Genomic DNA, 61,060 nt, shown 5'->3' with positions numbered 1-61,060 from the left:
AGATGGAAATAGATGGGGATGGGGATGGGGATGGGGATGGGGATGGGGATGGGGATGGGGATGGGGATGGGGATGGGGATGGGGATGAGGATGGAATGGGGATGGGGATGGGGATGGGGATGGAATGGGGATGGGGATGGGGATGGGGATGGGGATGGGGATGGGGATGGGGATGGAATGGGGATGGGGATGGGGATGGGGATGGGGATGGGGATGGGGATGGGGACGGGATGGGGATGGGGATGGGGATGGGGATGGAATGGAGATGGGGATGGGAAGAGATGGGGTTCCCCTCCTGCTCCAGCCCAGCAGCCTAGCTTCAGGCTGCTCTGTTCCATGCCCATGTTCACATGGCTTAAAACCTTCCTGAAAACCTTTGGCTTTTTTTATTTGTTTGCATTAAGTATTGTAAAAGTCTTGCATGATTTATCTGTAGCACAGAGGCACTAAAGAGATAAAAAAATCTATAAATATCTTCCGGATGTAATACATTAAAAAAAAAAAAAAAAAGGATCCCCTTCTTGCTTCTTTTCCTGTGAGCTCATTGCAGTGCTGCCCAGCCTCATGCCTGCTCCCACTGTCTTGCCCTTCCTTTGGAGCTGCCCATGCCCAGCCAGCTGTTGGGCAGACTGCAGGCCCAGCCTGCTCCCAGGAGCTGCATCTTGCCCCCCACGATCCCCATCTGGTTCCCATAGGGGCCCCATGCAAACCAATGGCTTTTCCCAGAGCGTCAGTGAGGCGGTGGTGTGAAACCCTGAACTCACAGTGCTGATGGATGAGCACAGGCTGGGGGTGGGAAAGGTAGGTTTGAAAAGGATCCCAAAACATGCCCAATTCCCCCAAGCAACTTTTATCCACACACCAGTTGGATCAGCATTTTATCAGATCTGAGCATTTGGACTTTGGGGTTTCTTTTTTTATCTGGACACAGGAGCATCAAAATATTGTCCCAGAATCCAACAGACATGGAAAGGCTGGTGTTTGTCTTCTTGAAGCGACTCAGATATACAGCAACCTGTCAGACACCGGGACCATCCGGAAACCTTTGGACTCCAGGTAAAGGAAAAGCTTTGAATCACAGCCAGCAGAACCTTCCCATCTGCCAGGGGGGATTTGAAACCCCATGGCCCCATAGCTCTAAAACACCCCACTCCCTTAGAACACCAGCAGTAGCACATCCCTCCCTCTCATAGACCAGCAAGCACTCCCCCAAATCAATGCCCTGCACTCAGCCTGATGCTTGCAGCTCCTGATGCAGCACTGGGGTGGCTGCTGGGAATCCCCCATCTGCAGGGCTCCCATTGCCCCCCCCAAGCTGAGAAAGCAGCAGCTTCAGCAAATAATTTGCTCTGGGTGTGTTTTTTTTTTTTCTTTCACTCCTTTGGCTTTCAATCAGCAGATGGTCAGACCTAATGAGTGAGCTGCGGTTTGATTTCCTGCCTGGGAAAGGGGGTGTAAAATAAATGAGTATCTGGGTCAGAAATGTGACTCACAGCAGCGTCCAGGCTGGGAACTGCTCCTTTGTCCCTTGCCCGAGGACAGACAGAGGGGACCCCGGGGAATTCCTTGCTCTGAACAGATTTACACCAGAGCACAACCACAGAGCTGTTGTTTGCTCTCAGTCGGCATGGGGAAGGAGGCAGTAGCACCAGGTCTGGGGATGCGTTTGCTCTGAGATGAACACGACCCATGCAGGAGATGGTGGCCTTTGCTCATGTTCTGGCTGCAGAGGGTCCCACGTACAGCCTCAATCCATGGAGATCACATCTCGGGTGCTTTCCAGCCTCTGGCCTCCAATGGCAAACAGCCATTGCAGGCTGTGCCTGCTTTATCTCCTGAATGTTTTCCCCTTCCTATAAACAGGAGGAGCAGATGGGAACAAGCCTGAAACCAAAGGGAAGCGACACTGGGAGGGAGAGTGGGGAATAACCTTCAAAAGCATCCGAGCGCTGGATCCCGGGAGAGAATGTGGGAGAAGGGGCAAGGCGAGAGCTCCGGGCATCCACCCCCAAGGCAAGCTTCTCCTGCCCACAGCAGCTGGAGGATCCTGTTGTGATTTTCATGTTGGTTTTATGCAGTTACAAAATGCTGCAGCATTCCCTGTCCTCCCCTCCCAGCCTGGCCCCGCTGTTCTCTCCCAAACCCAGAGCAACCCACGATATCCCCTGCACGTCTGCAACCCGTGAACTCACTGCAGCCAGGCCAATCCCAGCCCCTTAATGGCTCCACTAATTAATCCCAAGCTCAAAAATAGCCCTGCAGGATTTCCTGCCTCCCCTCCCGACAAAGCACAAGGTAGGAGGAAGGGGAGAAGCTCGTAAAGCAGGAATAAGGACAGATGCTTGGCGCAGTCCAATGCTCGGCCCCACGGTGTTGCTGCCATTTCATTTTGAGCAATATCTGTCCTGCATTATGTCATGAGCAATCCCCATCCTTCCTGTCTCATGCTCAGGACAAGCTGGGTTTCATTAAGTTCATTACATTCCTGGGAAAACTGGCACTGAGTGACATGGTTCAGTGGGCTTAGTGGGTGATGGGTTGATGGCTGGACTAGATAACCTTAGTGGTCATTTCTAAGATTCTGTGACAAGCCCACCTGGGAGCATTGCAGGATTTTCATGCCTCTTTTTGCTCCAAAGGCAGATCCATCTGCAGTTCTATCAGAGACAGCAAGAGCTGGAAATAACCTTCAGGTTTTGCACCTTGCGCAGAGCCAGTAAAGACCCCACTGGAGCCAGGGTTGGTATGGAGGCAGGTAACATCCCTGCTCCATGTAATGGGTAAAAGAGTCCTCCAGGGGAAAATTTGAGAAATTCCTGCTAAAGAATGTGAATACACATAGGTATGGATGGATGAGTGGGTAGAAGGATGGAGGGATGGAGGGATGGAGGGATGGAGGGAGGGAGGGAGGGAGGGAGGGAGGGATGGTGGATGGATAAGATATGCAACTACCATGAGCTCTGATACACTTCCTCAGCCCTCACTGTTTGCATCTATTGGTGTCTGGTCAGCACAGAGACACAGCAAACGATGGGGAGAACTTTGTTCCATGCTGAGGACACGGGAGCATCATGAAGGAGACGACATCAGATTGCATGAGCTCAACCCACAAGAGGGCACGTGGCTGGGGGGTTCTTTGGCTGCCATTCCTCCCAATAAACCCTGAAATCAGGCAAATGGGTGGAAATCAGCAAGCAGCAAAAATAAAAATAAAATAAAAAGTAAGAATAAAAATGAAAAAAATGGGTACAGTGAACCTCCCCAAGCCCTGTGCCCAGGACTAATCCTCACAGTGCAGCTGATCTTCCCACTGCAGGCTTGCTGCATGCAGTTGGGAGAAACCAAAGGTGTTTTCTCCTCCCGACCTTCCCAGGTGCTCATATCTGCCTGCCAGCCTCCTCCTGGCCCTGCTTTCCCAGTGCAGTCCTGGTGCCCTGACCCAATCCATGCGGCCAGCTCTGGGCACAGACTTCAGCCACCATTTGTTTTCTTTCTATAACCTTGAAAATCAGAGACCGGAGGAACACTGGTTTCTGTTTAACAACCAGCTCTTATCATTGTTCGCACAGTGCAACCCAGGTGGAAGATAAAGCATTTCCACTGTGACTGACAAACAGAGGTGGAGCTTAACAAATGGCAGCGCTGTCCCTGGACCACGAGGGGTGTAGAGGGGCAGAGCAATGGGGGGAAAGTGAGGGGGAAACGTTGATCCTCGAGTTTGATCAAGGTCATACAGACAGGACCGCCAGGAAACAGGGCAGTCCTTCACTCATCCACTGATGTGATCACGGGTGAGACAGCACAGGCACTAGGCAATGCTGTCGTGGCTCCAAAACATCGCACTGGGGGAAAGGTAGAAGGGAAAAGCTCTTATTTACTCCCTAATCCATCCAGAGAAATTGGCTTATCGAACCCACACCGGCTCAGGGCTCCTTTAGGAACAGCAGTACGGCTGAGGCTGCATTCCCCATTCCTCAGCATGAGCTCAAACCCACGCTTGACCCCACGTGTCTGACCCAGAAGCCGTCCCCATCTTTGGGGCACTTTGAGTGGAAGCTGGGACACTTGAGAACTGATGAATGGTGATGCTGTCAGGTGGAGAAAAGCCATCTTCCTGGGCCACGGTCAGAAAGAGCAGAAAACCTGAAGGAAGCAGAGACATGCTTCTATCAGCGACATCCTCTGAAAGCAATGCCTGGGGCAGGGGGTGCTGCACACCTGTGCTCCCTGACACTTCCCTTTCCCCTGCTGTTAAATGAGACTTGGCTTCTTGGCTAAAAATCAAATCATTATTTCCAGCGAGGTAGACAAGTTCCAGATGCACTTCTCCTTCCATAACTGCACTAATGTTATCATAAGCCCTGAAGAAATACCATTTCCCAAGTTCCAGGCAGCCATCTGGATCGCAGCAGAGCCTCGCAGAAGACTGCCAGCTTTCCCCTCCAACTTCATAAAGTTCTAGCAGGTATTCAGTTTATGGCCATCCACCCACAGGCAACATTTGGGAGATGGAGCAGCATCTCCTTCTCCTCTGGCAGATGGATCAAACTGAAGGCTCCTGGCCCTCTGTGAGACGCAGAGCCTGCAGTGTTTTAAGGAGCAGGCGTTATATGCACCGCTCAGGATGTATCTGTGGGTGGATCCAGCTTGATCTATGAGAGCAAAAAGAAGCAGAGAGGTCGGTCCCTAGGTACAGTGAGCCCTGAGCATGTTTCCAAAACAGAACATAAACAATTTGATTGTGGCGAGGATTTATTCGTTCTTACTGCGTTGTGTCATACGGCAAAATGAAAGGAGAGTGCTTTTTCTCTCCTCGTAAAGCAGGGTGTGTTCCAGACTCAGACGCTTACATCAAGCAAGTGCATGGCTCCCTTCCCATCTTTCTGACTGTCCCGTGCTCACCAATTTGCAGATTTCCCTGCCTTGGCAGATGTGGAGCAGCCAGAGGATATCACTTTGCTGTTGGTTTTTTTTTTCCTCTGAAACAAAAAGCGTTACAGTGGAAAAGGCGGAGATGAACACATCTGTGACACAAGTGGAAATGTGCTGCTTCAACTTTCCCCTCGCTTTCCAGCAATGAAATCCTGGCTGCGGCGGTTCCGTGGAGATTTATCTGCTGGCTGCTGTGAATCCTCACTGACCCAAATCACTTGACCTCTGGAAAGCCACCGGGTGGGACGTGGAGAGATGTCTCCAGGAGAAGTGAGGGCTCCTCGGTGGCCACGTGCCTTCCACCATGTATGATTTTGCCAGCATGGCTTAAGGGCCTTTCTCCAAAACACTGCTGAAATGGAGCTGGCTTCTCAAGGAGCTAAGGTTCAGTTCAAACCCCTCTGCCTCCATCGGGGCAGGTTTAATCACACACTGTTTGTAAACCCAAAGAGGGTCCGTTCCCCCCTCTATCTGCAGCCTGGCAAATTCACCTTTCTTTGCTTTTTCCAACCACGGATGGTTTTCAGCCATGGATGTTTTTCCATTCAGAACGTTTCCCTGCTCTCCTTCAGGCCCACGCTGCAATGAAATCCACATGCAGAAATGTTTCTGTCCTCGAGCCAAACTGAAGTCCATACACGTGGCTGTAAATACAACAGGACTGATCTCCGGGACTAATAAAAGCAGCCCTGCTGGAGAACAGCAGATTTCAACAAACCTAAGGATTTTTTCCCCATCCAGCAACATTACGCTGGGAGCACTGGAGGTCAGAAGCTGAGACACACATATGAAAGATAGTGCTGTACAGCTATTAAATGCCAGGGGCCGGATGAAACTCCAGGGTCAGGATGTCCCTATTCTGCTGATCGCCGGAAACTGGGAGGATGTGCCTGGATAAGGCTTGACCAAAACCTGCCCCATTCTGGTGCAAGGCTCAGCCATCTGCTCCCAGCTTTGCTGGGGAGAGCTGGGCTGACCCCACGTGGCCATTCCCACATCACCATTGTAGTGCACTTTTTATAAGCCTCGACTTTGGTTAAACACATCTACCTCATGCTTTTAAAATAGTTCCATTGCAGAAAAGGCATCATGGAGGGAGTTAAGCTAAAGCCAGCTCTGTCATTTTTTACTCAGCAGAAATACACCCAAGCTCAGAGTTGCCCTGCTTCATCAGCAGAGCAGCACTCCCCAATTTCTTTTAAGAAATTATGTTTGTTGGCTGTGAAGAAAAATGACAGTGCTGCAGTGGCACAGCTGCCCAGCAGTGGTGGGGTCACCGTCCCTGGGGGTTCTCCACAGCTGTGGGGATGTGGCACTGAGGGTCGTGGGCAGTGGGCATGGTGGGGTGGCTTAGGGCTGACCTTGGAGGTCTTGGAGAGCACCCACAGCTCTCTGGGCAGCCCCTGATTGGGCTTGGGGATCTTAAAGTGCTTTTCCAACTTTAATGACCCTACAGAGCAGGGTACGCTGTTCATGTTCTCATAGCATCCTAGAATGGCCTGGGTTGCACAGGAGCACAAAGCTCATCCAGCTCCAAGCCCTGCTGTGTGCAGGTCGCCAGCCAGCAGCCCAGGCTGCCCAGAGCCACATCCAGCCTGGCCTTGAATGCCTGCAGGGATGGGGCATCCACAGCCTCCTTGGGCAACCTGTGCCAGTGCCTCACCACCCTCTGGCTGAAAAATATTTCTTCACGGATGGACGCCCTGCAGTCCCTCAGTTCTTGGAACGCAGTGCTTCCCCCTTGCACCGAGGCTCGGCGGTCGTTGCGGTGCCTCACACGGTTTCCATGGCAGCGCAGCGATTCGCGCTGAGGGCGCAGACGGCAAATGGCGGTGACGGCCCAGGATCGCGCTGCGCGCTCATCCCGCTGCGCAGGCCGCTACGCACGCCTCGACTTCGGCTGTTTATAAAGCAGAGCCCTCAGTTATCTTTAACTTGTTTATTTTTCAACTGTAAGCAAAAAAACAATCTGTCCGTTCTCTGTGTCCCCCCCATCACAGACACTACCTCACACCTCCCACACACCAAATTCCAGTCACCCCTCCTCCCTTCTCCCCGCCCAGACCGGCCCCTTCCGGCAGGGAGCGACGAGCGGAGCGACGAGCGACCGCCTCTCTCCGCGCCCACGGCGCCGCCGCCATTTTGCGCCTCGGAGGGGCGGGACCTCAGCCAAAGGGCGGGGGGCGTGGCCTCACCGCTCTTTACTAATCCGAGAGCGTAGAGTTAGAGCGGGGCGGCCGGCGCGGCCGACGATTGGCTGAGTCGTGGCATGCGTGCGCCTTAGGCCCCGCCTCCTGCCACGTCCGTGCGGCGCCTGCGTGGGAGCCGGTGCGAGCGGCGGCGCGGCCTCGTGCGCTGTGCGGGGTGAGTGCGGCTGGGGGGCTCCGGGGAAAGCGGGCTCTGCGGGGAGCGGGAGGGGGGCTCCGCTCTCTGGCTCGGCCCGGCCCGGCCCGGCCCGGCCCGGCGAGTGCCGCCCGGGCTCCCGGTGTAGGGTTAAGGGGCCTTGAGGTGTGAGTGCGGTCTGTTGCTGCGGGAGGCCGTGCGTTGTGGCGGCGGGGTCAGGCCTCCAGCGCCGTGCCGGCCGTGTTCAGTGTTGTGTTGTGCCGTGCCGCCTGCAGGCTCGCACCGGCTCTGCTTCGTCCCCCTATGGGGTGGGGGGGTTGGTTGGTTTGCTGCTGTAACTGCGGGCAGTCTGTATTTCCTAGTGGGGCTGGGGTGAGAATGGGCGCTTCGAGGCTTCTCTTTATTCTCTCTCTTTATTTAAGAGCTTTCCTTAGTGAGTTTCCTAAAGCTGCCCTCGCTTTGAGGTCTGGGTGCTGCAGCTGTGCTGAGTTGGAGCTGTGCTCTGTCTCAGAAAGGCCTGGGTTGCAAAGGAGCACAGTGCTCACCCAGCTCCAACCCCCTGCTGTGTGAAGGGTCGCCAACCAGCAGCCCAGGCTGCCCAGAGCCACATCCAGGACTTCTCAGCAGTGACTCCTGCAGTGCTCTGTTGGTACCAGAGTACTCACCAGCAATTCCTGCCCGTGCAGTCGGAGGTGTCCCTCTCTGCTTCCTCTAGCCTTAACTTCCCGCATCTCTTTAATCATTAACAGCTGCTTCTGGCAGTTCTGTTAATGGGCGGTGAGATGCTGTGCTGGGATGGCATCTGGTTCTGTAAATACACAGAGCAAACATGACGTAAATGAACCTCTGGAAGCCTGCCTGGATGCTGCGTGTCACCTGCGTGATGGAAGCGTGTGTCTGTGTGATGAGACTGCTTGGAAAACGCACCTTCTTCCTACCACCAGTCTGAATGAATGGGGAGAATGCTTGTACACACTGCTTTCTCCATACACTTGGCTAGTTTCCTTTCCAGGGGGCTGTAGGTGCTAACTATCCAGCTCAATGTCTGTTATTTTTTTTCTCTCCAAGAGAAAACCCCTCTGGGTGAGCACAGTCTGTGCTGACTTCAGCTCACGCACGCTTTGTTTATCCCAGCATCTCATCTGGTGAAGATCAGCTCTCTGATTTCACACAAAGCCAACAGCAGCTTTGGTGTCGTTCCCTTTTCTTTACATCGCTGGGAGGAAAGACTCTTTGGGAGAGACTCTTTGGGCATTAGGGGAGCAGTGAAACGAAAGCATTGCTCACGTGTGTGCTTTGTGTTCCAGAGCACCTCTTGCTGCCATGCTGCCCGTAGCGACCGCCATGCCGGACGACACGCCGATGTTCGACCCAAGCATTCTGCACGAGCTTGACTGGAGTGAGAACACAGCCATGTTTTCTCCTTCTATTTCTCCTTCGGAGCCAGGAGATGGGCTGGTCATGAGACCGCTGTGCACAGCTGATGTAAATCGAGGTAGAATCCTGTTGTGTGATCATCACAAGCAAAAATGGGTGCTGAACTGCATCATGTGTATTCCTGCATTCTCTCTCATTAGGTTAGGATTATGTGTTTTATCTGGTTTGGGTTATCACGAAGGAATTTGAGCACTTGGCATGATGGATGAATAGCTGCTGTGTTGCTTGACCCTCAACATTGTTTCTCCTATCTTAATAACCTGAAAAATAATCTTAAAATTTAAGTATTCCAAATAATCCTCAGCACAGTTCTAAAGGCTGTGTTGTTCTAAGGCTGGATGTGGCTCTGGGCAGCCTGGTCTGCTGGTTGGCAACCCTGCACACAGCAGGGGGTTGAAACAAGATGATCATTGTGGTCCTTTTCAACCCTGGTCGTTCTATATAAGGGGGAATATGCTTGTTTGTGCTGTTCCTTATGGTACAGAAGTGGTGTAAACCAGTGTGATTATGAAGCTTTCACATCTGTAGCCTGGGGGGGGGGGGAACACAAAAAAAAGGTGCTCTGTACAAATGGCTAAACACTGCATAATGGTAAGGCTGACACTTCCCTTGCTTAAACATGTGTGTCTCCTGCATTCAAGCTAGTTCACTGATAAGCTGATGAAGTACTGAGCGTTGCTCAAGGTGTGAGTTTGATTTTAAGATTACAGTCCAGGTCTGTAATATGCAGAGCACAGGCCTTTAGATACAGCTGAACTAGGTGATGCCATGGGGAAGTGAGCTCTGCAGACAGCCATGTCAAGCTGTTCTGTGCTATTTGCATGTCTCTGCCCTGCAGTGAGTCTTTTTCCTCTTCTGTAACAGGCTTTTTCAAGGTCCTGGGTCAGCTGACTGAAACTGGAGTTGTGAGCCCGGAGCAGTTTATCAGTGAGTATATCATCGTGTCTTGGCACTTCGTAGAGGTTGCTGAGAACCAGGAGACAGTGATGCTGACAGCAATCTACCTGGCTGTGATGCAGAGGGATTTATTATCTTGTGTCCCCTGAGGCAGATTCTGGCACTCAGCTTTGTATTCAGCTGCAGTTATCCTGAGGGGCTTCTTGGCTGGGATGTGTTTAAGTTGTATACCTGCTTTTGAGGCTGAGCTTTCGATGCGTGGCAGGAGGGAGCATTGGGTGGTGGCTTCTTTTGGCTGAAGCAGAAGTTTGCCTTTGATTGCAGCTCGGTGACATTCTGAGCTTGCTTCACTGCTCTGACTGAGAGATAAGTAAGCTTACAGGAGGTGCTGCTGCCTTCATTGGCACCCATCTGCTGAGCAGGGAGGGTTCTCTTGGTGGTTAGGGAAAAGGCAGGTTCTTCATTGTGGGCAGCTTGGTCTGGTGGTTGGTGACCCTGCACATAGCAGGGTGTTGATGATCATTATGGTCCTTTTCAACCCAGGCCATTCCAGGTCATTCCTGCTTAACCCTGAGATAGAAGCCAGGAAAATCTGACTGGGGCTTTAAGGTCCTGGGTGCCTCAGGTGCACACTTTGTGATCCTGAATTCAGATCTCAGCATTCAGAATCTGATCTGCGTTCAGAATTCAGCAAATTAATCGGAGGCTAACAGTGTTCTGTCTGTCTGCTCCCACAGAAACCTTTGAGCACATGAAGAAATCTGGAGATTATTACGTTACGGTTGTAGAAGATACGAATCTTGGACAGATCGTTGCTACAGCAACGTTGGTGATAGAACACAAGTTCACTCACTCCTGTGCAAAGGTATCTCCTCTGGCTGCAGCTGTGGTGAGGAAGAAGGCAGTGTTTCCAGCAGACACGTGTTATTTTTACCTTGTTACTGTGTGATGAAATACCTTCTGCTGAGTCAGTGATGAGGGCATCAGTTTGTGGAGGAATTGTCTGACAAGACAGGAGAAAATGCAGGCGTGGAGCCTTGAGCAGGGGGGGAGACTGCACACTGCTGTTGTGCTGCACTAACACTTGTCTGTATCTTCACAGAGAGGGAGGATAGAAGACGTAGTAGTGAGCGGGGAGTGCAGAGGAAAGCAACTCGGCAAACTGTAAGTATTTGTTACCTTTGCAATTCAACACCAGGCAGAGCAGCAAGCCCTCACGGAGCTTCTGCCCCCCAGTCTGGGCGTGCTGATCAGTGCCAGCAAACACTGCAGTGGTGATGACTGATGTCAGTGCAGGAGCTCTCTGAGAAGAGGAAGGTTTGCAGCTGCCATCAGTGTGACAGGACAGAAGTCAGCTGTGAGTGGCTGATGTTTGAAGTTTAGCCCATCCCTTTTGCTGCTCTCGGGATGCCATCTGTCTGTCCTTTGCCCTCGGTAGGCACTGAAGGATCTTGGAGCGGGATTTCAGTTCTGCAGGTTAGTGGGGCAGATGTTCTGCAGCCAGACAGCTCACAGACCTTTTGCTAAAAAGTCACCACTGAAGTTTTAACATAAAATTGCCTACAAACCACTGCTGCTTTTTTTTTTTTTTTCCCCCTTGGGATAGCAGCTATTGCCTGTACTGAAGAGAAACACAGGTTGCTGTAATGTTTCAGTACTTTATGTCTAAAGGTGGGGAAGGGCTGCCCTGTGGTCAGTAGGCATCAGTGAGTAGGTGATGTAGGTGGGTCTGCCAAATGTTTCCAGTGGAAAAATCAACAGATATCTGGAGTACTGCTTTCTACAGAAGGCATAGGATCAAAGCAGGACCACTAAGTGTACTGGAATGGTTCTAAAGTGAGACAGGGGAGGTTTGGGTTGGATATGAGGAGGAAGTTTTTGAGCCAGAGGGTGGTGAGGCACTGGCACAGGTTGCCCAAGGAGGCTGTGGATGCCCCATCCCTGCAGGCATTCAAGGCCAGGCTGGATGTGGCTCTGGGCAGCCTGGGCTGCTGGTTGGCGACCTGCACACAGCAGGGGTTGGAGCTGGATGAGCGCTGTGCTCCTTTAAAAAGTGTCATTGATATCTTTTAGCTAATTAACTGTTGGGCCTTCCTGTGTTCAGGGCCATCCCACTTAACTGCTGTTCTTCTGTCTTTTTCAGATTAACGTCCACTCTTACACTGCTAAGTAAGAGACTGAACTGTTACAAAATCACACTCGAGTGTCTGCCAAAAAACGTGGCCTTCTACAAGAAGTTTGGCTATTTGGTATCTGAAGAAAACTACATGTTTCAACGGTTCTTTAATTAAGAACTTGCAGCACTGTTTTCGTACAGACTGTTGGTGGAGGAGCTCGTGGTACATTCTCTTCATGACAAATTGATATAGTTTATTGCTGCAGATATAACGATCCCTATAAATCCTGAACATCAGACGTGTAAATCCTGCAAAGAAAAGGCAGCGTACTGACATTCTAGGAGGGTTCTGTGGGTTAGCTCTTAGAACTAATTTTTACTACTGTTCAGTCTAAGTGAAGCTTTTTTTGTTCTAGCTGAGTTCAAAGGACTCTTGTTAAGGGATGGTTTTTAACCAAAGGTCTATATTTTTATCTCAAATCTTTTCTTGCATTGTATTTTTCTAAAGGTTTGCGCTTCTCTTCTTGGTAGCCAAAGTACAGCTTTGTGGGGTTGTGCTCCTGTCTGTACTTCAATGAAGGGTGGTGTAGGTGGGTAGGGATGCTTCTCGTATGCAGTCAGTACTACAGGATGGGAATTTGTTCTGTTCTTTCCATGAAACCTCACTGAAGTGCTGTTGATGTTCGTGTACCTGAAGTTTTATAGGCACTGCTTTCTGAAACTGGATTTGTTGCTGTTAGTGTCGTTGGGGGATCCTTATGGGCTCTGTTGAAGCCAATGTTTTGGAGCCTAAATGGATGCATAGTCCTCCATGCAGGGACCCTGCACTTTAGCTGATAACTTAATATGTTTTCAGGACAATTATGTTTTTATGACAAACCAACCCATGATTTGCAACAGAAATAGGAAGCTGGAATGTCTGACAGGCAGAATACACCTCATCTCCAGTGGGCTTTTACTGGTACTCAGTGGGAATGCCAATGCCTGTACCTATAAGAAGGTACCAACACATTCAGCTTCACCCAACGCATCCAACCAACTTGCTGTACTTGAACTCCTTTGGGCCAGTTCAGCTCTGGTTTTGCTGGTAACCACTTCTACCTATTGCATTTCAAACCAGCCCCGAGATCCCAGATCAGTGTCCTGAGGGATAGCTGCTGTTTGCAAGCATCCCTCTTCTGTAAGATTGGATAAATGATTTTAGCACTTTTGCCCCCAGAGGCAAGCAAATAATATACGAAGCCCTCACTTCAACAATCGTGTTTTGTGCAAGGATGACAAATCCTCCATCTGTGAATAGGGCATTATGAATAGGCAAAGGTTGGCACAGAGCAGCCAGCCTTGTTTGTGAACAGGCCTTAAGGAAAGTCCTTTCCTTGTGGTGAGGAGAGCTACTTTAAGGTGTGGGGGGGTTCTGTTTAATGTCCCTGATGGTACTCAATACAGTGTCCCCTTGGTAATGCCTGGTTTATTTATTGATTATTTTTTTAAAAAATCTTTGTTTAAGCTGAATAAATTAAGACTGCCAACTACATCTGCTCTGCTTTTGATACTGCTGTACCTTCGATCTGCTTTTCTGAACTGAACTTTGTTTTTTTTTGAGTCTTCATGTTGATTTCAAGTATGGCACCTCATGAAGCATGATGTCTGTGAAGCAAGATGCCTTTCGTGGATGCCTTTAGAGGAAGGCACGAAACCTGAGGTGTGCATCTGCACAGCTTGATTGCTTACAGATGCAGCCACAGGCTGCCAGGAGTGGTGAGAAAATGAGAGCAAGTCCAGCTCTGAGCCCTGCATGCCTCAGGAGCCAGACTGGAGCTTCTCACCCACTTTCTGCTAAGCTGCAGTTAAGCCTGGGCACCCATTTCCTAGGGCTGTGTGTACCTGAGGGGGAACTGGGGCTCTGCTGACAGCTGAAAGCAGCTAGAGAACTATAGAACTATAAAACATCTGCTGATGTGTGCTGACCCCTGTGAGCAACGTGGAGTGTTTTGCTTCTCCCTGTTTAAATCAGTTCTGCACTTCCACTACTTTGAAGTGGATGATGTGAGCTCTGTGATACTGTGCCATCTCAGTAGCTCTAGGCTCTCATTAAGAGCTAATGAAATGATTAGTGCCAGTGAGGAGCGGGTGAGATGTACTCAGCTGAGATCATTGTAAAACAAATGAATGAGGTTGAAAGCTCGGTTTTGTGGCTGCATGGCTCTGTTCTGCTGGGAGGAATCCTGCTTTAACACGGAAGGGCCCTCTGCTCTGTATTAGAGATGACATTGCCAACCTTGGCAGCCTCACCTTTTGGGGATGGCTGGAGGTACAGAAGAGCTGTGCTGTGTGAGGAAAGGTGCAGTTTAACTGCTGAACTGTCAGCAATCCCTCTGGAGGAAAAGTGTGAAAGCTGTAGGGCAGAAATGAGACTTCAACAAGTTATTCAGCACACCACCAACCCTGCATGGTAAGGAATGGCTCTGTTAAGTGCTGGCAGATGCTCTGAGGGGTGCTAACAGTCTGGCTAGTGACATACAAATGTCACTGCAGTTTCAGCCAGCTGGAAGAATACATGGCACATGCATTTTCATCTGTCAGTTCACAGGAACTGGCAATTGCCACTAAGAGCAACAGAAGCAGGAGATACTCAATTACACTGTGTCTTTTGAACGGATAGAACTACTTTATCTACAGCAGCACAGGCTCAAAAGGAGGGACAAGGCCTCCTGGGAGAACAAAGGAACCACAGATGCTGTCAGAAATCAAACAGGGAGATGCTTTCCAATAGCTTGGACTTCACCACCAGATTCTCCAAAGCTCAATGTTAGCTGCTCCTTAAGCCTCCAGTCCTTGGTTTGTAGCTCTCCACACACAGTATGCCATCTCTAGCTCCTTCCTTCACCCAGCTTCCCCTAAAATGGAAAGGGAACTCTTCTACCTTAACATACAGTTGTGGAATACAAAGACTTCAGTGCTGCAACTGTACCTCTGAATCTGAGGAGGGAAAAAAGTTCAGCCTGCAGTGATACCCAAAGACCCCAGGCAGGGATGCTTGCTGCCAAATGCCACCTCTAGTTTAACCTCAGAAAGCAAATGGTAATTGAAATACCTACTATCAAGAAGCAAGCAATGACAGCTTCAAATACAAAGCTACATAGTAGTATGTAAGAGAAAATCTCATCTCAGAATCCCTTTGGATCTGAGAGGCTGTTATCTGCAGGGCAGCAGGCACACGCCACAACGACTTCAGCAGTCAGAGGAAGGTGGTAATGGAGTGAAAAGACAACTGGTGGGAAATCCTTAGTCATGAAGCCTAACAGTTGGTGAGACAGTCTCCCCAAGGAAACTGCAGGACCCCAGTGAGGTAACAGAACCAGACTAGACATGAATAAGGCTCTCTGGCAGGGGATGGTTGGATGAATCAGCAGCGTTCTTTTGTCTGTGTTTCATCTCTACTCTTGCCCAAGGAGGCCCGTGGGAGCTGAAGGAGGAAGCAGCTTTACTCAGAAATTCTGTTTCCCAGCCCTGCTTCATGAGAAGCTTGCAGCTGGCAGCAGTTGGTGTCTGCTGCACGAGGGAGGCATCCACAAACTGCACAGCCAACTGGGAGCATTGGAGCCTAAGTGGTGAGGTGCCTGAGGATTTCATTTCCCAACAGCCTCAAAGCTGTTCTTTTAAAGCTGGAAGTTTCCTGACTCAAGCACAATACGTTTTCCAAAGACTTTTTTTTTTTCTGAAGAATTTACATAACTTCTTCACTGAAGCACACAGCACAGGACAAATGGCAATAAAGGGAAAGTGCTGCTCTCCCAGCTCCACTGAAGCTCCCTGAGTGACACAGGGCCTTCACCTTACACATGAGAGACTGTCAGGCTACAAAGCCTCAGCCCAGGTGTCCTGGCTCAACTAAAAGCCTTGACTTACTGCAGGAAGATTTCCTCAGCTGTCACCAGCATCTGTTCCAGCAGCACGCTTTAATCCAGGCAGTAGTTTTCAAGCCAGAATCTGCTATTTGTAACAGGTCTCTAAGTAGCCTTGACATAGGCTAAGAAGTTCAGGCTTGCTCTGGAGGGACTGTCCCTCAGCAAAGCTTCTGGGGAACTGCAAGAGAAGGCAGAGAATCAGTGACTAAGCAAAGCTCAACAAGTCCCAGGTGTGCTCCACTTGCCTTCAATACACCGAGGCAGAAGTCCTGCAGGGTAAACAAGCTCTCAGCCTTTCAGCAAAAGGCAGCTTCAGAAGAGATCCTCACTGCTCAGATTCATGCCCTTACAGACACCTGCCCCCACAGAGTCCCCCATCCAGCTGCCACTTCTGCCTTCAGCACAGGATGCTCATTCCAGGACCGACAGAACACAGCTCTACCAGTACAGGGAACAAAGCTGGGTGCTCAGCCTCCCAAATGTCTTCTATATTCATTCCCCTGTCTTCAGCCCAGCTGTTCACAGCCCATTTCCCAAACAGACCCATTCATTCCAACAGCTTCCCCATTTGCTCAGTCAACACCACGCTCTGACAGCATTCGTGCCTGGGAAATCAGTAACTGCCACCTGTACTCATTTAGCACAGGACTGTTTTATTAACTAATCAGGAACCAGTACTCTGGTAAAGTAAACTAGCTTGCATAATACAAGCAGAGAATTTTAGAACAATATTCTCTCTTCATATGGTCTCAGTGCCAGCTTCAAAATAATTCCATATGAGATTTTAGAACCAAATAAAGGGTTAATGCTGAATAGAGCACTGCCATTGCTCAACTGTCAACAGCAGTGCACAGTGCAGCTTGTAAAACACGTATCTGAGTGTGACCATAAGACAGTGAGAACAAAGTGAATTTTAGCAAACTTTTTCTTTACTAAAGTCTCTTGTTATAAATTACACAAATAACTTTATAAACAAACCCCCCCCAGCTTGCATTTTGTTTAAAGTAATAACTTTATATCATACAAATAAAGAAATTTCAAGTATGAAAAGTGCATTATTGCAATAATACCTCTTTGCAAGTCCAAAAATCTTGGTTTAGAATAAAACTGTAAAGTGTAAAAAAGGAGTAAAACAATCAGTGCCATCTATTCATTCAAGAAGTCCAACATCTTAAAAATGATGCTTAGTGTGTTGCAGAGGCAGATTTACATCTGAAAGCAACATGTAATTGAAAAGAAGCTCTGTGTGTTCATCGTTTTGCATTAGTTCTCTTTTTTTCCCCTAGTTTTCTTCACCTTTCTCAGCAGGAGCTCACAATGCAAACAGTGCTGTCCTCATCCATTCTGTGCTGCTGCCACTTGCATGGTTCCAAGCTCTTCGTCCTCTTCATGCATTCGCTTTAGACTTCCTACAAAGAGGCAGGAGGAGGAGAAGACAAAGGCATCAGCTGTAACAACACGTGGCTGGGAGTAGGGCTACAGGACAGTTGGAAATGTCTTCTTGGAGGATGTGTCAGGACATTCAGCTTTGAGACAGCCTGCTGCTCACTGCACTCCTCTTCCCTCACCCATCTCCACATGGAGAAGTTGTTTTTTGGAGCCCACTATTTTTTGGGCTTCCCAAATATTTTCTCTCCCCCATACTTAATTTCTCTTCTGTTTCAAGTGAGCACACACACCTCTTTCCCAAAAGTCTGAGGTTCTCAGCATGGAGAAGAGAAGGCTGTGGGGTGACCTGAGTGCAGCCTGCAGTGCCTAAAGGGAGCCTGCAGACAGGAGGGGAGTCAGCTCTTGGCAAGGGGAGATGGCAGCAGGACAAGGAGAAATGGTTTGGAGTTGAGGGAGGGCAGATGGAGGTTGGCTGTCAGGGGAAGTTGTGTGCTGTGAGAGTGGTGAGACGCTGGAACAGCTGCCCAGAGAGGCTGTGATGCCCCGTCCATCCCTGGAGGTGTTGAAGGCCAGGTTGGATGGGGCCCTGGGCAGCCTGGGCTGCTGTGAAATGTGGAGGTTGGTGGCCCTGCATGGCACAGGGGGGTTGGAGCTTCGTGATCCTTGAGGTCCCTTCCAACCCAGGCCATTCTATGACTCTCTGCTGCTGGGGGCTTGCTTTGGGTGTGAAGCATCCCCCACACACCAGCAGGGTCAGCAGGTGGCATCACACACAACAGAAGAGGCTGCTGACCTGTAGTGCCAGGCGGAACAGAGAGCGATCTCTCCAGCTGCAGCGGTGACATCATCTGGATGGTCAGTTTTGCTAGATAGATGGCTTCGTATTCCTGAAAAAGTTTAATAATACACATAGCTGTTAATTCAGTCCAATACCCTGTGAGGAGGTGGAGGGGACACGTCAGGAGGTGTCTTACAGAAATGGCAGAAGGTTTCAAAGCAGGAGAGTTTTTTGCTGCTTTGATATGAACAACAAAAAGCATCAAGCAAGCAGAGCAACAGAAAATCTAAAGGATGGCAAGAAATGAATTTAAGAAACAGAGAAAGATTTCCACGATATTGAAAAAATGTGGTTTCAGACCTTTGAACTTCATCATCTATGAATGGGAGCATCAAGAAGGAACATGGATGTGTGCCACAACACCCACTTTGCACTTTCCTTGGCCACCAACTAAGCTGTTTCAAGAGCCTTTTAACCACTGTGCACAGAGCTGTTTTCAGTTATCTTCCATTCCTGGATTTTCTTTGTCTAAAGTTTAAATCTAATGAACTAAGATACCTGCTCATTTTCCTCCCCAGGTCTGCTATCAATTCCTGACACTCACTCAAAGCATAGCTTCACAGGAAAAGTTAAGCCTAAGCAGAAGAGTTGGTTTTGTAGCAAGATGACTCAACAAATGAGTTTTGAGATGTAATTAGAAAAATAGAACCCTGGAATGGCCTGGGTTGCACAGGAGCACAGTGCTCATCCAGCTCCAAGCCCTGCTGTGTGCAGGTCGCCAACCAGCAGCCCAGGCTGCCCAGAGCCACATCCAGCCTGGCCTTGAATGCCTGCAGGGATGGGGCATCCACAGCCTCCTTGGGCAACCTGTGCCAGTGCCTCACCACCCTCTGGCTCCAAAACTTCCTCCTCATATCCAACCCAAACCTCCCCTGTCTCACATTAAAGCCATTCCCCTTGTCCCATCACCACCCACCCTCACACACAGCCGTTCCCCTCCTGTTTATCTGCTCCCTTCAAGCACTGAAGGCCACCATGAGGTCTCCCCTCAGCCTTCTCTTCTCCAGGCTGAACAAGCCCAGAAGTAAGAAATAAGAACAAAGCATCACCTGAAGTTGATGGACAAATCCAGCATTAGGATTAATACAGAACCTTCTTTCTTGAACGTAAGTAAACGCATCCCTAAACAAGAGAAGGAGACAGAAAATACTTGAGTGGAAAACAGACTGTGACAGATTTGTGGGGCTTCAGGAGTTTAGGTTACCAGTTCTGAGAAGTACACAGCCTGCTCAGAACTGCTTTGCTTAGCTGAAGGTTTCTGGGCAGAACAGAAGGCAGCAGTTGTAGCATGCTCTTTGCCCACCCCAACCTTCTACTTGCTGGCTTGTTGTCAACATGCAGCTTAAAACATGTCTTAAAACATGGGTCCCTCTTACAGAGTGTGACAGCCAGGCACCGGTCTGTGTGGGCTGCATTGAGCAGAAGGTGCCTGCTTCTTCATGGAAGGGCGAAAGCAAACCTGGAGATGGAATCATCTTCCCCATGTGAAAGATTTCACCCAGCCTCAGGGGTAACAACTGGCTCATATGGCAGTGCAGCACTGTGCATTGCCCCCAGGATTATCATCCACTGCAATTCACGTGAATTAAAACTGTTACTCCTACAGATATATCAGACTGCTTCTCTGTTCTTAAGTACCCTCTTACTTCTGCCCTATGGGACAGACCATCCTGTACAAACCCTGCTCTCACCTGTACTTCACGCCAAACGTTTCCATTATGTATGCAATAACTAAGGCAGCACTGAAACAAAAATAAAAACACATTTTTCTAAGTCACTGAAATATATTCCAATAGAGTAAAACGATAATAAGCAGGATGGATATTTTCCTACCTTCTAGAAATCCCTGCGTTTCCATGGACAAGAACTTTTCCTGAGGAAGAAAAAACCCAAAACCACACTTGTACAAATGGAAGCTCTTTGAGACACCATTTTAACTTGTTATGAGCAACTACACATCAGCAAAGTACAGCATGAGAATAGCAGGAGTGTGTTACACTTCAGTCTGCTACTAATGCACTCTGTGCATCACTACTCTGGGACACAGAAACGTGGATCCTCACTCCTCTGATGGTTTTGAGTAACAGGATCAGCATCCTGGGACCACAGTGCAGATTTAAGCTCTCCATTGGGGAACACACACGTCTCAAATGAAGGGAAGATGTATGAAGAGGTTTGTTTTGCAGTTGAAATCAAAAGAGGAAAAGAACAGCTGACTCTGAGTTTGTGTAACCAGTTCAAGTCAAACAAAATTACACCCCCCTAAATTTAAGAAAGCTTCATATTTAAGAGCATCTACCACACACATCTTCAAGGCTTTAAAGCTTTAAGAGCAATGTACTGGTCAATAAAGGGAAAATCAGTCTGATTTACCTCCACTTTGTAAACTTCCATCAATAAATTCTTTAGTCTAAAAAGAGAGGGGAAAAAAAACAACCATCAAAAGACTCAAACTTCTGGATTTCTTACAGATGTTCCTACTGCTTGCAGAATTTGTTGCCTTGCTCTTCACACACAGCAACAACCATTCGATTTATTTACGCAGGCTTAGACTTCAGTTCAGCTGAGCATTTTGATTTGAACTACAGCTTCTCATCACCCATAAAACAGTCAGTGAGATGCAGCAAGGCACGTTAGGGCACTGTGATACAAAGCACCTTCCAGACATCTTTGGTGGACATTGTGGGGCAAGGAGAAACCACAAGCATCAACACCAGCATGGCCTGGACCGCACTGCTGTTGCCTGTGTCCCCCCAAGGCTCTCCAATGACATTTTCAATTACAAAAGCAGCTCTAAGCAATCTAATAAGGCATGACGTGATCCAGTGAGGCCTGCAGAACAGTACCAGGTTGAAACAGCTCACCGAATGAACAGCAAAAGCTGCATTTTTTATTGTGGGGAAGGTTCCAAGTAGCAATAAAGCACAGAACCATGGAATGGTTTGGATTGGAAGGGACCGCAAGGATCATCTAGCTCCAACTCCCTGCTACAGGCAGAGATTGCTCCCTCTAGAACAGGTTGCTCACAGCCCCATCCAACCTGGCCCTGAACACCTCCAGGGATGGATGGGGCATCCACAGCTCCCTGTCCTTCTTATCCTGGGGGCTCCACACCTGGACACAGCACTGCAGAGGGGCCTCATGAGGGCAGAGTAGAGAGGGACAATCACCTCCCTGTCCATGCTGGCCACCCCTCTGCTGATGGAGCCCAAGATACCAGTTTCCTTTAGGACAAGGGTTTCCAAAATAACTATTATTCTCCCATGAACTGTCTTCTTTTGGGGCCATCACAAAGTACAGCTCTTGTAATTCCACCTTCACTTCCCTACCTGTAGGAACAAGCTGATCACACTTGCTAGTGGGGCAATAAGAGGTCACTTAAGAGCCCTTCACCTGCCTCAGGCTGGGTTCCCCACATCTGAAACCATGCATGTTTTGGTTCATAACGATCTCACTGGGCAGCCCTATTCCCAACCCACTCCCATTAACCAACACTTACCATAGGGAAAAATCGTATTATATTCTCAACTGGATTATCTGCAATATCCAGGACTAAATACCTGCAACGAGAACAGTCACTGAGCACACAGTGTTCCAGTGTGTGAGCACACAGTAACACTGCAACCTGCAGGACACCAGGATAACCCACATGGCTCAAACCACTGCAAAGAACACACACACACACACACACACAATCTTATCAATACAGAATAAGGTGTTTAAAATCAGACTATCAACTGCTTTCAGGTCAGCACATCACGTTTGTTTCTCACCTAAATAGCTGCTGGAAGTTTGGTTTAATAAAATTGGCTTCGATGTTTTGCCGTATGCATATTACATGGGTTATTCCATGCTTCTGAAGTATAGGTAGCTGCAAAAAAAGGAAAAGATTTTTGTTTTAGGCTGCTGAATCCATCCATTACACGGCCATTAAAAGAAAAGTCATACTTTAATACATAATGAGTGACACCAAGTCCTCAAGGGAAATCAGAGCTGCTTTTCTGACATTCAAAGCATGGTGTGAAACAAAATGGGGATACATGTGTGTTTAAAAAGAGAAAACACCACAAAGGTTAGAACTTGCAAGAAAAGCATTTCTAACAGTGATAAAGGGGCAGGCAATAAAGGTGCTCAGGGAACTTGTTTGTGCCCCCCTTTTGGTTTCCCTTGAAATTATTTCCACCTCCCCCCACCCCAAGGTAACCCATTAGCTCTCAGGATCGTTAAATAAATGCAGCTTCTGCAAGTGTCTGCATGGCTGCAGTGTTCAGACCTTCTCTGGAAAGGGGAAGGAATCGATACCAGCCCCCAGGGCTAAGAAAGCAGCCCTTAAATGCACCACGTGCTGCCTGCACCCTGCAGGGAAGGTGCCACAGGGCTGCATGAATGCTGCAACCCAACGTGTGCCTCCACAGATACACACACACTCGGACGTATCGCAAAGCTCCCTGGGGAGATACTGTTCTGAAAATCATACCTTGCTTTTCATAGCTGAAGAGTATGGGCCTAAAAATAACCCAGGTAAAATTTCCTAAGGGGGGGGCAGAAAACAGACATTTAATATCAAGGCAACAGGATTTGAAATAACACACTGCACTGCACTCAGACCACGGGCAGGGAAACAAATAACTGAGATGTTAGCGAGGGACATCACCCAGCCACACCTCCCATGGGACAAGGGGACAAAGTCAGTTTGGCAAAAATAAAAGCAACATGATCTGCATGCAGAGGATCTTCTTGTGGAACAGGAATTCAGTCCTTCATTCGGAATAAATTCCAGTTTGATTACTACCAGCCCCAGAATTCAAGTTAAAAAGCAAAGCTGCAATACGTAGCTCCAGCAACCATCTGCTACAACACTCATGGAGACAAGGCTTTGATCCTCGAGGTCCCTTCCAACCCAAGCCATTCTATGGGAGGGCTGGAGCAGCTCTCCTATGAGGAAAGGCTGAGGGAGCTGGGCTTGTTCAGCCTGGAGAAGAGAAGGCTGCAGGGAGACCTCATGGTGGCCTTCAGTGCTTGAAGGGAGCGGATAAACAGGAGAGGAACGGCTGTGTGTGAGGGTGGATGGTGATGGGACAAGGGGAATGGTTTTAAAGTGAGACAGGGGAGGTTTGGGTTGGATATGAGGAGGAAGTTTTTCAGCCAGAGGTTGGTGAGGCACTGGCACAGGTTGCCCAAGGAGGCTGTGGATGCCCCATCCCTGCAGGCATTCAAGGCCAGGCTGGATGTGGCTCTGGGCAGCCTGGGCTGCTGGTTGGCGACCTGCACACAGCAGGGCTTGGAGCTGGATGAGCACTGTGCTCCTGTGCAACCCAAGCCATCCTAGGATTCTATAACAAACTACAGTGTTTGTACTTCACCCCTGAAGATCAATCCTGACAGCAGCTTTTGTTTGTAGGGCACTTTCCTTTTCATACAGAGGGCACCGAGGGTTTTGACTTGAACAAAAAAGGAAAGTGTGCCATACCTGCATCTCTCTCCTCATGGGATAGGTCCAATCCTTCAAAGAAAGCAAAAATAGTTCTGTGAGCACAGGGAGGGAAAAACAAAGCCAAGCAGAGATCAGTTATATGAAGACAAGGCCTCCCTCTGTAGGTTGCATCCTACAGGAGAGGCACAGTGCTTATAAGCCCTGTGTGAATACGGAAACACGTGAGTGCAAAGCACAGCACCCTCACTGCACAGTGATGTGCTGCAAAAGTCGAGATCTGTTTTGTGGAGCAGCCAAAGCTAACAGGGAAAATCCTTCCTTACATTCTGTTCCTGTCCTTTCTTACAGCACCCGCTGCCCTCACCCCACAGCCATCCCAACACAGCAGATGTGGGACAGCAGGATGGAGGTTGACCTGAGGGTGTGTGAACACAACCCTGCTACTTCACTGCACGTGAGGCAGCGTAACGTGTTCATCAAGAAGCAAGGGAATCCTGGGTTTGTCCAAGTATTCAAACAGTGCAATGAGAAATCACTTCTGAAAAGCTGAAGTTACTCTGCAGGAGCACACAAGTGTGTTTACTACTCTATTTATATACCTGGAAAATTTACAGCCTTCATCTGGAGTGAAATGAAAACATGAATTCATCAGCGCTTTGGTGAAGGGGACTCACTGTGTCCACAAGTTCCTCTCCATCACGTGGAGAGCAGGGAGCTGGGGCTGTCACCACAGCTGGGGCTGTGCAAAGCCAGGAGGCGAGAGCTCAGCAGTACCAAGTCCAAAGGAACACACAACCCAAAGCATGACAGATGCCACAGATGTTCAGAACAAGAATGGGAGTCAGTATTGGCCCCAGACGTTTGGCTTGAGCACAGTCCAAAAAGGTGCAGCTTCCTGGGGATTACCCTGCAAAGCAAGCATCTAAAAGATGCTATCTCAGATTAAATGCTGTCTTTATCCAAGGGCAGAATTGCTCCTAGTTGGTGTCCATTTCCTGACAACACGGAGAGGCTTTCAAAAATTAACATGATTAACGAGATTACGGTATGCAAAATGATGCAAAATGCCCCCCAGCAGAGCTGAGCTCTCAATTCACAGCTCCTCCTACCAATCCATCACAACCACACTGCCTTTACGATGCCCTTATGTCACTACCCAGAATTTGTTACCTGAAGTGACGTGTTAAAGAGCAGAGCCCTGTCAGCCACCTCTCTGCCATGTGGGAAAGCCTGAGCTGGCAGCAGACAGGGAGCTGATAACACACCCATCCCCTCACTCTCCCTGGCTCTCCCATTCCATTTCCTTCTAAGAGTGCTCTAAGTCAGCTTCAGTGCACTTTGCTGCAGTTTTCTGAGGCTGACATTCCTTCTTTTAAGCTTCCAAAGCTCTTCCACTGCAACTCCCCTGCAATGCACAGGGACACCACAGCCAGATCAGGTTGCCCAGGGCCTGATCCAGCCTTCCTGAAAGCCTCCAGGGATGGGGAATCCACCACATCACTGGACAACCTGCTCGGTGCCTCATCACCTTCACTGCAAAAGACTTCTTTCTTGTATCCAACCTGAACTTCCCCTCTTTGAGCTTGGAACCCTTTCCCCTTGTTCTGTCCCCACATTCCCTGCTAAAGAGTCTGTCCCCTTCTCTCCTGTGGCTCCCCTTTAGATATTGGATCCCCTTGGAGCCTTCTCTTCTCCATGCTGCACAGCCCCAGCTCTCAGCCTGCCCTGCAGGAGAGGTGTTCCATCCCTGGGACCGTTTTTGTGGCCCTCCTCTGGATGCACTCCAGCAGCTTCCTGTCTCTCCTGTATTGAGAATCGTATGCTTTTGAAAACACACAGAGCTACCAAAGCAGCGAAGGCAGAGCTCTGCTTACACCAAGCACGTGGCCAAGTGGCAGGGCTGCTCCATTTTTTGGCTTTGTCGTGCAGAAACTGAGACTCCTGCAAACAAATTCTATCAGTACCAAGCAGACAGAAGGATGACATTCAGATTACATGACGTCAGGAGAGCTGGACACAACCCTTCTTGTGCCCCCTCTGCTCACAGGTGAGCTGGGCCCCAGCCTGTTGGCACAGCATGGGTTGAAATACCCTCTGCTCTGCTTTGTGGGCAGGCAGAATGCACACCACCACAAGCCTTCCTACTTCTTTTCCACAGCCTGCAGACGAGGGGGAGAGCTGTAGTTTTAGTTAAGGGGTTTTCTAGTGATGGTAAGAGGAAGAAAGCTCAGGGAATTTGTTCCACCTTCAGTCAGCCTGTGCCGCCGCACTGTTTGAAAGCAGTCAGACATCAGGTAATGCTTTGGGCTAAATATAGCAGAATGGAAATGAACATTTCTTTAAAAAAGCATGGGCTAAAGAGAGCTCATTTTTACATGCAGAATAAGAAAGGCAAATTGACTACTTAGCCACCTAGCTGATACTTCCACTACCAAAAGCATGGAGAGCCCTGATCACAAATACTAGTTGATGCTCAGCCTGCTTGCAGGCAAACACACTGGTGTTCGAAGAAAAATAATAAATGGGCAATGACTGCTGTGTTCCCATCATATATCCCACCACTATCGTTCTTCATTTAAGGTTTCATAGCATCCTAGAATGGCCTGGGTTGCAAAGGAGCACAGTGTTCATCCAGCTCCAACCCCCTGCTGTGTGCAGGTCACCAACCAGCAGCCCAGGCTGCCCAGAGCCACATCCAGCCTGGCCTTGAATGCCTGCAGGGATGGGGTAAATTATTTCAAAGGATAAGAATAACTGACATTAAATTCCTTGAACCATTCCAGCCCTATGCCACCTCTCCAAGCACGCTGTGATGTGGCATTGCACCCATACAGCAGCAGGCACTGCTACCAACCCGACCCTCTTCTAGAAGCTCCTTAGCTCCTTCAACTCTGTGAAAGGGGAGATAATGGCAGGACAAGGGGAAATGGTTTGAAGCTGAGGGAGGGCAGATGGAGGTTGGATGTCAGGGGGAAGTTGTGTGCTGTGAGAGTGGTGAGGTGCTGGAACAGCTGCCCAGAGAGGCTGTGATGCCCCGTCCATCCCTGGAGGTGTTGAAGGCCAGGTTGGATGGGGCCCTGGGCAGCCTGGGCTGCTGTGAAATGGGGAGGTTGGTGGCCCTGCATGGCACAGGGGGGTTGGAGCTTCGTGATCCTTGAGGTCCCTTCCAACCCGGGCCATTCTGTGATATGATTTTATGATTCTTAGCCTTTATAAGTTGGACTTGATGATCCTCATGAGTTCCTTCCAACTGAGGACATTCTATGACTCTACACTACAGGAGAGGCACAGTGCTTATGCCCTGTGTGGATACAGGAACACATGAGTGCAAGGCACTCACTGCACAGTGATGCGCTGCAAAACTCGAGATCTGTTTTGTGGGCCAGCCTTTACACAGGGAGAGAAATGCCAGCATTCCTGAGATTTATGGAATTTTTAGGCCACACCTAACCAACCTAAGCACAGAAACCTCTTCTAGGCTATGTTCAATCGGTATTACCAGTAGGGTTTGACACATTTGCTGTCACTGATCTATAAAACAACGTGCATCGTTACAGACACTCAGAGCACCTACTGGAAACAAAACTGGAACAAACCAACTGGCATAAGGACCTGCAGAACGGAGGGCAGCTCTTGGCATGGGCTTACCAGAGAGTAAGGGAAGCTGGCACCTCTGGGCTTCAGCAGCTCACACTGCAGGGCTGGACAGACAGCCAGGCTGCAGCTGGGACAGCAGGACTGGGAGAAGCCGACACAGCCTCACAGCAACACGTGGCAGACACCAGCATGTACCTGTCTGTGCCTGACCTGTAGCAAACATGCTTTCACTGCCTGAATGAGCCCTAAGTACACACGAGCTACAGGAAAAGAAAGCAGCACACGTCACAGAGCAATCAGAGCAAACTTCTGGCCTGTCAATTCCGCTGATGTTATCAGGTTTGGGATGAGGAGGAGGCAGGCAGGGCTCCCTCCAGCAGGCACATTCCGGCAGCGTGTCCCAACACAGCATTTCACAAACTCCTACAGGTACTGCTGGCTGAGGCCAGGAGTTCAAAAACCACAGAATGGCCTGGGTTGCAAAGGACCACAATGATCACCTGGTTCCAACCCCCTGCTGTGTGCAGGGTCGCTCATCAGCAGACCAGGCTGCCCAGAGCCACATCCAGCCTGGCCTCGAACGCCTGCAGGGATCCATACTACATACAGATTAGGGACATCACAAACCACCTGCAGGGCAGAAAAATTCAGTCTGTTTCGCTACAGCTCTTCACTGTTTAAGCCAACCCAACCACAGGCTGCCATCAGTCACCCAGCAGACAGCCTTGTCCACTCTCTCACTCATCCTTAGGCCAGCGCTACAGCAAAGCTGTGCAGGCAATCCTATCAGCTCACCAATTTGGCTTTTTTGCTTTGTTTATAACAGATTGTCCCAGTGTCAGCCAGGACAAAGAGGCAGGCACTGGAAACACCTGAACACGAGCACAGAGCTGCACTTGCCCTCGGGCAGCCTACAGCAGGACCAGAAGCAGGCACTGCCCGAGCTCAACCTCTTTCCCATCAATATCTCAAAGTCCAACCTACCAAAACAGCACCAAACCGCACACAGCCATCCCCCTGCAAACAACACTCGTGTGCTTCTGATTAAAGAGCCTCCTGGCAGCAAGATGCAGGGCTCGACCCTCAGCTCTCCACCAGTTTGGAGGCAGAACGGCTTCAGTTTCCTCTTCCAAAGCATCTTCTCAAGAGCTGTGCTGGAGGCCTGGGGCTGTCAGCTCTCACCCTGTGCTTCAGAAGTTCTTGCACAGCCAGCCTGGATATCTGCACACCGACTACAACTTTTCTGCTTCCCCCACACGCTCCAGCTGCAGTGCTGGGGTCAGACACAAAGCTAAGTGCTGAAAAACGAAATAACTTCCAGGTTTTCAACACTGCCCTTGAAATTCCCCGCTACGGTTCCACAGAAATGGAAGCTCTACCATTACACACGTTGTGTCGTTGAGAGATTACGGAAACGAGACACAAAACCCGCTTAGCACTGCGTTATAACCCGGCTTCCAATTAGAAACGAGTCCAAAGAGCAGCGCACGCTTCCCACAGCACAACTGATCCCACTGATGCAGTAACAGACGCTCCCGTTTGCGGGACGCGGAGCAGCGGCGTGACGGCACGGCAATGCACTCAGACACGGTGCTGAGCCGCGCCGGCCGGCAGCTGTCCGGAGCCACAGCCGGCGCTCGGGCAGCCCGCCCGCTCACCAACTCGCTCCTAAGCGAGCAAGCGCCAACTGTCGGACGGGGGACGCGCAGGTGCTCGCCGGCTTCCAACCGCCCAACCCAGCCGGCCGGAGCTCGGGGCTCCCCGGGCGCACGCGGAGGCCGAGCCGGCCCGGATCGCGGCCCGAGGCGGGGACAGGCCGGAGCGCGGCGCGGTGCCGGGCGGCGGAGCCGCGGACCCGTCGGTCGGGCGCGGAGATCCCGCGGGCGGCGCCCCCCCCCGACCCCGGCCGGGCCGCCCTACCTCCGAATCCTCCTTGGCCTGCGGCAGCGCGGGGAAGGCCGGCTTGGCGAGCTCCATGGCCGGGCGCTCTCCGTGCGGGGCGGGGCCGGGCGGGGCGGCTATTTGGGCAGCGTCCCGGCGGGCTCCGGCTCGGGGGCGGCGGGGGGAAGCGGGGGAGGCGGCGGCGCTCCCAGCCGCTCGCTCCTGGCCGCCATGCTGCCGCCGTGCCGCCGCCTCCTCCTCCTCCGTCTCCACCTCCTCCTCCTCCTCCGCCCCCGGGCCCCGCCCCGCCATCCCGAGGGCGGTGTGAGGAGGGACGCGGCCCCGCGCTGCCGCCCCTTCCGAACGGCCCAACCGCCCGGCACCCGCAGCGGGACCGACCCCGAGCCGCGGTGACGGCAGGCTCCGTCTGTGCGAACGGCGGCGGCGACCCGTGCGGAGCCGGGATCGATTCAAGCCCGGCGTGCCGAGGCAGGAAGGGCTTTCCGAGTGAGAGCCGTGCCCGTCCCGCACCTCCACTGCCTCTGATGTGCCCCGCAGGATGAATCACAGAACGGCCCGGGTTGGAAGGGACCTCAAGGATCACGAAGCTCCAACCCCCCTGTGCCATGCAGGGCCACCAACCTCCACATTTCAATGGGGAACAAACCACTCCCACAGAGGTGCTACTCAGCACTGCTTTGCAGCAAACCAGGGGTTAACCTGACATGTTTGTCTGTCAGCCAAGCGTGCCTGAAGTAATCCAATTAGAATAATGAGAAGTAGCCAGAAGTAGAGGCTGGTGCACTGCTGCTCCTGTCTAATGCCGCACCATGGCTGCGCTGTGCACCCAGCTCCACGCACAGCCCTCTGAGCAGAGCCCACGAGGATAATGCACACTGATAGATGGCATTAAGGAAAGGAACATCTTTACCAAGGTTTCATTTCCATCTGAACGATCACTCCAACAGCTGCAGAATTCCTAGGGAGCACAAAGTCAGCTTCACACAAGGCCAGATTGCAGCCATGCCAGACACACACAGCAAGGACAGCGCTGGCACAGGTTGCCCAAGGAGGCTGTGGATGCCCCATCCCTGCAGGCATTCAAGGCCAGGCTGGATGTGGCTCTGGGCAGCCTGGGCTGCTGGTTGGCGACCTGCACACAGCAGGGCTTGGAGCTGGATGAGCACTGTGCTCCTGTGCAACCCAGGCCGTTCTGTGATGCTATGAAAGCACACTGGGATAAGCTGATTTAAACAAGTTTTATTCCATTGTTTGATGGAATGAAATTTACTGATATAAAAAAAAAAGTCAAGAAATGAACTTTAAGTCTGCTAAACCATTGAGGCAGGTTTATACACTCACACGGCAGATGCTATGAGAACACACCTCCACACCTTTCCTTAACCTGGGCTGTAATGAATTTTGTATTTCAGAATTGCACAGAAAATGCTTATGTAGCCCCACACTTGCAAGCAGTGTTACCAAATTACTAGCCACACGTTATACAAACACCTTATGTTTGTATTATGCATTATTTCTCTTTTTATACATCAACCCAGCTCCCTGCGCAATCAATCACAAATGGCACGGTTCATTTAAACAGGTTTGTAGTCAAGCTTGGACTCCAGCTTCTTGGAATCAGCCACTTTTCTAACAGCCTTCATGAAGTCTTCCTGAACTACAAAGTCATGGTCAGCACGGATGGCAAACATACCTGCAAGAAATAATTGGGCAGTAAGCTGGTGCTCCTTGAGAACACGGTGTTCAGATGAAAGCAGAAGGGATCTGCCTGACACCCCCTGCACAAACCTTCACACATCTCTTTTATGCAATTAATAAAATCAACCCTCTGGGAAGAGGATGAAACCATCCTTAAGAAACGGATACACAAAGCAAATGTAAGTACAACAGTCCCAACTTCCTGGTTTTAATCCACTCACAGCAGAGTGTGGGAAACAGCTGGAGTGATCAGCATCGATCAAACGAGCCCAGCAAAATTAAGAGCGTACCTGCTTCAGTACAGACGTTTCTTAAGTCCGCTCCATTAAAGCCATCAGAAAGCTTCACAATTGCTTCATAATCTATTAACAAAACACAGATGTCAATCAGAAGTAAATTCACATTTCTCCATTGGATGTGACTGAAATACATGTCCAGCTAATGATGGAACACAGCTTGGAGAAGAGAAGGCTCCAGGGAGACCTCATGATGGCCCTCCAGTGCTTGAAGGGAGCGGATAAACAGGAGGGGAACGGCTGTGTGTGAGGGTGGATGGTGATGGGACAAGGGGAATGGTTTTAAAGTGAGACAGGGGAGGTTTGGGTTGGATATGAGGAGGAAGTTTTGGAGCCAGAGGGTGGTGAGGCAGTGGCACAGGTTGCCCAAGGAGGCTGTGGATGCCCCATCCCTGCAGGCATTCAAGGCCAGGCTGGATGTGGCTCTGGGCAGCCTGGGCTGCTGGTTGGCGACCTGCACACAGCAGGGCTTGGAGCTGGATGAGCACTGTGCTCCTGTGCAACCCAGGCCATGTTGTGATTCTGTGATTCCAGCCTACAAGGCTGGTAAGTTACATGAACTGAAATAATCAGCTGTATTAACCCATCCATTAACAAATAAATGTATCTGAGCTGAAAATTCATATTACGTAGTGAAATCCCAGAGTTACTGATTTGGACACTATGAGCATCAACATGAAATGCAAGGATCAAGTGTTGAAATCATCATTTGAATAATAAGAAAATAACAGAAAACTGAAATCCAAGCAATCATCTCAGTCCCTTTCCTCTTATTCAAGTGCAACTACAGAAGACATGAAGGCGCCCTGGGATCAAAGCCTGATACTTTATGCATACATTTACCAAGAGCAACAGCTACGGTTGTGGTTTCTGCAGCAGGTTTTCAAAACACTGCCTGTTGAGCCTTCAGTGCTGCACACTAAAAGTCATTTCTCAATCAGGTCTTTATCACAGGGTTCCAATGCCACGCACAGCCCATTCTGCTGATGAGATCATTGTGGACTTCGTTCCAGGAAGTCACAGCTGAGCACCACTGCCCTCCCACACCACGTTCAGAAGTTTAGCTGTAACTCCTTCACACCTCCCTGTGTTAAACGGTGTCAACGACCCCACCTGCTTTAGTTTTAGCCCCCAAACATACAGTGAAACAGGCCAAAGTCCATCACACCAGGCTCATGATTTGCCTCAGAGCATCTTTTGTATCTTAGCCTACAGCCTGACGCACATTTATGCCAACAGCAGGGCTAAAAAGGCAGCCCTCATCACTCTCACCCTCCCCCAGCTCATCCCCGCTCCTGAGCCACCCTCTATTGAGCTGCAGCTGTTTATGCAGCCAGATGGTGAACGAGATCAGTTCCACTACCCAGCTCATGCAGGCTGGCTGATGAATAGCTGGTGTCAGCAACGAGGCGGGGGCAGAGAGGGGGCGGCACGGGGCTGGCAATAAGCAGGCAAGGTCTGCAGAGCCCCGCTGAAATAAAAGGCAGCCAACATTGTTTTCAAGTCAGATCGCAGTTACGGCTTTCTTGAGGAAGGCTCTGAAACTCAGCTGTGAGAACACAGGCTGGTCAGTGTGGAGAAATGCAGCCATTAGGTGAAGCTCTCCAGATTTATGATAGTTCTCCCCTGTGCTGTAGAGAATCCTCTACACCAGCGACCAAAGACGAACTCATTTTCAGGTAATAATAAGGTTTTCATCTCTAAACTCCCAAGTTAAGTTCCTCTGACTTCTAAAGCTGCTTATTTTCAGCCCATTACTGCGGTAGGGTGGGATTTCTTTTTTTAATTATTGTTTTTATTTTTCTGGCTAAGAGAAATGCTGCTTGTTTGCATAACAGGAAACTACCTGATGAGAATCACGTCAGCTTACTGATTTACAGCCGTGCTCTTCTCATTTTTACAAGCTGAGGTAGAATATCCAGGCAGGATATCAATAATCACAAATACTCACCTATTTCCCCGTGTTTAGTGATGGGACCTGCATGAATCTTCAAAATATCTAATCTGGCTTGTTCATTTGGCAGATCGATATCTGGAAAGAATTACAGCTTGAATAAAAGCAGCAGGGCATCACTCACACACAGCCAACATCCTTTCAGCCACTGTAACTCACGGATCTTCCTATCCAGCCTTCCAGGCCGCAGAAGGGCAGGATCCAGAGTGTCTGGTCTGTTAGTAGCCATGATCATTTTAACTCTGTGCAGAGTATCGAATCCATCCATCTGATTCAACAGCTAGAAGAAAACAGAAGGTTGTATTTCAATAAGCCAAAAACTCCATCTATTGCAACTTACTTCCTGCATGCATACTTGCACTGAGCTGTTAAAAGGGGTACAGACAAACCAGAAAAACTCTACAAGCCTTCACAGCTCGCCGTGCATTCTGCAAGTACTAAAGAAGAGCTTAAGAGAGACACTGCAATGCTTTGTCCAGAGAAAAAGATAGGGAACAAAGCAGAGCTCCAATGTGGAAGACTTGGCTAAAGCCATATGGCCATGAAAGCACAAGTACCAAAGGACCCAACGGTTGGCTGACACATTTCAAGCAGTGCACTAAATCCAGGACATTCAAATTAGATTTGGAGGACAGCCTCTAGAATGCTAATAGACATATGAAGGCATTTCATTGTGAAGGTTCGAAGTACTTGCTCTTTGATCACAATGATTTAATTCTTTATGTAAGGCAGATACGTTCTTTTGCACTGCACAAACTGTTGGCAAGCATGGGCCAGTGAAGTCCTCTGCTAGCTTCAGAACTCTCCAATTGTCACTAGCTTTAGGAATTCTCTTCACACAGCCAGGTTTACCAGAGCACTGAGTACAGAAACAAAGAAATAGCACTACTCCTCCTAGTTCTGAGAACTGAATTGTGACAGTGTTAAGATTCTATCAAACAAGCATCTTTGGGATTAAAAGATACAAGCCCTCCTTTTCCTTTTGAAGGAAGAGAAGGCCCCCTAACAACCAAGAAAGATGGAGAATGCAAAGCCACAGTAAGGAGAAGAAACATCCTTGAACTATTCCAGCAACTGGAGTCACAGCTGAGTTATCAGGACGTGCAGCTGCCTTCTGTAAAAGCAGTGCCTGGATCAATTCAGCTTCAGACATTAAACATTAACTCTGAAAACATTCTGCCAGGCCAGATCACAGTGCAGCAACTGACAGCTGTCTCACTTAACAGTGACTATAGGAAATGTAGCTGAGGTGTGGGCACTCACCTCCATCAGAGTCCTCTGAATTTCTCTGTCAGCTGAGGTGCCTTCAGAGAAACGGCGGCCACCTGCAGCACACCAAACTCCAATCATTACTTTTGCCTCCACATAACGTCATGTAAGAAAACAATTACATATCCCTCTTAATGAGAGAGAGATTGGGGAAGAATTGCTTAAATGCCTCCTGCTTCTTGGTATAGTCAGAACAATCTAAGCCACATGCAAATATGATGGTTCTAAGCTAGCTGTAACAGCTCCAGGTGGAAGGACATCTTTGTCCTGTTACACTTCTCTACAGACAGCATGCACACATTTGCTCACAAGAGAGACAGCAGCTTGATGACTGAGTTTAACAGTAGAGAAACCTCCAGCCACCCTCCAGGCCACCAGCCTTACCAATAGCATCGATCTCATCCATGAAAATGATACATGGCTGATGATCTCTGGCATAATTAAACATCTCTCTGATCAGTCGAGCACTTTCACCAATGTACTTGTCCACTATGGAACTCGACACCACCTTGTGGAAGATGTAACACACGAGTGAAAAGACAGCACAGCAAACAGATCAAGCACACCTACTTGAATGTGTGTGAAGTAAGGTTACACTACCTTTAGGAAGTTGCAGTCAAGCTGGCTAGCAACAGCTCTGGCCAAAAGTGTTTTCCCTGTACCTGTCCAGACAAGAGAGTGATGGTGTTTAACTGGTAACAACAAGCCTGAGCATCACCTTTAAGCCTTGCCCCACCACACAGAGCAGGAACAAGAGGCAAGATCTGTCAGTAGCCAACTACTCACCAGGGGGGCCATAGAGCAGGCAGCCTTTTGGAGGTATAATTCCCACACGCTGAAACAGTTCTGGGTTTGTAAGTGGCAATTCTATTACCTGTGAAGGCACAAATAAGTGAATTGCAGAACCACAGAATGGCCTGGGCTGGAAGGGACCTCAAGGATCACGAAGCTCCAACCCCCCTGTGCCATGCAGGGCCACCAACCTCCACATTTCACAGCAGCCCAGGCTGCCCAGGGCCCCATCCAACCTGGCCTTCAACACCTCCAGGGATGGACGGGGCATCACAGCCTCTCTGGGCAGCTGTTCCAGCACCTCACCACTCTCACAGCACACAACTTCCCCTGACATCCAACCTCCATCTGCCCTCCCTCAACTCCAAACCATTTCCCCTTGCCCTGCTGCCATCTCCCCTTGCCAAGAGCTGACTCCCCTCCTGTCTGCAGGCTCCCTTTAGGCACTGCAGGCTGCACTGAGCTCACCCCGCAGCCTTCTTTTCTCCATGCTGAACAAGCCCAGCTCCCTCAGCCTGTCTTTGTAGTGGAGGTGCTGCAGCCCCCTGCTCATCTCTGTGGCTCCTCTGGATCCTCTCCAACAGCTCCCTGTCCTTCTTGTATTGGGTGCCCCAGACCTGGACAAAATGCTGTTCAGGTCTGGGGTGACTGTTTCAGTTTTAAAACAGACAAGAGGTGTCAGGAGGATAATGGAACACTTGGCAGCCTGTTTTCCAGATACCTGTACTTTTAGCTCTCTACACAGCATATTTTGGGTGAGAAACCATTTGATAAGATGTGTAATTGACCTAGTTGATCAATCTGCAACCCTGCCCTCACTGGTCAGTCTTCATTCTGCAATTGCTCATGTCTCTTAATGCTTGCTGTTACCACGCATTACCATTGCCATAAAAGCCAGAGCAATTCCAGCAGTTCACATGTAAAATTAATCTGCTGGCTGCCAATCCTAACCATGCCCTCAGTACTCCCTCAGCCACAACGGTTTTGCATCCTTCAAACTCCCTTTAAAAGACTTCCATAATTTCAATCCAAGCTTGTATAACAGCAGAGCTGAGTTACAACCATCTGAGGACTGGTCAGTGGTGCTCAGAACAACCTTCCACACAGCTGGAAGGTGTGTACAGCACACAACCTCTGCTAAAGTCAGCTGGCTCACAACAGCATCAGCCTTTCAGCTCCCACATTCCTGGGCAGCTCTGCACAGCCTGCCATGCTGATGCCCAAACTAACAGGATTACTTCAGTATGAATGCACCAGCATCCTGGAATCACACTGCTGTCCACCACAGTAACAAAGCTGAAAAGCATTTAAACACTCAGAAGTTCACTTCTAACATAGGGAAGATGCAGTGCAAACTAATGACACGTGTAAAGCACTCAGCTGATAGGTCCTCTAGCAGCCTGTCTCACAGTTTAGGACAAACATAAAACATTTATGCACTGGAAAACTTGGCTCAGAACACATCCCACTATTTGGAGCATTGTTCACACTGGAATACCTCTCTCAGCTCTCTGATTTGCTCTGACAACCCTCCAATCTCAGAATATGAAACGTCCCCTGGATCCTCATGAGACATATTATAAACCAGGGGATCCACTTCTCTCGGCAAATATCTGGAATAAAACAAACAGGAGTAAGCAAGCTTTATTGTGCAAGAGTTTATATGGTTACTGAAACAACCCTAGAGCAAGTACAAGAATTATTGCTTTTCCTTGCTTCACCTTGAAAACAAGGCAAATATTTGTTGGGGGAAACAAACAAACAGAACAAACCCCAAACCTGGCAAACTTTTAAAAAGCTTTAGAGCAAATGGAAAGTGCTGAAAAGGCTGAGTTGTAACTGAGTATTTTTTTCCCCTAGAAGACCAGGCAACTCCTTTTTCAACAGATTCACAAGACTGCCCTCAAAGTACTTGTCTTAAACAGTGCTTTACTGAAAACTGTGACAAAGCATGACGTAACCGACTGCTCAGACTCTTGCATTATCTGTTCAGAGAGGAATTTCCCCCCCCTTTAGGTGAGGAGTACAACAGAGCACAAGCTTACCTCATAATAGTCAGAGTGGTCATATCCAGAGCAACTCTCGTGCCTGGTTTCAGCTTACTTTTGTCCAGCTAGTAACAAAGGAGATAGTTCTGTTAGAACACACACCACAACAACGCTTGGTTTTAGCCATGATGTTTACTGTGCTCCAGAAGAAAGAAGGGCGCTGCGCTACGTGCCAAGCAGCTGCTCTAGTAAACACTGCTTGTGGCTCAGCACCATTTTTGGGAATGGCGAGGCTGTGGAAAAGCAGGTCAGCTATTTCACAGGCACCCAGAAGTGAGCCAGGAGCTGCTCCAGACCAACAACCCCCTAAGCTGCCACAAATGGATGCCAGTAAGGCTAAAACAGGAAGAATTCTCTGAAAGGGATCTTGAGCAGCAGGGCACTAACTTACTTCTGCTACTTTTGAAAACAAATCCTATTCTCTAGACCACAATTCATATTCATACGTACATCTAATTTGTTTCAAACTGCTGTCAATCTGAAAGGATTAGTGAGAGGTCTAATCCTCCCCTCTGCTCAGCACAGAACCAGCTGCTTCCAAACAAGCAAGCAGCCCTTCAGGCACACAAGGAACAGCCTGTTCACTTGAGATTGAACTTGCCACCCATCTACTCAGTGGCTTCCTCATTTCTGAGCTGCCAGGAAGGGTGCATAGATATTCCCGACCTATTTTCTCCAAGCCTTTCTTCATCTTTACACACACAGTTACACCTCTTCTTCAAAGTCAGTAGCTCCAGTTGTTGTTTCCCTGCTATCACTCACCTCAGATGCCCTACCTGCCTGCCTCTGAAGTTTTTGTCTGCCTGTTCCACTTGTAAGAGTCTTAAATGAAGCCTGATACCAGCAGTCCCATCCCAGCCCTCTGCAGTACCCCCTGATAATTGCTGCTGGGCTTAAAACTGCTCGTGTGCATTTCTCACCCTGTTTTTGGGTAACCTCATCCAGGACAGCAGGCTTATTTCCCCCAGCCACAGACAGGAACAAGAACGATGGAAATCACCTCGTGGCTGCTTTCATTGCTTTGTTTTTAGAGGCACTCAATTTACCTTTGAGGAATATAAAACCTTTTCATTCTGAGCTTTACCGAAGTGGCATCTGAACAATAGGGATTTCTACAGCTGTTTGCAAGCTTCCCAGCTCCCCTGCTGGGAGATTCAGGTCCTGTGCCCACGTGGATTATTCAGTCTCTCATAGCTTTAGGATCAAGCTGTCACTCCTCCCTGATTGGAGCCACTGATAAGGCTCTGTTCAGCTGCCTAACCATAAGGAGTAAGTAGGAGCTTGAAATCGTATCAGATTTCACACAGCCCAATAGATTTAAGCTATTCTCTAGCAAGAAGATGAAAAGAAACCACTTGACCTTGAATTCCTTCTAAAGCACACTTCAGATAGGGAAGTAACATTGCTTTAATTTCCACCCTACAGCTCTCCTTCCTCAGCAGCACAGCACAGCCACGAGGGCCTGGATCAAAAGCTATTCTTTCAGGCTGAAAAACTCCCTGAGAAGTTTTCAAAATGCCAAAATATCAAGGCATTTTTTTTGGTCTCTCCTATCAAATCGGGGATCTTTTAAGATCAAAGGGTGCTTTTTGGGCAAGAATAAACTCCAAAGTTCACATTGAAGGTCAGATTCATCCAACCACAACCTATTCCTGAGCATTTCTCTCTGCTGCGACACAGAACCTCAAGACCAACACATCAAACCTTTCATGTGCCACAGTGGAATTAAGTAGGCTCGTCTCAGAAGAGTGTTTTGGTCATTCCAGTGACCATCCTGTCACTTCTTGGTTGCCTCAACTCCTCCTACAGTGCATTGCAGACGAATCATCTAAATAGAGTTGGTTAAATCGTGCATTCAGGTTCTATTATGAGGCTTGAGGTCACGAGAAGGAACAAAACATTTTTCTGAGCCGTAAGAATCCTTAATTCTGAGAGAATCAGAGCACTGCAAAACACTTGCAAACATTTTCTTTCAGCAGAATCAGTTTTCCTTCCAAAAGGTATTGCCATTATACAAGGAAAAGTGCTACAACCACGAGGTCTTAAAGTGCAGCTGCAGTTCCTTTTCCTACAGCACACGAACCAGCTCAAAATGAACAGAAAGGTCACAGCTGCTCAGAACCACTTGCACTTATTTATGCATTAAAACAATAAAGCAAAATGCTGCTGCCTTCTCAAAATAGGTGATTCTTTCCCAGTCTCATAATTCTATCCAGAAGATACCTTACAGTCTCACATTTCAAAGCTGTGCTGCTTTGTTCCTATGCATGAAAGTCAGGGATGAGCCTGAGGATTCCCTCACTCCCCAGAACGACTCTGTGTTGCCAAACACTCACTAAGTTCTGTGGCTCCTCAGCAACACCAGTCTTTTGTAAAGAATTCCTGATCTGCAGTGTTTTTCTTACTGCAAATGGGTCACATTCACCAACCAGCAGCTCTGCAACGCATTACTTACACTTCTGTGCACCTTTGTACAAAAAGAGACAGTCAAAAGCACCTCTAAGCTGTTCTGGCTGTATCAGAGGATGGGCTGTTTTGTAAGCAAGGGTCCACACTACTATGTCAGCTTTTATGGTGTACCTAAGAAGTGCTGCTGAAGCACCAAGATGCTCTAAGTTGTTAAAGACAAGACTCTCTCATGAAGTGTTCAGGGGTGTAAGGTGAACAGGGGTGTTGCCTTCCATAATTATTCATTGAAACGGAGTGCAAAAACTATTAGAAAGAGATATCAATATCTAGTTCTAGAGCAGCAGATCTGCAGCTCAGCACAGGACCATTACTGCTACAGGCTGCATTCACAGCATGGAGAGGGAGATTCTTCACAGCTTGAAGGTGTGATGATTTATTTTCAGAGTTTAAGATCCGGCACAAATACTGAGCTTCAAACAAGTGAAAAGGATAAATACATGCAAAGCTCCAGGAGCATTTAGAGTCACCTTATCCTTACTAAGAAGACATGCTATTGTCTGATAGGAAGGCACAGAGCAAGCAGGCACCTGTATAAAACAGCCACATACAGCTTAAAGAAGAAAATGCTTAATGCCATTCAGAACTCAGCCAATGAAAAGCCACGTTAATATTCAAGAGCAAAGCAACCTCTTTCTGAATATTCACACAAGTCAGCTACCTGTCGGCGACAGCCAACCACGTATCTTGGTCCATTTGTAGCCTTCACGATGACTAGAGAAAAAAGATCACAGAAAACAGTCAGTTAGCCTGATTCACAGCTCCAAATTATACCTCTGAACTATTGAGGATATCCTATTTTCCTGCCAATACTGACATCACTAACGCTCTGATTCTTTACAATTGCCCATCTTTAGATGGGTTTCAACTGCAAAAGCTGACTTACAGAACTTCAGAACAGATGATGTACTTACATTTCTCTTCTGTTAGCTGTTTGAGCACCTCGCCAACGATCTGCAAAGGAGTAAATGCAGTATTAGCCTACAGATTAACTCACCCTTACCAAACAATATTTAACGTATGCTTCAGCATACAGAAGATGGCTTTGAAATTCTTTCTCCTGCTTCAAGTTTTACATTAGCGCTTTAATTTCTTCTAACAATTTCTATTAGAAAGGACAAAGAAAGAAAACCTTTCTAACAGATATGTATGGTATGACAGCTCCTGGTGGTGAGGTCCTCCTTTCTGTCTGCTGCACCATCCCCACTTTTTCTTTGTAATAATATGAACAGCTGCTAGGCAAGTTGTTCCAGCTACTTCTAGGCAAGCTCACCATCACAGCCATAAGCTGTTACGACTTTGCCTCTTACATACCTGCCCAACACTCTGCAAGGCCTTGAGATCATTTTCTGACTTCTCATACTGCTTGGTGAGCTCCTTCAGCTGCTCCCTTACTAGACAAAGAAAGAGGCACACAGGTTTTGATAACTTCCAGCCCTCCAGGAAACAGGGATCAGCAGAAAAACAGCAGGTGGAAGCCGTGCACACTCTGCAAGTCACCCTGCTGCTCAGCAATTACCAAAGCAGCCATTTGTGAGCACAGCCACAGGAGGAGGCTGTGTTGGAAGGACCCTTAAACCTCCCCCAGCCCAGCCGCCCAAGCCCTGTAACAGACGGGGCACCCACAGGTCGGGGCAGCGCCTCACCGCCCTCCGATTAAATAACTCCCCCCCGGCGCACGCCCCAAACCCCTCCTCTTTTACTTTAAAGCCCTTTCCCCTCCTCCTGTCGCCATCGGACCGCCATCTCCCGGTTTACAACCCCCCCTCCACGCACCGATGGCCGCACCGAGGTCTCCCCGGAGCCTTCCCTCCCCGCGCCTTCCCCTCATCCTCCCGCACAGCACAGGCCCATCTCGCGGCCCCGCCCGCTCCCCTCAGTCGGCCGCCGTCCGCGGGGCCGGGCCCATGACGAAGCGCGAGCAGCGTCACGGCGCGGCGGCCCCGGGGCTCCGCTCAGAGCCCTCACACACCCGACGGCCTTCCCGCCGGGCCGCCACTCACGCTCTTTGAGGCGCCCGTCGATCTCCTTGTGCTCCAGCAGCTTCTTGCGATAGTCCTGCAGCGCCTTGTCTCTCGGGTCCGCCATGATGAGCAGCCGCCGCTCATAGGGAATGCCGGGAAGGGCCATGGCCGCCGGGGGGCCGCCCCGCGCCGCCGCCCCGCTCCGCCCCGCGCGCGGCCCCGACCGCCCCTCCGGCACACGCGGCGTGCGGCAGCGCCCCCTGCCGGCAAGGAGGGGCGCCGCGCGTGAGCCGCGCCTCGCTCCACGCGCGCGGAGGGGCAGCCCTGCGCATGCGCGTTCTGTCAGGCGGGAGCGGGCAGCGCGCGTCGAACGGGGCGCGTCTTCCGTTGTGAGGGAGGTTGTCGTTGGTCGCTCCGAAAGTAACGCCTGCTTGTTACAGAATCATAGAATCACAGAACGGCCCGGGCTGGAAGGGACCTCAAGAAGCTCCAACCCCCCTGTGCCATGCAGGGCCACCAACCTCCACATTTCACAGCAGCCCAGGCTGCCCAGGGCCCCATCCAACCTGGCCTTCAACACCTCCAGGGATGGACGGGGCATCACAGCCTCTCTGGGCAGCTGTTCCAGCACCTCACCACTCTCACAGCACACAACTTCCCCCTGACAGCCAACCTCCATCTGCCCTCCCTCAACTCCAAACCATTTCCCCTTGTCCTGCTGCCATCTCCCCTTGCCAAGAGCTGACTCCCCTCCTGTCTGCAGGCTCCCTTTAGGTACTGCATTTTCTCCATGCTGAACAAGCCCAGCTCCCTCAGCCTGTCTTTGTAGTGGAGGTGCTGCAGCCCCCTGCTCATCTCTGGCTCCTCTGGACCCTCTCCAACAGCTCCCTGCCTTTCCTGGGGGCTCCAGACCTGCACACAGCACTGCAGATGGGGCCTCACAAGAGCAGAGCAGAGGGGGACAATCACCTCCTGTCCCTGCTGCCACCCCTCTGCTGATGGAGCCCAGGGCACCATTTGCCTTCCAAGCCACAAGAGCACACTGCTGGTTCACGTTCAGCTTTTCATCCTTCAGGACCCCCAGGACTTCTCTGCAGGGCTGCTCTCAAGCACCGCTCCTTCCAGTCTGTATGGATGCCTGGGATTCCTCCAGCTCAAATGCAAAGCTCTGCACTTTGCCGTGCTGAACCTCATCAGGTTCTCTCTGCCCACCTTTCCAGCCTCTCGAGGTCCCTCTGAATGGCATCCCTTCCTTCTACTGTGTTGACTGCACGATTCAGCTTGGTGTCGTCAGCAAACTTGCTGAGGGTGCACTCGATTCTGTCATTGATATCATTGATAAAGACAGCACCGCTGGGATGCTGCTCGTCACTGGCCTCCACCTGGACACAGAGCCATTGACGACCAACGGGAAATCATTCCTTCATTCCTATGGGAAATTATTCCATTATTCCTACGGGAAACACGACACGAGAAATACAACAGCAACGTGCGATGGAGCGAATTCTCAGCTACAAGCCGCATTTTTTCAACGCAGTCCCCGCCGCCGTGTATTTTCTCTATCCCGCCCCTTTGCTCCCGTGCCGCCGTGTCAGCGAGCTCCTCCGCTGCCGTCTGTCACAACGCCCCGCAGCGCGGGCACAGGGCCGCCGTCCCACCGACACCCAGCCCAAAACAGCGGGCGTTACTTTTGGTGCGGCCCTGGTGGATGGAACCGGCTTTATTTCGTGCTCGCGTTCAGCCCGGGGCGGGGCAGAGCAGCGCTCCGCCTGCTGGGAGCCCCGTTCGGCGACCAAACGCCGCCGGATCGTTGCCAACGCAGTCAGAGGGCGCGACGTGCCGGCGCAGGGCGGGACAGAAGCGTGCAGCGGAACGGGGCGGAGCGGAGCGCGGCTCCTCCGGCCCTCGGCGGCGGTGCTGGGATGGCGGCGGGCGGAGCGCTGCTGCGGGCGTTGGGTTTTGCCGCCCTTCTGCTGCCCGCCGCTCCACGCGGGTCGCCCGGATCTGCGGAGCGCCGCTGCTTCTGCCAGGTGAGCTGCGGCGGGTTGGCGGGGGGCTGCGCTCGTTGCGTGGGGCGGCCCGAGCTTGGGGATCGCAGCACGCGGTGCCTTCCGAGCTGCCATCCTAGGGTTGGTGCCTGGAGGTGGGTTGCTGCTCGCTTCGCTTTGCGTGAGTGCGAGTGGCTGCGGTGCGCTCGGCGCCCGGCGGTCCGCTCAGAACTGCGTGAAAATCAGTGCTGAAACGTGAATCGGAAGCCGGGAGTGGGAAAAGAAAAGGCGCGGGGCTGGGGCTTTGCCTTCTGGGTGGTTCGTGATGGAAACGGCAGATCAAAACCAGTGCTGATAGAGAGCTGCACCTGTGCTTTTCATTTCTTTATCGCTGTGCTTTCCTGCTTCGGGAGGTTTGCCTCGTCAGGCTGAGTCAGGAGCACGGTGTGGTGAGCAGCCCTTGCTGCTAGAAGCAAGTGAGAGAGAGTGGTTAGGCCCTGGAACGGGCTGCCCAGGGAGGTTGTGGATGCCCCGTCCTTGGACGTGTTTAAGGCCAGGTTGGACGGGGTCCTGGGCAACCTGATCTGAATGTGGATGTTTGGTGGCCCTGCTAGGCAGGGGGGTTGGAACTGCATGATCCTTGAGGTCCGTTCCAACCCGGGTGATTCTGTGATTCTGTGATCCTGTGAAGCTCTGCTGTTCTGGCACGATGATGGCTTGCAGGCTTCGTTCCTTGGGCACAGAGTGCTGGCATTGTGCTGTGGTTTGTTGCTGTTTTCTTTGGGGGCTGTTCCTCTGGCCATTAGGGGTGATTCTGAGCACTGACTTCCTTGTTATCTGAGCAGACTTTCAAGCGACTCTTGCATTCTTGTTAAACTGGTGCTTCCCAGAGAGCTCTGCCGTCCCTGTGGGAGGGAACGGGGGGTACTGCCCAGAACACTGGAATCACAGACCCATAGAATGGCCTGGGTTGCAAAGGAGCACAGTGCTGATCCAGCTCCAAGCCCCTGCTGTGTGCAGGTCGCCAACCAGCAGCCCAGGCTGCCCAGAGCCACATCCAGCCTGGCCTTGAATGCCTGCAGGGATGGATGGGGCATCCACAGCCTCCTTGGGCAACCTGTGCCAGTGCCTCACCACCCTCTGGCTGAAGCTGGAGCTGCGGATTCTTTTCTAAGAGATGCTTGCAGGTGATACATACTCTCTGTAGGGTTCCTGTGCTCTGTTCTGGCTGCAGGTGGGAGATACAGAAAGGAGTTTGCTCTGTTTCCTGCCCAGCTGTGCAGTAAGTGGTGGTGTATGGGTTAGGGAGGGAGCCTGTAGCGAGAAAAGAAAGCCCTAAATGCACTGCCCAGGAGCATTTCTGTGATGTTGAGTGAACTGGGAAGAGATGAAGATCGCTGCTGGAGCCTGGGATGGAGACAAAGGAGAATGAAGCAAAGGCCAAAACTAAGGATGACACAGAGTCCACGTGAGGTGATGTTCCAACCCGTGGTACGCACCCATGGAGGATACATCAATGCTGTGGCACTTTGGAGAGCCAGCAGAGCACATCCCTGGCTGCTTGCTCAGCAGCTGGAGCCATTGGGGTGTGCGTCTGTCCCAGCGGCTCCGTTGCATCTCTCCCCGCAGACCCAGCCCTGCTGCCCATCCCATGCCATGCTGGGCTCCCACACCCTGCCTGGGTGGAGCAGAACCCATGGCTGCTGCTGAGCTCAGTGATTTCACAGGTGCCAGGAAGCATGTGGCACCTGTTTGGGACTTGGTGAAGTTCTGTTTCATCTGAAACAACTGTTCACATTGTTGCAGGCTGAAGACACAGATGTTTGGGGAGCAGGGAAGGTGTCTTAAGGCATCACCCTCTCAGGAGAGTGCTTACCTGGAGTTCTTTACAGGGTGATATTGTGCTGGGTTAGTTCTAGCTCGATTTGGCCACTACACCTTGCACATTCAGGCCTGGTACAAACATTATACAGAATCATGGAGTGGGTTGGCTTGGGTGGCACTTGAAGACCATTCAGTCCCACAACCCCTGTTGTGGGCTGGGTGCCCCCCATCCACATCCACAGCCTCAGGCACCTGTAGGGATGGGGCACCACAGCTCCAGCAGTGCCAGCTGGAGATTCTACAGGTGTTTCTGAAGGTAATTTCTAGAGCAGCTGAGGCATGGCCCAGTCTGCAGGCTGCCTTGCTCAGGGGTTGCCAGGCTTCCAGGAATGTGTGGTTTGGGGTTTTCTATTTTTGTTGGTTAGCCTTCTTAATTTTGAAACAGGTTTATGTTGGGTAACTGGATTACCAAATCGGTGCTGGTATTTTTTTTTTAATGGGGGTGGTTTAGGCTAGTGGAAATCTTCATTGCTATGCTGACAATCTTAGTTTCCATTACTTTGCAAACTTACTTTGCAGAGTACAGCACAGTGGGGTGTTGGGCTTCAGTGTGAATGCAAGAAGCAAACCTGCACAGCACAGTGACTTAGCACTAAGGATTGCTCAGGTGGCAAAGGGCACTGGGGCTCACTGTATTTCCCTTCACACCCATTTAAATCAGCATGGCTCAGTCTAAACCATCAGTGCCTTCAATGAAGAAGCTTTGTTTCCTAAGCACCGAGTCCCACCCTGGGTCTGATTGTTGCTTCCTTCCCCTCCTGCCCGGGGGAACCTGCAGTTCCTTTAAGGTCTGGCTGTCCAACACAGGCTGTGGTTTCTTCCCCTCCCCTTTCTGTGTGCTCTGAGGGCGAGGGCTCATTGCCTTCCTTCTCAGAAAGAGGGCACGGAGCTCTGCTGCTGCAGTGGTGATCGCTGTGGTTCTGGGAAGATTGATGTGTGCCTCTCTGAGTGACCTGAGGGCTCTGGTGATGTGCATCAGGCCATGTGTTCCACGCTTCTCACGTGGCTCTTCCTCTTCTCTCCACACGCAGTAATTTGTTTTGCCCTAATTGCAAAGGACACTCTTCCTTGGAGGCTTTTCCTTGAGGCCTGCAGGGTTGTGGTCTGTGTGCTGGGGGAATGCTGCTTTGTGCTGGCTGCTGCCAGAACCTGCCGAGCTTCTGGAACAGAGGCAGCCAGGGGATTTCTCACTGTGAATATCCCACACTCACTTCATAACTCAGCAGTACCCATTTAAAATGACCACCTTGGTCTTAAACTGATCTACTCCTGGTGGATGGCAGCTGCCGACTGTTGTATTGCTACCTCAGCACGTGGGGAAATTCCCTGGTGCCCAGCTGAGAGGGAATGAGTGGTATGCTCTGTGCACACGGTGATTTCCCTGAGTGCTCATCACGGGGCTGGGAAGCAGCAGACCTTCTGCTGTGTGTCTTTCTCCCGCAGGCAGTAAGCTACGTGTCAGAAAGCCACAGCTGAATTTGTGTTGCTTTGGTTTTATTTTCTGCGGGGCTTTCACACAGCGTGAGTTGTTCAGGATGATGCAAGGAGTATTGGCTTCCTGCAGCAGATCTGCAGCAGATGTTTCCTTGCCAAACGGCTGCCAGGGGCACAGGGAAAGGCTGTTGCAGTCTCTGTGGTTCTAATCACATCACATGGCTGCAGCAGGGACTTCAGCTGAGTGCCGTAACCTTTGGTGGCATTACTGTTGCTTAATTAGACCCTCGTGCTGATGGCAGCTGTTAGCTGTGTGCCACCCTGCCCAGAGTGGCATGCTGGTGTCAAACGAGAGCCTGGGCTGCTGTGTCAGCTGGGTTTGGTCTTGATGAAAACATCTGTGTCTTGTTTAGCTGTGTGTTATCTCTGCTCCCTGAAGAGATGGCGGTGTCTGCCTGATGCTCTGGCATCAGTAAACTCTTAACATACCTGTGTGTGTTAGAGGAAAAATGTGTTTAATCACAGAACCACAGCATGGCCTGGGTTGCACAGGAGCACAGCGCTCATCCAGCTCCAAGCCCTGCTGTGTGCAGGTCGCCAACCAGCAGCCCAGGCTGCCCAGAGCCACATCCAGCCTGGCCTTGAATGCCTGCAGGGATGGGGCATCCACAGCCTCCTTGGGCAACCTGTGCCAGTGCCTCACCACCCTCTGGCTGAAAAACTTCCTCCTCATATCCAACCCAAACCTCCCCTGTCTCACTTTAAAACCATTCCCCTTGTCCTATGGACAAAAATTGCTTGCCCCCAACAAAGGCAAAAGACAGGTCCTAAAGGATGCATCACAAGGAATTCTTTGGCAATTCAGCACGTTCAGCTTTATTGAGCCATTAAAGTAAGAAAAGAGCTCTGAGATCATCAAGTCCAACTGCCAACCCATCACCACCAGCCCACTGAACCTGTGCTGTTTTGTTCTGGTCAGATTTAGGGCAATGACTCGCTGGAAAATGAAAGAAAATCCTGAATTGTGTTACCTGTGCTGACCAAGTTGTTTGTGCTTCATGTTCTGCACCAACAGGTTACTGGCCATTTAGACGACTGCACGTGTGATGTAGAAACCATCGATGCCTTCAACAACTACAAGCTGTTTCCTAGGCTGAATCAACTTCTGGAAAGTGACTATTTTAGATACTACAAAGTAAGTTTCCCATACAAGAAATAGATGAATATTTCTCAATGATTTGCTATGCTTTTTTTTTTTTTCTTTCTTTCTTTGTCCCATGGAAGTTATTGCTGATCTCTTACAATCAGATACCCCTTTTTCAGCCAGGCTGCCCAGGATCCCATCCAACCTGGCCTTGGATGCCTCCAGAAGTGGGGCATCCTCAGCCTCTCTTCGTTCCGCAGCGTTGTTTCCTCTGAGGAGCTGAGGCAGTAGAACAGTTTGTTGAATTAGGGCTCAAAAGAGCTGATGACAGATGTCCAAATTGCATGATGAGGATGCTCTTGGTGTCTTCCTGTCAATGAGGAAAGCCTGGTTTAGCTGTCAGTCAGATGAAGTGATTGCAGTTATGCCAGGCCATCACTGTTAGATGATGTCTGCTCCCATTCAGTGAGATTGCATCTGTGTGACTAACTGTGGGTTTGTTTGGGTGTGCTTGGGTTGTGGCCAGAATCTTACCTGCCAAGGTCATGTGCTGAACAGTGACTGTTTCCTGATTGCTTCAGCAGACAAGAAAGAATTGATGTTCTTCCATAAGAAGGGTATAAAATGTTCTCAACTTCTTTTCCTATGAAGAAAGGTTGAGGGAACTGAGCTTGTTGAGCTTGGAGAAGAGAAGGCTGTGGGGAGACCTCATGGTGGCCTTCAGTGCTTGAAGGGAGCGGATAAACAGGAGGGGAACGGCTGTGTGTGAGGGTGGGTGGTGATGGGACAAGGGGAATGGTTTTAAAGTGAGACAGGGGAGGTTTGGGTTGGATATGAGGAGGAAGTTTTGGAGCCAGAGGGTGGTGAGGCACTGGCACAGGTTGCCCAAGGAGGCTGTGGATGCCCCATCCCTGCAGGCATTCAAGGCCAGGCTGGATGTGGCTCTGGGCAGCCTGGGCTGCTGGTTGGCGACCTGCACACAGCAGGGCTTGGAGCTGGATGAGCACTGTGCTCCTGTGCAACCCAGGCCGTGCTGTGGTTCTATGAACTTTGCTGCACTGCAGATTAGAACAGCTCCAAATCACCAGCAGACCTGCTGGCTCATAAGATGTACAAAATACCCAACCAGAAAGGGTTGTGAGTGCTCAAAGAGCATCAAGGTGTGAGCACAGAACGTCTGATAGCACAGATAGTCTTGGCTGTACTGCATGAATACACACATCCTGCATGGGAGACACATGAATGAACATGGCAGGCTGAGATCAGGCCTTTGAAGTGAAGGCCCTTTGCTTGCACTTGCACCGCAGTGCTCAGCTCTGCGCTGTGTTAGCAGAGGCCTTTCAGTGAGCTAGCGGTGCGTGCTGGCAGGCTGTGGTGTGGAAGGTTGGCTTGGCTGCACGGAAGAAGCGTGTAACAGGGTGATGTGTTGTTTGTAGGTGAACCTCAAGAAACCCTGTCCTTTCTGGGATGACGACAGTCACTGTGGAATAAGAGACTGCGCTGTCAAACCCTGCCCGTCTGTGAGTAGAGAACCGGTCACTTCTCCATTTTCTCTTTGGCCTTTGCAGCAGGTAAAGATCTTTCTGTGCTGGCTGCTGAGCCGCAGTTCTGCTGTGGCTGCAAAAGAGGCTTCCTCAGGCACAGTACTGCTGGGATCCCTAAAGAAGAGCTCGAATGGTGAATTCTGACACCTTGAAGAAAGGCTGGGCTTCTGACAGCCAGCCCTCCACCAATGGAAGCTCTTGGCCTGGCCCCTCTTTTATTTGATGCATTAGTAGAATGATTTTAGGGGCAATCCCCTGGTGCTGTGTACTGTGTTAATTGGCACACGTTCAGCCCGCTAGCCTATGAGCTACACAGCGATTTATTTTGTCTGATGAATTCAGCCAAGCCCTTTCCAGCAGTCTCTATACATAAAATAGCTCTTTCAGAGTCCTGCTTCCCAGCACAAAAGCAGATACCTTTGCCTTTGCATCCTGGACAGAAGGGGTTTGTTCACTGATCTGGAAGAAGACATGGTGACTGCAGGGGTCTGTCTGAAAAGAAGGGGAAAAGAGGGAGGGAATTAGGACTTGGTTGCTGGGCTGGTAGATGTGGTGAAAATGCCCCCAGCCTGGCTCTGTGGGGTGGCAGGCAACTGCAGGCTGTCTTACACGCTCCTGCTGGGGTCTCCAGAGCACTCCGTGTGCTGAGGCTGCACTGGGATATGCTGTGCTGGTGGTACAGTGCAAGGGCAGGAGGAAACCCTAATTGCATGCATTTACCAAACAACTGCAGCTTATTTTTGTGCACAGCTTAAAGTAGAATGCCATGGAGATGTCTGCTCCTCACCTGGGAGCTCTGTGAAACCTGAAGTAATGCAGCTGCTGGCTTGGCTGGAAAATGTCTGAGGTGATATGGCAGCAACAGAGCGCGGTGTGTGCGTGTGAGAACAGCACTCCTTCTATACATTCTGATCTGTGTACTACATTCACCTCGTTCCCCTCTCCCATGCACTTCCCTACCCTTCCAACAGCTCCTTTGGTGGTGACTCCATACAGCTGCTGTGGGAGGCTTCAGGATGATGTATATCAGGGCTGCAAGAGCTGAAAAGAGGCAGCTGGGCTTCTGCCAGCATCACCTGGAGGTGGGGTGGCAGCCAGCAGCTGCTCTGGAGTCTGGGTTGGCATCTTCTACCTTGTGCTTGGTGAGCAGAGCACGGCCTGGTGGAGCACTGTGGAAGGCTGCTGAGCTATTGAGAATGAGATTCTTGCGAAAAACCAAAATAAAACACTGGGAATGTTGCTTAACTTTTGTCTGTGGAGGAGCCAGCAATTAGAGATGGTGTAAGCTAAGCTGAGGGATTTGATTGATTCCTTTTAAGCCCTGGGAGCTGCTGTAACCTTCCTAATCTTTTTCAAACATTAGACTGAAAGGCTTTGTCAGCTTCAGATGTAACACGTGCCCAATTTTGTCTTTCAGGACGAAGTCCCTGATGGAATCAGATCTGCAAGTTACAAGGTAGGTTTGTCTGCATGCACAGAGTGATGCTGCTTGTGGGACTTTGAGTCACTGTGAGTGATAAAAGCCCTTTGGAGGCTTCCCCAGGGTCCAATGTGTCAGAGCCTGCTGTGAGTCCCTGCAGCAATCCCCACAGCTGCGCCAGGCCCTGACTATTTGCAGACATCTTGTGGAAATATCAGTTGTTAGACTAGAAGTGTTTCTGATGCTCAAACTATATGTGCAGCAAAGGCCAAATTACAACATCAGCATGCCCATGTTTTGATCTTTGCTTCTCAATGCAGTATTCAGAGGAAGCCAACAGCCGTGCTGAAGAATGTGAAGAAGCCAGCAGGCTTGGGGCTGTGGATGAGTCACTGAGGTATGACTTCTTCCCACAGCCCATGCTTGTCTTGAAGGAACCTCAGCATCAGTGCTCTGTCTGATGCTCTTCGTCCTTTCTTTGCAGCAAGGAAACCCAGCAGGCAGTGCTTCAGTGGACGTCGCACGATGACTCTTCAGACAGCTTCTGTGAAGCTGATGGTATAACGACCCGTTTGACCTGACCAACTCTAAGCAGCTCAAGTTCTCTGCAGAGCTTTGAGGCTAAAGTGTGGTATTCCAGCAAGCCTGAATTGTATATGGTGTTTCTTCTCCCTCCCCATGCCTTAATCCTGTAGAAAATAATCAAAAGCTTCGCTGCTGCTCAGGGTCCTGCAGCGAGTCAGTGAGCTCAGTGCTCAGAGGCGGCTTTGCCATCTGTGGCGCTGCAGGGGGTCAGTGTGCAGCCAGTGCTGGGCACCTGCCTGCTTGGAGGGCTGCTCAGTACGCAGAGGGGAGGCTGGGTTGGCTTTGGAAGGTGCTGTTTCTTTAGAAGCTGCCGTCAGTGACTGGCGTTCTGCTCCACAGACATCCTTTCCCCCGACGCAGAGTATGTGGATTTGCTCCTGAACCCCGAGCGCTACACTGGCTACCGAGGGCCGGATGCCTGGAAGATATGGAACAGTATTTATGAAGAAAACTGCTTCAAGTAGGTGCTTTGGGACACAGGTGCCACAAACCTTGAGTCACTGTGAGCCCTGACTTCTGCAGAGGGGCTGCGTGTGCTACAGCTGCTCTGCTAACCCCCATCTTCCAGTCTTTGCTGCATGCTGTGAGGTGCGGGCTGTGGGAGCAGGGGAGGAGCTGTATGGCTGCCCCAGGCTGTTCCTCGTGCCACAGCTCTGCAGAGTGGGGATCCAGCAGGGTGTGCATCCCTGGTGTGATGTGGTCCTCATCACGCAGCCCTGTTGTCCCTGGTGTCGTACCACGAGCTCCCTGCCCAGTCCTTGCCAGCTGGATCTCTGCTGAGGTCTGTTGCTGGGGCTGTGCTGGTGGACGCTGCTTGTAGCCTTGTGTGCCTTGTGTCACCTTTCCAGCAATTTCCTCTCTGCAGCCTCGTTTTGCACCAGGGCCATGAGATGATGTCCACAAACACTCCTCTAGGCACTGGATTTTCCCCTAGCTGTCTTTTTTTTTCTGATCTCTCTTTACTCTTTTTCTGTTGGAGCAGGAGGACCTCTTAGATCTTCCTAGGCTATTTGGCTGCAGAAAAGTAATTTCTTCCGCTGTTGTTTCTGCACAGTAAGAGACAGTCACGTATTTACTTACCTAAATGACCTATTTTTTTTTCCTCTTAGGCCTCAGAATGTGAAAAGACCTTTGGCATCTGGTAGAGGTGAGTCACGTATTCATCTTGCTAAGTGGTTTGGTAGCGTACTGCTCGAGCTCAACAGCTTCCTTTACAACAGCAGCAAATACTGTGTGAGCTACTTTTGCTGAACGAGGGCTGTGTTACAGCTCTTCATCAAGTCTAGAATAGCTATGGCCAATGGAATGGGTGTCCAGCACCCAGAAGGAGAAGGAAGGTCTGATTCTCAGGGTCTTGGAGAGGCTGGGGACAGAGCTGAACCCTGCATCAGTGCTTTCTGTGCTCAGCAATGCCAAACCATCTGGGAGGGTCTGAAATAAGACCCTGGCTGGGATCCTCGGGGGAAAACATTTAATAGGAGAAACTGCCTTAGGGGCAAAGTGTAAATGAAAGTCGGGAGGGGTCTCAGGAGCATACAGACAGCTGCAGGCTCAAGGCTGCTAAGAGAGCCTGTGTTTGCTGATGCCACATCATGCCCAGGCATTTGAACATCATCAGTATGCTGATGGCCTGAACTCCAGCAGTGTCCTCTGAGGAGTTGTCTGGACTTTCCCTATCCTCTGCAGGTGGTTTTCCCACTCCTTTCAGCTTTGCATGGAGGAGTGACACTTTAAGCACGGCAGTAATGAGCGAAGCACGCCGTGCCCTTTAAAATCCCAGTGTTTGTCGTGAGGGGTGCTGCTGTCTGGGGCAAGGCATGGGTGAAATATCACAGGCACCACAGAAGGACTGCAGTTCTGTCTGCAAGAAAAGAAACAGGACGTGAGAACAGGGTCAGGCCTGATGCCTGTGTCGATGCAAATGGCTGGTGAGGTGCAGGAAGCAGAGAGTATCTCTGAGTATCTTGTCAGAGGTCATACAGGAGGCAGTTGCCTTTCCTATTTTCCCATCTCTGCTTTAACTTCCTTTACAAACACAGATCCCTCCTGTGTGGGTCAGGTTATTGGGAGCATTGCTCACCAGGTACCTCACTGCTGCAGTTAGTGAGATGGTGTTTTGTGTTAGGAAGATCCTCCTTGGGAAGGCTCGTCCTTCTGCCACAGCAGGTTAGCAGAGCAATCTTCATGTTTGTGCTTGGCCGTTCAGCTTTGGCTGTGTGTAATTATCTCCTTTATTGTTTTCTCTCCCCACCACTCGTGCCTTCCTCTCATCAGGAGACGACGGAGGTGAGTTGCACTCTGTTTTTGCCCGTACCAGAAGCAGGTCCTCTGGTTAAAAACACAAATACTGGGAGTCTTCAGGGTTCATGGCGTGGTTTTTTCAGTGCTGGCTGCTGCTGAGGAAGCAGCTCTCAGGCTGTGCTTTGGAAGACACTTGGTGGGAGCAGAGTGCCTCACTGCAGCTCCCTGCTGGGAGGGCTGAGCCCCGGAGCTGTTTGTGCTCTGTGGTACTGGGCCTGTCTGTGGGACATCCTTCCTGTCTCCAAACTATTTCCAAATCCTTTTCTGTTCTCCAGATTATTTTCAAGCAGGTGGTAGCAGGGGCCAGTGTGAAACGCTGCCTTGTGTGATTGTACACATTTGGTTGTGCTGTTTCATTTCTTTCCAATAAAAATACCCCCTCCCCACACTCAGCAGTAAAGAAAGCAGTCTGTGGCCTTTGTTTCCCTGTAGGTCACAGCATCACGCAGTGGTTTTGCCCCCCACCAGCTCTTGCCAAGGTGGGTGGGAAGTTATATCTGTCTGCTGCCACCACTGCCTTATAGAGACATCAGGCAGGCAGAAGAGTGGGGAGGAAAACCCTTGGTGCTCTCTTCTACCACCTCTATCCCTGCTTCTGCAAACTGGAGTGAGCAGAGTTGCTCTAGGTCTGGTCTCAAGGGTGGTGTCAGGTTTTTGGCCGTGGGAGCAGTGGTGGGGAGAGGAGGGCAAGGGGTGTCAGAATCACAGCACGGCCTGGGTTGCACAGGAGCACAGTGCTCATCCAGCTCCAAGCCCTGCTGTGTGCAGGTCGCCAACCAGCAGCCCAGGCTGCCCAGAGCCACATCCAGCCTGGCCTTGAATGCCTGCAGGGATGGGGCATCCACAGCCTCCTTGGGCAACCTGTGCCAGTGAATCCAGTTCCAGAGCCCAGCCCTGTCATGTTGGTGCATCATCCTGTTGTCTCCTGAAAAGTGTTTCCAACTACAAACGAAAATGCCATGGTGTGGTGGAGCCTTCCTGCTGCTTGAAGGCACTTGAGACTGACGTGCTCTTTCTCCTTCTGTTTGCAGGGCAGACGTTTTACAAGTGGTTGAAAGGTAATCCTTCTCTCTAAACCTGGCATCTCTTCTTAGGATGAATGCAGAATGGCCGTGGAGCGGGTGGGGGCTGCTTGCTGCTCTGGGGTTGGCTGAGATCCATCTGACAGTCAGGAGAGGAAAATTCAGTATATGCTTTCAATATCTTCAAATGCTTGTTGTTTATTTTCCCTTTTTCTTCTTTTCCTCCAGGTGTCTGCATAGAGAAACGAGCTTTCTACAGGCTCATTTCTGGTCTCCATGCAAGCATCAACATTCACCTGAGCGCCAGGTACCTCTTACAAGGTAACTGCCACTTCCTGACAGAGCTGTCCTGCATCAGCTCTTAATTGGCACAGCCTTCAGATCCGTGGCTCAGCTAAATGCCAGTGCAGCCCTGCCAGCAGGGCTCAGGCCTGCTTCTATGCTCCTGTTCTCTCTCCCTCAGCACACAGGTTGTGTGACAAAATCAGGAATGCACTTGTTGCATGCCTTTGGGCGTGCAAATGCTGGGCTCTGCTCTGTGCTCAGCCTTCCTGCACGTATGCCTTTTATTCTTCCTCCATGGTTATTTTGGAGTGTGTTTCTAATTGCATATCTCCCTAGCCTGTTCTTACGGCAGTCAGATAGCAGTAATTTCATCCAGACTGAGAAATGCTTGGCTGGGCTCCTCCAAGTCCCTCGAGCTATTTCCGTGTGCCATTCCCACTTTCTTTGCATCCCTTGTCCACAGGCAGCTATCTAACAAATCTCCATTTAACCCTGGGGTTGGAAATACAGGGTGATGTGAGAGCATGATTTCCTTGTCCCACACGGCCGGGGTCCGTGCTGAAATGGAATAAATCTGGTAGGCTTGGTGTACAGACATCACTGTGAACTCCCACAGCTGTATCCTTCAGGGAGTCTGAGCTGTGCCCCACACTGCATGGACAGCGTAGGCCTTGGCCACGGGAGACAGCTTGGAAGAGTTGGGGTTGATGGAAGGGCTGTGGCTTCTGAAAGCTTGGACCCCTTCGGTTAGAGATGCACGTCACCACTGAGCTTGGGACACTGGGAGGGAGCGAAGCAGAGCTGTGTCTGCCCACCTGGTGTCTTTGATTCTGTGCTCTCAGATACGTGGTCAGAGAAGAAATGGGGCCCCAATGTTACGGAGTTCCAGCAGAGGTTCGACGAGGTTCTCACCAGAGGGGAAGGCCCCAGAAGACTGAAGAACCTGTATTTTCTGTACCTGATTGAGCTGCGGGCTCTATCCAAAGTGCTGCCCTTCTTTGAGCGCCCAGGTTTCCAGCTGTACACAGGGAATCAAAGCCACGATGCAGAAATCAAGAGCCTATTGCTGGAGGTTCTGCGCCTGGCCAAGTAATTACGTTCGGTACCCGGGGAGAATGGCTCTTTCCAGCCTGGCATCTCTGAGCCTGCTTAACCTTTCGCTTAAAGCTCCTAGAAAGGCAGGTTGTGGGTTCCTTCTTGGAGTGGGATGGCATGATTTGGTAGCGCTGCTGGGAGCTCGTTGGTATCTGCATTCAAATTGCAAAACGGGGTAATTAAGCCCGCTGTTTAATAGCCTAGGCTGGCTTTTTGATTTAGCAGAGTTGAACGTAATAACCTCCTACACATCAGTCCTGAAATTGGCTACCTGGTTGAGTCATCTGTGAAATGCCAGGCCTGCTGTCATGTTTTTTGCTGGCAAAAATGCCAGCCGTGCACCTAATGGGGGGTTGATGGGCAGCGCTGGGAGAATGAGGAGCAGGAGGCACCAGAACCAGGTGGAAGTGGGTGTCTCTAACATGGTGGGTGTTTGAATTTCTCTCCTCACGCTGCCGTGCCTTCGCTGCTTACGTCTGTCAGAAAACAGACCACAATTGCTTAGAAACCACAGAGCAATTGCTGAGAGCGTCTCCAAGGTGAAATGCAAGCTAAAATTGAAAGCCTCCAAGAGATGGGAGAAGCAAGCAGCTTGCAGTCACACACAGAAAGTCTCCAGCTGTATTTTAACACCTGGCAGCTCTGTTCTCATACCTAACCAAGTACTCCTGTGAACCTGAGTTAAGCTGCACAAACTGCAGGGAGATAAAACATTTTTGTTCCATTTCAGGTCTTTTCCACTGCATTTTGATGAAAACTCCTTCTTTGCAGGGAATAAAAAAGAAGCTGCTAAACTAAAGGTAAGTGCCCAGCCCTTCCTTTCGGGATACTTTGTACCCGCAGAGTATTCTGGATGTGTCTGGAATAGTACTGCATCTGAAGGGGACCCAATAGGTTTAAGGAACTGGATTGGACATCTCCAATTCATTCTGGTTTGGGGAGCTGCATGTTGTGGGTGTTCCTTTGTCATAGAATCCTAGAATGGCCTGGGTTGCACAGGAGCACAGTGCTCATCCAGCTCCAAGCCCTGCTGTGTGCAGGTCGCCAACCAGCAGCCCAGGCTGCCCAGAGCCACATCCAGCCTGGCCTTGAATGCCTGCAGGGATGGGGCATCCACAGCCTCCTTGGGCAACCTGTGCCAGTGCCTCACCACCCTCTGGCTGAAAAGCTTCCTCCTCATATCCAACCCAAACCTCCCCTGTCTCACTTTAAAACCATTCCCCTTGTCCCATCACCACCCACCCTCACACACAGCCGTTCCCCTCCTGTTTATCTGCTCCCTTCAAGCACTGAAGGCCACCATGAGGTCTCCCCTCAGCCTTCTCTTCTCCAAGCTCAACAAGCCCAGTTCCCTTGACCTTTCCTCACACAGAGCTGCTCCAGCCCTCTGCTCATCTCAGTGCCTCCTCTGGCCCCGCTCCCAGAGCTCCACGTCCTTCCTGTGCTGGGGGCCCCAGGCCTGGACGCAGCGCTGCACAGGAGCCGAGCAGAGGGGGACGATCACCTCCTTGTCCCTGCTGGCCGCCCCTTCTTCATGCAGCCCAGCACACAGCTGCCCTTCCAGGCTGCAGGCGCTCACTGCTGCCTCACGTCCAGCTTCTCTCCCACCAGGACCCCAAGTCTGGCTGCTGCTGAGGATCTGCTCCAGGATCCATTTCTCCAACTTGTTTCCACGGAATTTAGCCTGAACAGAATTAACACGCTTGGGTTTGGATTAATACATGGAAGACGTGGTTAGAGTGTAACTGTGATCAGTTTACATCTCTTTTCCCCTAGGAGGAGGTCAGGCTACACTTCAAGAATATTTCCAAGATAATGGACTGCGTTGGCTGCTTCAAGTGTCGCCTGTGGGGGAAGCTGCAGGTGAGCTCTGTCAGCAGAGTGGGGCACGACTGGGAGCAGCTCATTTGATGGGACCGTGGGGCACAGAGGTGGTTCTTAGATATGTCAGCTCCGAGGTCCAGACCAGTGCCAGTGAGCAGGAGGCTGTGTGAGGATCCTGGGGCTGCCAGCAGCTGCCCGTTGCCTTTGCAGTTGGAAACTGAGTGAACTTCCTGCAGCTGCAGGAGGGACACGGGTGCTGTGGGACCGGGGCTCAGCCAGATCCATGCTGTGCCTTGTGTGTGGTCAGACCTGGGCAGGAAGCCTTTGCTGGGCAGCTCTGTCTCATGCCAAACAAACAGAACGTCCTGGCTCTGTCCTGCTTCCTTCTCTTTGCTGTGTTACGTGAAGGCCGAGTCTTGCCCTGTTAAGTTGATGTCAACAGGAACCTTTGCAAAGACAAGGAAGGGAAGCAAAGTCGGGCTCACGTGCCAGGCTCTGGATGCCTGTGGTGTTAAACCATCTCCTTTTCACACGCAGACACAGGGCCTGGGCACAGCGCTGAAGATCCTCTTTTCTGAAAACCTGATAGAAAAGATTCCTGAAAGCGGCCCTTCCTATGGATTCCAGCTGACGAGACAAGAAATCGTGGCTCTGTTTAATGCTTTTGGAAGGTTGGTGTGAGACCTTGTGCATGCTGCTGCACTGCATCCCTCTGAAGCTTAATCAGCAATTGGCAATATTGGTGTGAGCTGCTGGTGGCACTTTCTTACAGAGAAGCCCTCAGATGCCCAGTGGTGTTCATGTGGAAGAGCAGCGGTGAACAATTTAAAGCAACTTGTTTATATGCTGTATTTTTGTAAGGAATTGAAGGAAGTGCTTGAATTAACACACAAAGAACTCAGTGTCTTTTAAGAAACGCTGTGACCGCCCAGGGAGCACGCTGTCCCCAGACAGAGGTTGCTCTTCTTACCTATTTTTGCTCCCTCCTTCAAGCACTGCAGTTCTACCAGTTTGTTCCCAGTTCCACCCTCCAGCAGTGGCATTTATTGGGCAGCCATCAGCCCCGTCCCCAGGGGCAGCAGGATGAGGCTTTGGCAGAAAAGGAAGGGAGCTGTGCAGGTCCTCATCTCTGCTTTCTGTTAGAAAGTGAGCTGGGTTACTCAAAATCATCTTAAAACAGAAGGCAGTCCTGGCAGGGAGAGGCAGACCCTGTCTGTAAGGAAGAGAAAGTCCCAGGCCTTATCCTCAGAGCCCAGTCCTGCATCTTTACTGATGCTCTGCATCCAGAATGCATTGAGCAAGGAGATGAGGGGCACGATTGAAAGAGACCTTCAGGGGAAGCCAACTCCTCCTGCAGGGAGACGCAGCCATCTGCATGGCTGGTAATGCTATGGTCTGTTTCTTGACCTCCAGTTAATGGGTCTGTCTGATGGCTGCTGTTCCTCTGTCTCTCCATAACAGAACCTCATGTATACTTGGTTACAGCCAGGCTCTTCTTAAAGCAAAACCTCATTTAGCTGGATTTCTAAATTCTCTCCCTCCCTGCTCAAAGCTCCCCTTGCCAGCGCTCCCTTTCTTGCTTTATTCAGAAGGCCGTGGCTGTAATGCTTTTGTTGCCCTCAGGATTTCAACAAGCGTCAGAGAACTGGAGAACTTCAGGACCCTCCTACGAACCATGCGGTGAATCCAGCACAGGAAGGCCCAAGCTTTCCTCCCACCTCCTGGGTTCTTCAGCAATAGGCAAACGCCTCAATTCCACTGAGGGCTGCAGGTGAAGGCCACTTGCTGAGCCTCAGGCTCCTGGTTGACTGTCTGTCTGGAAGCTGCTGGTGCCAAATATTTTGTACAAGACCAAAAACCTGCTGTTTTGTATAGAAGTGAGGCCGTATGTAAAGTTTATTTTACACAGATCGTTCTGAATGACTTCTCTAAATACTGCTGTGGTGTTTGAATGGGTGAGGCTGCTCTCTTTACCTTCAGAAGCTGAAGGCAAAGCCTGAATAAAGTTGGGGAAAATTCCTCCATCTGGTCCCTGACTCCATGCTGGCTCTCACAGCATCCTTAGAGAGGCTTAGAGGAACAAATCCTAGGATGGCCTGGGTTGCACAGGAGCACAGTGCTCATCCAGCTCCAAGCCCTGCTGTGTGCAGGTCGCCAACCAGCAGCCCAGGCTGCCCAGAGCCACATCCAGCCTGGCCTTGAATGCCTGCAGGGATGGGGCATCCACAGCCTCCTGGGGCAACCTGTGCCAGTGCCTCACCACCCTCTGGATCCAAAACTTCCTCCTCATATCCAACCCAAACCTCCCCTGTCTCACTTTAAAGCCATTCTCCACCACTCTGGGACAGAACAGGGTGTTGCTGCACTTTTCTGACCTGCTGCTTTGCATCCCATGCTGCTGGGTGAGCAGATGGCGTTTCAGGCCAGTGCTGCAGGGGGAGCAAGGCCCCTTCCTTGCAGAAGACGATGGGGTTTGCAGCGTGCTGAAGGAATCCTGCAGCTCACCATTTGGCCACCTCATGCCTCCATCTTGTGTGAAGACAGGCGAGCAGCAGCCAGGCCCCGCTCCTGCCAGGTGCTGAGCTGAAAGCACACCCTGAAATCGGTGACTGTGGGTTTTGTTCTTACAAGAAAGCAGAGCGTGGGCATAAAGTAAGGCAAACACAGGGCCGGCGCAGCCCCCCTCCCCAGCTCTGCTGCCAGCAACCAGAGCAGTGAGAGAAAACAGGGCTTTGTCAGAGGCAAGCTGCACTGCTTGCAGCAAGTGCCTGAGGGCACCCACCTGCCTCAGGGCAAGGGGAGCTGAAAGCGAGGCCCCTCGCAGCAGGTTGTGCCAGGAGCTGAGCTGGGGCCTCTGGTGCAGCCAGTATTGGAGCCTTTTGGTTTTCCCAGCCCTCCTCAGACCATTAAGCCCAGCTCAGGATCAGCTCATCATGCTGGAAGCCGGGTGAGGCTACAAAGGGCATGGATGTCCCTGCGAGGGGCTGCCGCTCCTCAGCTGTTCAGCAGCCGACGCAGAGCTGAATTCTGCCGCTGCAAGGACAAGAAGCTGGGGAAGTAGGGCAGAGCTGCCGGCACAGAGCAGAGGCTGCAGCTCCTCCTGGGCCAGGCGCACCCGGCTCTGCTCTCAGCTCCCCGGCAGCCCCGGCCCACAGCCCTACAGCCGTGTGCTCAGCGCCGAGGCCTCGCCCCCAGGTGAGCGCACGCTCTGGTGAAGCAGCTGCGATCTGCAGGGAGCTCAAGGCCGCGGCTGA

The 61,060-nt window shown here is 50.6% G+C and overlaps 4 protein-coding genes across 7 annotated transcripts; 2 read left to right on the top strand and 2 right to left on the bottom strand.

Moving 5' to 3' along the window:
- The first annotated feature begins 7,167 nt into the window (after positions 1 to 7,167).
- On the top strand, positions 7,168 to 13,259 carry GNPNAT1 (glucosamine-phosphate N-acetyltransferase 1). The gene is made up of 6 exons (XM_052696694.1): positions 7,168 to 7,296; positions 8,583 to 8,770; positions 9,577 to 9,639; positions 10,347 to 10,474; positions 10,712 to 10,773; positions 11,753 to 13,259. Exons 2-6 carry the CDS (start codon positions 8,599 to 8,601, stop codon positions 11,898 to 11,900), a joined length of 573 nt encoding a protein of 190 aa, XP_052552654.1. The 5' UTR covers positions 7,168 to 7,296; positions 8,583 to 8,598; the 3' UTR covers positions 11,901 to 13,259.
- On the bottom strand, positions 12,206 to 29,005 carry STYX (serine/threonine/tyrosine interacting protein). Of its 4 annotated transcripts, XR_008209714.1 has the most exons (13): positions 28,812 to 29,005; positions 23,331 to 23,363; positions 22,338 to 22,391; positions 21,634 to 21,731; positions 21,360 to 21,420; positions 20,234 to 20,270; positions 19,694 to 19,733; positions 19,552 to 19,602; positions 18,910 to 18,982; positions 17,816 to 17,909; positions 16,930 to 17,042; positions 15,635 to 15,811; positions 12,206 to 14,622 (listed from the first exon to the last, which is right to left on the bottom strand). XR_008209714.1 is itself a non-coding variant. In XM_052696687.1 (12 exons), exons 1-11 carry the CDS (start codon positions 28,866 to 28,868, stop codon positions 16,969 to 16,971), a joined length of 672 nt encoding a protein of 223 aa, XP_052552647.1. In that variant the 5' UTR covers positions 28,869 to 29,005; the 3' UTR covers positions 12,206 to 15,811; positions 16,930 to 16,968. The 4 variants fall into 4 exon arrangements, 3 of the variants coding, with proteins under 3 accessions (XP_052552647.1, XP_052552646.1, XP_052552648.1); XM_052696687.1 differs by having other exon boundaries at positions 12,206 to 15,811; XM_052696686.1 differs by lacking the exons at positions 12,206 to 14,622; positions 15,635 to 15,811 and having other exon boundaries at positions 16,541 to 17,042; positions 28,812 to 29,004.
- Positions 29,006 to 30,017: 1,012 nt separating this feature from the next.
- On the bottom strand, positions 30,018 to 41,460 carry PSMC6 (proteasome 26S subunit, ATPase 6). The gene is made up of 14 exons (XM_052696647.1): positions 41,320 to 41,460; positions 40,631 to 40,710; positions 40,231 to 40,270; positions 39,978 to 40,030; positions 36,848 to 36,915; positions 36,301 to 36,415; positions 34,797 to 34,884; positions 34,611 to 34,672; positions 34,395 to 34,518; positions 34,005 to 34,066; positions 32,901 to 33,021; positions 32,739 to 32,819; positions 30,782 to 30,853; positions 30,018 to 30,486 (listed from the first exon to the last, which is right to left on the bottom strand). The coding sequence occupies exons 1-14, from the start codon at positions 41,444 to 41,446 to the stop codon at positions 30,368 to 30,370; spliced, it is 1,212 nt and encodes a 403-aa protein (XP_052552607.1). The 5' UTR covers positions 41,447 to 41,460; the 3' UTR covers positions 30,018 to 30,367.
- A 1,680-nt stretch (positions 41,461 to 43,140) lies between these two features.
- ERO1A (endoplasmic reticulum oxidoreductase 1 alpha) lies at positions 43,141 to 59,830 on the top strand. The gene is made up of 16 exons (XM_052696628.1): positions 43,141 to 43,310; positions 47,662 to 47,781; positions 49,167 to 49,250; positions 50,692 to 50,730; positions 51,015 to 51,091; positions 51,179 to 51,252; positions 51,619 to 51,739; positions 52,389 to 52,426; positions 53,554 to 53,565; positions 54,612 to 54,638; positions 54,831 to 54,923; positions 55,730 to 55,976; positions 56,713 to 56,782; positions 57,759 to 57,845; positions 58,344 to 58,477; positions 59,430 to 59,830. Exons 1-16 carry the CDS (start codon positions 43,203 to 43,205, stop codon positions 59,488 to 59,490), a joined length of 1,392 nt encoding a protein of 463 aa, XP_052552588.1. The 5' UTR covers positions 43,141 to 43,202; the 3' UTR covers positions 59,491 to 59,830.
- Positions 59,831 to 61,060: the final 1,230 nt, after the last annotated feature.

The sequence above is a fragment of the Tympanuchus pallidicinctus genome, unplaced genomic scaffold, assembly GCF_026119805.1.
Source record: "Tympanuchus pallidicinctus isolate F22 unplaced genomic scaffold, pur_lepc_1.0 scaffold3, whole genome shotgun sequence".
Lineage (NCBI taxonomy): Eukaryota > Metazoa > Chordata > Aves > Galliformes > Phasianidae > Tympanuchus > Tympanuchus pallidicinctus.
The sequence above is the reverse complement of the archived record's forward strand: the minus strand, read 5'-3'. Positions and strand labels throughout refer to the sequence as shown.

What these genes read in the sequence shown, in the direction of transcription:
- STYX (XM_052696687.1), bottom strand. Translation starts at nt 28,868, where the DNA reads ATGGAGCTCGCCAAGCCGGCCTTCCCCGCGCTGCCGCAGGCCAAGGAG. An exon ending in AACTTCCAGCAGCTATTTAG is followed by an intron (nt 21,421 to 21,633) that starts GTGAGAAACAAA and finishes TTCTCGTTGCAG; the next exon opens with GTATTTAGTCCTGGATATTG. An exon ending in TGTTCCGCCTGGCACTACAG is followed by an intron (nt 17,043 to 17,815) that starts GTCAGCAGCCTC and finishes GCCTCTTTGTAG; the next exon opens with GAAGTCTAAAGCGAATGCAT.
- ERO1A (XM_052696628.1), top strand. Translation starts at nt 43,203, where the DNA reads ATGGCGGCGGGCGGAGCGCTGCTGCGGGCGTTGGGTTTTGCCGCCCTT. An exon ending in AGCGCCGCTGCTTCTGCCAG is followed by an intron (nt 43,311 to 47,661) that starts GTGAGCTGCGGC and finishes CTGCACCAACAG; the next exon opens with GTTACTGGCCATTTAGACGA. An exon ending in CTGTCAAACCCTGCCCGTCT is followed by an intron (nt 49,251 to 50,691) that starts GTGAGTAGAGAA and finishes TTTGTCTTTCAG; the next exon opens with GACGAAGTCCCTGATGGAAT.
- PSMC6 (XM_052696647.1), bottom strand. Translation starts at nt 41,446, where the DNA reads ATGGCCCTTCCCGGCATTCCCTATGAGCGGCGGCTGCTCATCATGGCG. An exon ending in CCTGCTCTATGGCCCCCCTG is followed by an intron (nt 34,673 to 34,796) that starts GTGAGTAGTTGG and finishes TTGTCTGGACAG; the next exon opens with GTACAGGGAAAACACTTTTG. An exon ending in TTGACTGCAACTTCCTAAAG is followed by an intron (nt 34,519 to 34,610) that starts GTAGTGTAACCT and finishes ATCTTCCACAAG; the next exon opens with GTGGTGTCGAGTTCCATAGT.
- GNPNAT1 (XM_052696694.1), top strand. Translation starts at nt 8,599, where the DNA reads ATGCTGCCCGTAGCGACCGCCATGCCGGACGACACGCCGATGTTCGAC. An exon ending in GAGCCCGGAGCAGTTTATCA is followed by an intron (nt 9,640 to 10,346) that starts GTGAGTATATCA and finishes CTGCTCCCACAG; the next exon opens with AAACCTTTGAGCACATGAAG. An exon ending in GGAAAGCAACTCGGCAAACT is followed by an intron (nt 10,774 to 11,752) that starts GTAAGTATTTGT and finishes TGTCTTTTTCAG; the next exon opens with ATTAACGTCCACTCTTACAC.